A 72,089-nucleotide genomic window follows, 5' to 3' on the forward strand; every position below is an offset into this window, starting at 1 on the left:
GAGAGAGAGAGAGAGAGAGAGAGAGAGAGAGAGAGAGAGAGAGAGAGAGAGAGAGAGAGAGTGAAAAGATCTTGTGAATGCGGAATTTTGTATGCAAAAGCTAGTTAAGAAAAGAGATAGAGAGAGAGAGAGGGAGAGAGAGAGAGAGTGAAAATAAGCTTTAGCTTAGAGAGAGAAGAGAATTAGAGAGTTCTTGATATTTGATGATAATTGATGATTGAAAACAGAATTTTAGGAGGCTATTTATAGAGAAAATCAGCCGGGCGGATAGAAAAACGAATTAGAGTTCGAAGAGAATAAAACGCTATTGGCGCCAGACGCCAGACATTAGTGCCAGGCGCTAAGGCTAGCGCCAAACGCCAAGCCTTAGCGTCAGACACTAAGGCTAGCGCCAGACGCCAAGCCTTAGCGCCAGACGCTAATGATGTCGTCAGGCGCTAGAAACAGTTTTCACGCGTTTTCTTAATTTTGATAAAATTTAGCCGTACAGAAGGGAAAAATCGTATTTTCCTTAGAAACACTTCTTTTATTTTGATTAAAATTCTTAAAAGTCAACCAAAGTCAATTTATCAATGCTAATTAAATTAGAAATGAAAAGAACCTTCTAGAAGAATCTAGAAGACTAAAACCAATTCTAATTCCATTAGGAATGATAAATCAATATTAGGCCCTCCTCTAGATCATTGGGCCGCACATAAACATCAAACTGGGCCCAGTTTAGTAATTTGGCCATAACTTCCTCATTATTCATCGGAATTGGGTTTATAATATATCGTTGGAAAGATTTTTTCAAGCCCCATCCAAATACAGTATTATTGGACCCTTGCCATGGACCAAACCAAACTGAATTGGCTGTTTTCTTAAAATAGGTTTTCAAAAACAGAGAGAAAGAAAAAAATTAAAAACTAATCGCAACACTAGACTTTCCACACTTTCACTTCATTTGATTATGATTCGACGTGAAAGGTACTCATCACCGGGTTTGGTTTTGGGGAGACACAAATGGGTGTCTACAAGTATAATTATTTTGATCATATATAAATTTTCTGATTATTAAATTTTCAAATTTCATGAACAAGTTATATTAATTTCATATTTTTATGCTTCTAATCTTATAAAATAATTATTGTGGGCATTTCACGATTAAAAAGCCTTGAGCTTTAAATTCTAATCTCAAGAATAAATTTTTCAGATTTTAGGTTATTGTTTTTGAAGCTTCTAATTGCATTGAATTGGTGAATTTTTGAGTTTAAAGCCTACTAACTTAATATATAATATTGGTAGTTTCAAATATTACAATAATTTTAAGATTTCATGTATAAAGTAAATTTTTCAGATTTTTATAAGGCTTTAAACTTGTTATAATTTCATTTATAAGGGTGTATTTTAAGGTTTTTATGAAGAAAATTTAAGCTTTTAATTAATTTAATTAAAGGGGATGTTTTAAAGTGTTGTTTAATTGGATTTTGAAGGTTTTTAAGTAAGTTAGTATTGCTGTAAATTTGGTTATTTGAGTATTGATTGAAATCTTATTGTTTGGTTTAGGAGAGGACTTTATAGAAGGTGATTTCTAGTTGGTAAAGTGGCATACCAATTCGTTTATTCAAGGTACGTACAAGTTACGAAACCTTGCCTTTAGATGCATGTTTAGGGATGTATCAAGAACTTAGTATCATGCATAGAGAAAACTGGGCTAAATTGTTTGGTTATACATTGTGATTTCCGTATGTTGTGCACTATTCAATATTGCAAGTATTATTTATGCTTTAATTATGCAAGATGTTCTTAGAGACAAAGGTATGTGATTTGGTGAAATGATTCATTTATTACTGGTTCATGATAATGGAGATAGAATGAGTAAAGGAAAATTTTAAGTCTTATAAAACGAGGTTAAGGTTTTGGGGTGCCTTATGCACTCAAGGTGTTTATACACCGATGTTGTTAAAGGAATAAATAACAAATGTTGCTTGTCACAAATAAATTAAGAATTAAAATTGGAAACTTGCTTTGCTTGATTGAATTGATATTGGATTGATTGTATTGTTATGCATATGAGTTATCACCAAGTCTAAACTTGTAAATCACGTAAAGTGCAAGATGGATGAGCAATAAAACTCTGGATTTGTGCACATGTGGAGTAATGACAATCAGGGGTTGGGGTACACGGGGTATTAGCCATGCACTTTTTTAGGGGTCGTCTGATCTACAAGTCTCTTATTTCAAATACTTTTCAAAAACTAGGAGTTAGTTGAGATCTCATACTAGCTACGGTCACGAAGTCATCGCGCCCGTGGTCGTTGGATGTTTTATTGATGTTTCCGAAACGAGGCATGGGGTTTTTTCTTTTATTGATGTTACAAATGGAGCATGGGGTATTTCTTTTATTGATGTTCCAAATGGAGCATAGAATGGACAACCTTGTTTATTGCTTAATCCAATGATTATAATGAAATTAATAAATTGTCATTAAAAAGAGGTGTCTTAGTACGTAGTGTTTGAGTCGTTAATTAAATTGTATGTCATGATTGATTATTAGTAGCATGCTAGGGATTTCTATTATATTTCGCAGCTTGTATGTACTCATATTTGCTTATTGCGTGCTTTTCTTTGGTCATGGCTGCCGCCTTTCTATGACCCTGTAATGATCCAATTTTTACACTTGTAATATTAAGGAGCAGATTACCACAGGTTCTTACAAATGCAGCATTCGTATCTAGATGGTGGGATCTTGAGTGGAGTGTTGGTTTCTTTTCTCAATTTATTTTGCTATTTACTTTTGAAGTTATTTAAAATCAATTTCATTTTTATACTACTTCTACTTGTAATACCTTGTATTTTTATATGTATTTTAATTAAATAAGTATTTTGAGAAGTATTTAATTAAATTGACTTGTTTTATCTAAAGTATTTTAATTATTTATTTTAAATAAGTTTGGAAATATTTATAAAAGAAAAGTTTATTTAATTAATTATTTAAATTAAGTTGGGGTTTAATTTAAGGAGATTTTTATTTTAGCAAGTTTTATTAGGGAAGGGATTAGGAAAATTAAAAGAGGAAAGTTTAGGGAGAAAGTTTTCTAGAGAAGGGGTATAAATATTCAACACTTGAGGCAAATCAAACTTTGCCCTGTGGAGAAAACCCAAGGTAAACTTCTCTCCCTTTTCTCTTTATTTTTCTTTTTCTTTCTTTTTCTTTCTCTTTTTCCCCTTCCCCTTCCTCTTTGGCACAGCCCGCCACCACCATCACACCACCGGCCACCACCGCAGGCCACTGGCGTACGACCAGCAGCCACGACGGCACAGGCGGGGCGCGGCAACAGCCCAGCCGTGTCGCGGTGGCTGCTGCTGCCCGTATTTCCCGAAAAAAAAAATAAAAAAAAATTATTTTAAAAATTTATTTAATCCTAGATATAATTGTTAATTATGAGTTTTGGGATTTGATTTTTGATGTTTGATTATGAGTATTAATTTTCAGATTATGTGTTTAATTAAAAAGCCCCAATTTTTGAAACCCTAGGTTCTTGATTTACAAATTATTGAAGGGTTATGGTGTATAATGGTTTAAACCTTTGATTAAAGTGTTTTAAGGCTTAATTGTAGCAAGTTTTCATTAAAATATAGTGCTGGAATTTTTGGTAGAGCATTAAAAATCAAGTTTCTTTAAGGAATTTTAATTACCCATTAATTGGGATTAAAGTATGATGTTTTAAATATAATTTCAGCTTATTTTAATTAAATTATGAGGGGTTTTATAATAGTATATATCGCTGAAAATTTGTGTAGAAAGGATTTTAATACTCTTCTATGATTTTAAATTGTAGGAGACTTTGAAGTGAGCGATTTCTATTAGTCGTGGCGATTTTAAGATCGTATACAAGGTACGTTCGCGTACTTAGCATAAATTCATTGATGTAGTAGCATGATAATTGTGTTTAATTGATTACAAGTAGTATCATGTTAGATTTGGAATGGAAATTATGATTTGGATGTTATTGGTGATTGGATTATGAAGCATGATTTATTTGTGATGGATTATTGGATGGAAAATTATAGTTTGGAATATTGTTTATGAACCACATATTTATTTGTGGCATGTTAGAGAGCATGTTTAATTAAATTGAATATTTAATTTGGTTTGAAATATTGAAAAGGAATTTTATTATGGTTCATATAATTTTTATTGATGCTATAAGCATGAGGAAAGAGCTATTTAAGTGTCTTTGTACACGAGGAGTAAATTATGTTTTGGCGCCTTAGTGCACTTAAGGTGTTTTTAACACCGAGGGATAGGATTTGTGGCGCTTTATGCATTTAAGGTGTCATTGGCACCGAGGTAGAATTAAAAGGGGTTCAACATTAAATATTATGTATGTGGTCACTAATTATTCAAGAATTAAATTGGTATATTTGATTGTTTGAATAATTATTGTTGATTAAATGATTATGGTTTGAGAGTCATCACCAAGTTTAATAATCTGTAAATAACGTAAAGTGAAAGAGATTACGCACCAAAAGTCTTGGAACGTATATACCTTGAGTATGAACATATGGGGAGAGTTATAGGGTTTTATATTTAACCATAACTTCTACTGGAGTACTGGACGCTATACATTCCTTTTATTATTATTATGCGCAGGAATTTTGCCACCTATGAGTGGTTATTGATGTTGGCACGGTTAGCTCCCGTGTCAGTAACCTCAATTTATTTGGGGGAGGTTAGGGGGAAACCCGTTCGATGCGTAGTCAACATTAAATAAATTATGTAGTATCTAGTGAGGACTTTTATTGAATGTTGTGTGCTTGAAATACAGGTGCAACAAGGTAAGTTGTGTGTTGATAGGAAATTATATGTTAGTGTGTTAATTACGGTTATGTACTCAGCTTTGTGTAAGGAGGGTGTTCCCATCGTAAGGGGATCCTTCGCCTTAGATGCCCATTTTCCCTTTAAAAGCCTAGGAATTTATACTTGCTAAGGTGTAGTAGGATTTGAATTCCTAACTGTTTGGGGGACCTTGAATTAGAATTGATCTTGTCATCATGCTTTTTTATTAGAAACAAGTAGGGAGTCGCCAATGAGTTTTGAGAAAACTCATAAACCTCGTTGATGCCTTTCTTCCATGTGGAGTTTTTGGGGTAATTATCATGAATCGTAAGTTTACCCATGCCCAAATTGGTCTACATAAACCAGAAATGAGTTCGGGAGCGAGGGTACTAAAATAACATTCCTTTTAGGGAGGAATCGCTATTCTAGCCTTAGTGCGGCCTCTAATAGCTCTTTCCTTTTCACAATTTCATTACCAAACAATGTATGCAACATGATACCTAAAACTAAGTTAGTTGATTTTATTTACACGCATTAATCATGTAGGAATTACATTTCAAAATTCGTTATTCTTATTTAATCAATATTTGTGAAAGAACAATAAATAAACAATATTCGCCTTGTCTTAAGTGATAAAACAACAATTAATTATTCAAATTCTAGTCTTGATTAACGAAAGAGTACTATGTGAATTAATTAATTAAAAGTTTATTTAAAGTGTTCAAACAACACTATTTATTCAATTAAAGTTATTTAAACAATAAACGAAAAGTGATTATCTAAGTGCTCAGGAAACTAACCATATTTCTTTTATGTTAAATCCCCGTTTAATGTGTTTATGGAATTTCTTTCTTCTTCGTACCTCCAAGGAATTCAATGGATTCAATTAGGGTTGGAAAGTATTTGGGAAGAGAGAAAAAAAGTAGTATGATAGTAAGAGAAGTTGAGGAGATTAGGGTTTTGAGAATACTAGGGTTTTAATTCTGAATTTTTGGTCCCCGTAATTCTGAACGAAGACCCCTATTTATAGGCGTAGGGATCTAGGTTTAGGGTTTTAGAGTCGCGTCTTCAGGTGGCGCTCGCAACTCTATGAGTCGCGCTAGGTGCCGCGCACATCTCAATGAGTCGCGCGCGCCAGGCGCGCGCAATTGATTGAGTTGCGCTGGTTTGCGGTTTGCCTTATACGAAAACGCGTTTTTAAAACTTCCATAACTTTTGATTGCGGAATTGGATTAAGGCGTGTGAGATATCATTGGAAAGCCCTGAATGTCTAATTTTCAATTCTGTTAAATTTAGGTTAAAATAATTTATGGATCAAAAGTTATGGCCTTTAGAGTGCAAGGGTGTCGGTTTTAGGGCCCGGTTTAGTGTTTTGATCATAACTTCTTCGTTTTGGCTCGGAATTGGGATTATAATATACCGTTAGAAAGCTCTTTGAAAGGGATATTCATATGTATAGGCCTTTCATGGTAATTTGATGTTTGGTTCATCTTTTGGATCAGTTTTTCAACAATGTAGGTTCCATTGGATCCAATCATTACATTTGACGCATTTGGGTCCGTTATTAATCAAGTTTAAACATGTATGAAAATGTTTTAGGCCTAATTAGTAATAGGATAAGGCTCTAAGATAAATTGGTCTCAAATATGGGTTTCAACTTACTTCATAATTCTTCTCATAGTCCATAAACACTTCAACTTTGATCTAGCATGAAGAACAGATTTTTGTAACATCATCGCACTTCCTTTAGGGACAAGAGGCCAAAAGTAGGTGTCAACAGTTAGCCCCCACTTTGATCGAGTCTAGAATAGACGATGATCAAAGTAGTCAAGGAAATAAATTCGAGACTCATTCTGCGAAGTTCTCAAAGAATAGAGAATATTTCAGAAATGTTAAGGATGTCGAAACGATCCTTGATTCGCTAAGTGTTTGAAACAAGTAGCTATTAAGGCTAGAAAAAGTTATCTCTACTCTCAACACGCTAAAGAATCTAGATTGATCCTTGCATTTGTAGAACACTTTTACAAGTAAAGGTGTTCTAGGTGATGTCAAGTCATAAGAAGAAATCAATTTAAAAAAGGAGTAAAGGGGATGATTTCCTCTCAATCATGTTGTAGACACCCATTTGTGTCTCCCCAAAACCAAACCCAGTGATGAGTACCTTTCACGTCGAATCATAATCGAATGAAACGAAAGTGTGGAAAGGTCTAGTGTTGCGGAAAGTTTTATTTCTTTTCTTTTCTTTACTCTTCTCTCTGTTTTTGAAAACTTTATTTTAAGAAAACAGCCAATCCAGTTTGGTTGGTCCATGATATGGGTCCAATAGTGGTGTAGTTGGATGGGTCTTGCAAAGACCTTTCCAACGATATATTATAAACCCAATTCCGATGAATATTGAGGAATTTATGGCCAATTTACTAAACTGGGCCCGGTTTGAGTTTTAAGTACGGCCCAATGATCTAGGGGAGGGCCTAATATGATTTATCATTTCTAATGTAATTAGGAATGGTTTTGGTCTTCTAGAACATTCTAGAAGGTTCTTATCATTCTTAATTCAATTAGGATTCTTTAGAGTTTTAATTAGATCAAATAGCATTTTCGACTGAAATTATATTATTTTATCTTCCAGTACGGTAAAATTATCAGATTTTCGAAAGCCTGTTAAAAGCCGGTTTGGCGTCCAACCCCAGGCCTTGGCGCCTGGAACCAGGATTGGCGCCTGGCTAGCCACTGGTCCTGGCGCAAAGTTGTTTTTGCGATCTTCAAACTCTGTTTTGATAAATTATCTTTTTTGGCTGATTTTCTCTATAAATATCGTATTAATAAACTCTGTTTTGGAGGACGGATTATTATCTATCATTCACCACTTCTTTTATTCTTAAGTTTTAATAAAATTCGTTTTTCGTTCGTTCATCTACAATCTTCAATCGTCAACAAATTAGTTTATGAATCATTAATCTTTCGTTCTTTCTTTCTAAACTTTATTCTTTAACACAAAATTCCGCATTCACAAGATCTTGATACACCTAGCCATATTCGAAGTTGCCTTCGCCCTAGACGTGAAAGGTTTTAATTTCTGAGGGTTTGGTCCCAAATCTCTCTTTCAATTATTTAATTTAATTGCTTTGTTTATTATTTTACTTGAAGTTACTAACGTGTGTATTTTGTAATTAGAAAGAGGTACGAGGCATCCAAGTAAGTACTTATTTGATTAATTGATTTTATGATGTAGACATCATGTTTATGTTATTATTATGATATTCCTAGTATCATGTCTAGGGTGTTTTTAATATTAAGCGTGATTAAAAATATGATGCTTCCTATGTTCTTTCTAATATTTATGATTATGATTGATGATGATTATTTATTATGTTGCTTGATATGCATATTATTATATATTGTTATTGCTTGATCACCTTTTATTGCAGGTTAAAGGGAATTGGTATTTGCGATCACGCTTAATAAGATAATTAATAATCTTGTTAGGGTTAATTGTGATTATAATTCAAGTGATCGCCAATAATAGTTTATTTGTGCATTAAATTCAACCAACATAGATTAAACAGGTTTAGGGTTAATCCTATTGATTGTATGTTAATTGGAAAGCGCACATGAATACGAGCAGAATAAAGTAGAGGCCTATTATTAGGGCAGGTTCAATCTCTTTTAGGTTGGATTTGTACCATCATCCCCGAACCCTTATTTGGTTCATGACCTTATGGAGTTGACGATCTCTTGGATCGTTAAGGGGTGTAACCTTCACCTCGTGAACGGTTTACAAGTTCCTTAAAAACTTGTTGGCGACTCTTTTGCTCTATCTTCTTCCCTTTTGGACGCCACCGTACTTTAGTGTATGATCACAGTGGGGTTCAAGCTAGTGGGATTTTTAAAGGCTTGAAAATATTCCCTACACATGTCATCGTTGGTCTAAAGTCCCTCGATATGTCATTGAAACTTTAGCCTGACTTTAACAAAGTAAAAAGATGAAAAAGTTTTTTCAACATTTGAGCCTAGACGTTTTCGGCATTCGAGTCTAAATGTTTCGGTATTCGAACCGGATGTCCACAAGATAGAAATACATGTCTCAAGACTGGAGGCACATATCCAAATCCAGTAAGAGAGAAAAAAGTCAGCAACTCTTTCAGCAATTTTGTCCACAAGATGAGTACACGTGTCTCAGGACTGGGTGCACGTGACTACATAGGCACGACATCGTCTCGTCTCTTCTTTATACAGGGGATGGACGGACACCCTAACTGCCCAGTAAGCTAGTAAGCTCACTAACTACTGTATTTGCTTCCAATCAAGAAATAGATTAAGCCCAAATTCAAAACAGGGTCCGTGAATTATTGTCAATACTTTGAATTTTCAAAAAGAAACCAAATCATGAGAATCAAGGGGATGTGCCACTTTTCCAACAACCTTGCTTCATTTCGCAATCTCAACAGTAGATACCTCAGACCTCAGTCCGTATATCCAACTGTGAATTATTGACGCGCCTGTAGACTCGTGAGCTAATGCCTAAAGTAATCCTCTACCTTTTAGTTGCGAGAGGTAGATCTCGCAAAGCTTGGGCTGAAGTGAAATTTTAGTAACACCTACGCTGTACGATTTTGCGCCATACGATACGCCTTTTGCATTTTAACACTGCATGACAACGCCTTCCTTTTTGCTTCGGACGTGAAAAAAGAAGAAAAACCGGACATTTATAACGCCAGTACAGTAAAATGACAAATCTGTCTATGGGTGCTTTTACGTAAAGCACCACCACGGAACTTCTTAAGATACTCTTACGAAAAACGTTCAATTAGGGAAGGCACAAAGCACGGTGTGCATGCAAAATGATGCAAAAAACTATCAAAGAAGAAAATAAACTACTGGATGCAAATCAATTTTAAAAGATTTCAATAATTTGCGTGTTATTACGTTTAACAACGTACAAAACCGTTGAGAAAAATTTAAAACGAATCAAAATCTGATTACTGGTCTTTTAAGTGACCAGTGTCCGTGCACAACTCAATAGGTCGCGCTGGCCAAGTGCGCGCAAGAAACTGGGTTGCGCTGGGATGCCACGCACAACTTAATGAGTTGCACACAACATTTGAATTAGTAAAAGATTTGGAAAAGCGCGATCTGCAGCTCACTGTCTTCTTCTCATCTTTCTCCAATTTCGATATCTTTCCATTTCTGGTTGTCGTTTGAAGCTAAGGAAAGTAAATCTTTCTCCTTTTATTCTACAAGACTTTGATCTTGGTCAATAAAATGGAGAAATCGAATGAATAATCCTAACAAAGTTGGGGTTTTCGATTCGATTTGTTGTCATGAATTTGTTTGTTTGTTGTTCTGACATGTTTAAGCAATATATAGCAACAAATTTCATGTGAAGTGATAAAGTATTGATCATGTATGAGCATGTCAAGCATATATGTGTTTTTTTTGTTCATTCTAATTTTGACTTTGTGCTTGAGCTTTATTTCTCCTTTTTTTTTTTGCTCACATAGACTATACTTGTTAATTTTAATGTAAATTGAAGTGTTTAGAACAACAATTATGCATTAAAATTATAAATGAAATTTTGAACTTTTATAATAGCATGAATTTGTTCTTGCGACTCATGTTTATTTTTTTTTCATGCTTAAGTTGCAAAATTGACTTTATCAATGATAAAAATAACCGATGGTTATTATTATTCACTTATAAAACTGTAAATTCAAGATTTTCACAAAACTAGTTAGTTTAGGAAATTCTTGAAGAGATCATCGAACTGGTTTAGCTTAGTTATATTTTGGGTTCGTAAGCCCCCATTTTAAATTTTCTAATGTTGTAGCCCCTAGTGTTGGGTGACTTGATGATTTGCTTGTTGTCAATAATTAGACCCTTTCATGTTGCTTAAAATGGGTCTATAAATCCTGTGTTTATTCTTATTATGATAACAACTAGGATCTTAGAAACGATTAAAATAGTGTGTTTAAATCGTTTTTTTACCATTCATGGTTTTAACAAAGGAAATTTTCTAAGTCTAGTAATATTGGTCATTCATTAGAACAAGTGAGAGGAAAAAAATGAAATGTTGTTCAAATTTTTCGTCTATTCTTGCTACTTTTGAATTCTTCTTTTTTAATTTTCAAATTTTGTCAGTCTTGAAGCTCGAGAAATTAGATGTTATCCTACTTGCGAAATTCCAATGTGTACAACAATGGAGAATAAATTTAAATGAAGACTCCTTAATTTAGGAGTCTTTTGTTTACATTCTAACTCATGAAATTGTTTGTCTTATGCTAATAAAGTGTCTTGATACAATTTTCATGATGAATGATTGAGTACTAAACTTTCATATGAGCAAGTATGTATTATGATTTTGTTTCTTTTGCTCTATACTAGTCATACTCTTTAATCTCTAGAGTAAATTATTGAAGTATTGAAACAACAATTATGCACTAAGATTAGTTTTTGAAGTTGAACTTGAAAATGGCTCAAATATGTAACTTGTTTCATGGCCAAGTTCAGTTGCAAACTTAGTTTTCAAAGGAACAAAATGATTATTAAATCATTGTGATATTAAATCATTGTGATGCATTTGAAAATTATAAGGCTCGAGATCTACAACTAGTTAGGCGATTCTCGAAAGTAGCTCGAATGGCATGAATATCTCATTTTGTTTCTTTGTGGATATTGGAGCCCCCATGTGTCGGGTTATGCGCATTCTTGCTATTTCTCAAGTCTTGGATCCCTCAATTTGGGGTAGTTCTAATGACTTTCTATTGTTTAGGCCATTCATATAATCATGATATTGAGATGGACCTATGTATATGTCCTATTTTTGTTTTGAGATATTTAGGACAATGACACGACTTTCACATTTTAGTTAAAGTCATATTCAAGAAAGCAAGTTAGTTCTTTGCTTGTTTATAAACCAAAACAATTGTGTTTAAGGTTTAATGCATCATACCTAATGTCTAAATGTTTGTAAAGATCATTGTGGTGATTTTATTCTCAAAGTTGATTTAGAACATCAAATATTTTCTTTGTTCTTATCAATCATTGATTTTGGTCTTGCAGGTGGTTTGTTTACCATCCATTAGCCAATATTCGCAGGAGAACTAAGCGAGAACAAGTTCGAGTCAAGAAGAAGTCGAATCTTAATTCATTCCTTTTGGAAATATTTATGTATATACATGTATCATCCAAACGATTATTGAGAATCTAAAAATTTATTTATTTGAGGAAACAAAAATTCAGAAAGGAAATTTTGAATACTATTTTAATTAGAAACATGTTGTTTCGAACTAGAATTCAAAATTTGAAAAGGGATCCAATAATTATATTATTTTCAAAACTGGACCTAAAATGGAAATAAAAGTCTAGCTCGTAATTGAGTGTGACTTTTTTTGTCCATGATTGATGAAGATAAGTTGTAATTTGCAACTTATTTCAACAAAGATATGAAAATGTGAGCAAACTTTCGTATATCTGATTTTGTTTATGTTTTTCTGCTTGTCATCATTGTCATATTTTTCTAATTAAAAGTGAAGTTCTTTCAATTAAATAAGCACCGTAGTTTGAAAATGAATGTTTATCAAACCTAGGTTTGGTGAAGTGTTAAAATAATTTATAAAATCATTCGAATCACTTTCTAAAATATGGTCTCATTTTAAAATGAAAGTTAAGGTGAGACCTATATTTTTAATTTGAAGCCCCAAAGCGTAGACTTTAGGTGGCTTTTGGAATTCATGTATACATATGCTAGGGGATGTTTCTCATGTTTACTTAAGGCCCCAAGATTTGTATTTTCGATTGCGGAATATTGCATATGTTTATCATAAATTGTTTGATCAAGTAACATAATTAATTATCTTGGTCAAATAATAGGAAGTGGTATTCTTCCCTTTGTCATTTAAAGTTATTAAGATGGTTCGTATTAAGCTTTGCATGACATTGATTTTATAGCATAAATAGCGTGTTCAAATCTGTAAATAGAGAGAGGTGGGGATGTCCTGGCTTTTTAAAGCCCCCAATTTGAGGCAAAGAGCGAAAAAATTATACTATTTTCGAGTATTTTAGTTACCAAATGGGAGGGATCATCCCGACTTACCCCCTAAAAAAGAAATGAACAAAAAACACGGATTTGTATAAAAAGGAAGTGGAATCCAACTTTCCCAAAGAATAATAAAGAAGGTACATTAGACATGTTTTTGAAAAGCTAGGATTATTGACTTAATATTTGAATCATCGTGATGACTTGACAGTGAGTTATACGTGTGATAGCGATAACGATAATTTTTTTCATGTAGCGGTCATGTTCAATAAAAATTCCTCGCTTAGAGAAGATGGAGATATCCCACGTAGGCGGATATTTTAGTTGCTCATGACAAGTGAAAAGACCAATTCTCAAGAGTGGTAAAAGACATCTAAAGTTGACGTCGAGGCTGTCGATATATCAAATCAATTTATTGTATTAACTCTTTTTCTTTCTAGGCAATGTATATAGAACCTGATTTACCTTGGTAATAAATAGCCCTATTATTAAAATAAAATAAGATGATTTTGTTTTTTTTTTTAAAGTGATAGTCATCTCATTTTTCTTTGACAAAGGATATGGAAAACATCAAATTTAGTTTGATTCGATTGCTTTACTAGCATGATGTAATCAAGCCAATGGCTATCAAATCATCTAAATCATTTGAAATTTTTTTATATGATCTTGTAATCATAACTCAACACTTCATGCATTTTATATATGGGCATGACTACTCAATAGTATGTCCATACGTGCAAAGGCCTAAGTTTGGCCATATTTTCATGGAATGATGATTTTGGTATATGTTTATGGTCTACCTCAAGGAGGGTCTTTCCAAGGTTGTAACGTGGCTAGGCTTGGTGTTATGAAGAATGGTGTTATGAAGAATGGACAGGCTCAAGTATACTCCCAAAATCCTTTAATTTTGGTGCTTATCAAATTAGAACCTTTCTGCTTTGTGTGACAACTCCTACAATATAGGCGCCTTTTCCTTGTCATCTCTCCTTTCTTTTTGTTTTTGACAAGTTTTGTTTTGGGTTTAGAACGATTTTTCTTTTTTCTTTTGCATTTAATCTTTCCTTTTGGGTTTAGACTAACTTTGTGTCCCCCTCTTATTTTTCGTTCCCCCAATTTCCTATTTGTATCTTTGCACCATTCCCATCCCAAGGTATGGAATAATGTAGGTTGAATAACTAAGGCTCAATTGACGAGGCTTAAAAGGGATGCCAAAAAGATGGGTTTTCTCTAAGGTTAAGAACATGGGATTAAATTTGTGGAGTTTCAAGTTGCCTCATGTGTTGGTGAAATCATCATATCCTTTCTTTGTGGGCCTAAGATGGGCCTCTTTTCATTCAATACATCTTGTAAGCCAAAGCTCATCAAGATTCTTAAAGTGTTGAGTATGTATGTCTTTTGATATTGCCTGTTTGTATGTATACGTTTTATTTAATTCAAGTTAATAACAATAAAGAGATTGAAAAGAGAACAAGATAGACGTACTTAAAAATATATTTTTTATTCATTAATTCACGAGAGTACAAAATTAGTAGATTCGACAGCATGAATCTCTTAGTCTATCATAAAAAAAACAAAGGAAAGAAACAAAACAAGACCTAGGGTGCTACATCTTGAACTGTTGACAACTTATTGAGATTTCGTCTTCAAGATTTGTCCGTTTCCGACGTAGGTGAAATCCTCTCTAAAAATCAAGTCCATTTATATGATTCATGGTTTCATTTATCAAGTCCCTTTTAATTAATATTCCCACAGTATAGACTTTTTGAAATGTGTCTAAACCAAGATATTGTAAATGACACTTGTATGGTGGAGACATATTGTCTATGAAATTTGGGACAAGTTCATGATCCGGAGGTCTTTGCGGAATAAGAGCAACCTTTGATCACCACCTAGAAAAGAAGTCAATGAAGCCTTCTTCTTCCCCTTGCTTAAGCAATTCGAGATCGCGCAAGGTAGTTGTGAGCTCGATGTTATCTCCATATTGGGTTAAAAACGTTTTTACAACGTCACTCCAAGTGGAAGTTTGTCTTGCATCAAGGTTATAAAACCATGATCTAGCAGTTGGGTCTAATGAATGAGGAAAAGTACATGCATATAGGCTTGGCTCAACCCCTTTCAATGCCATAATTCCAATAAAGCTCATTAAGTGAGTCCTAGGATTTTCTGTAACCTTAAAGGTTGCCAAATCCGTAGTCAAGAACTATTCTGGGAGAGTCTTGCCACCGGTGCAAGCTCATAACTGAAGTACTTATTCCTTGAGTTAGCTCGAAGGACAAGTTTCTCTAAGGCCTCTACTCTTTCGGCTCTTGCTTTTTATTGTAGAATGTTTTCTTTTTCCTTTTCTGCTTTTATTTTAGCCTTTTCTGCTTTTTTATGAGCCTTCATTTGGACTTCTTCTTCTCGTAGGGCCTTTAGGTTTTGGAGTTTTTCTCTAAGTTTCTCCAATGCTGCTTTGTCACCCATGATTGGACTAGTATGTGAATGTGGAAGATGATCTAGTAATGTGTATCAAGAGAAATTGAGCGCATTCATTTAAACTTTTTTTGCCAAGCATTCAAACAATGAACCAAAGTCACAATGATTGTTTTTATTTCTTTTTTTTAAATCCTTGTAATACAAATTCACTTTAAGCAAGTTTGTTGATGAAGAATGTTAAAAAAATTCATGAACAATCATTAATGGAATGTCATGATTTGTGTTGACTTCAACAAGGTAATCATCTAAGGATTTTACTTTAAATGAATTGTTTTCGAAAAAGGTAGAAGAGAAAGACAAGAAAGTTGGATTGAAAATGCTCATCAAATTTTAGGAATATTAATCAACCCGAACATACTCCTTAAAATGATCAAATATACTATGGTATTTGTTGATCACTTAGATTGCAATAGAGATCTATATCATTTTTTTCAATTATGATTCTCATATTGCTCATCTTTAAAGTTACTATTTGGTTAAAAAGAATGATGGCCTCCGAATGTTAAATCCAAGAAATAATTAAATCATTTTCTCGGTTTTATCATTCATTATCTTCTCTCTCTCTCTCTCTCTCTTTTTTTTTTTTTTTTTTTTTTTTTTTTTTTTTTTTTTTGTGCGGCAAACATCACTAGTAAGGTTCTCGGGATTTTCTTTTTAAACCATAGAAGAGGTAAATAAATTATACTCTTAAATCAAGGTTGATCAATTACAACTAAAACATTATGAACATGAAAATAGGCACTTTTAAGAATAAACATATTGATGACGTCCTATTAAGGGATGGAACTTCTAATGACGAACTTCATAAGAAGTAATGTCATTAGTTTGATTATGAAGTATGTAAATGAATCATCATAATAAAAAATAGTATCGCGCGTAATTTTTCGTCTTGCGCTAAGGTGGAAAGTGCATCTTCAAGAGTAGCATCTACCACATTTTTTTAACGAAAACGCAAAAAGAATGATTAAAAAACATTTTTTTAATTTTTTTTGTGCGAAAATGCAAAAAGAACGATAAAAAACATGTTTTTGGATTTTTTGAAAAAAAAACAAAAAAAAGACAATCATAGTAAATGTTAGACAAAGAGATATTTTAGCACCTACTTAACGATTAACCTTGAAGCAGTAGTATCGTTTTCTCCGTATTGATATTGCTCGTAACGAGTCAAAGTCAACGTTGAACAGTGGGCGCACGCAAGACACAATGTTGCGCGGAGGTGCCGCGCGCAACTTCTGAACTTGCGCTAGGAGGACGCGCACAACTTTGACAGTTGCACGTGCCACCTGGTATGTTCAACAATTTTTTTTAGCGAAAACGCAAAAAGAACGATAAAAAAACTTTTTTTTTTATTTTTTTTTTGTCAAACCATAATTATTGCGATTTTTTTTTAATTACATCTCTAGGTAACAAGTTAGAATTAGTTAGATTAGACACAAAACACATATTCATGTAGTCACATAAGCACATAAAAGGAACCGTCAAAGCATAAAATGTCATTATAAGGTCTAGGCTTGGGTGTCCAAAGATATCATATCTCAAGGGACGATGCACGAATCAATCACTCAACGTGTTCACCCACGACATAGCCCTCCCAACATATTGGTGGCGAAGGGTGTCTATTCGGGTAACCGGATGGAGTCAAAGTTGACCTGCAATGGGCCGGGCCTGTTTGGGTCACTCTTTTAACTCGCCACAGTTTAGGTTGTGTGAATTTTGGGTCTAGTCAATTTCGGGTCAAACTTTAGATTGATTCGTGTTGGGTTCAAATAAATTCGTATTTGGTTCAAAACATGTATGACCAAGTTAATTTTCGGTCAGATGACTTTGGGTCAGGTTGATTCCGGTTTGGTTGATTTTAGACCGATTAATTTCGGTTTAGTTTGATTCGGATAAGGTTGATGTAATAATGGATCAATTCCAATTAGAGCATTTTCAGGTTTGGCTATATTTGAGTTGAGTTGACAATTTCAATATACAAATAAAGTCCTTTAATACTAGTGTAATTATTAAGTTATTACCTTATCAAGTCATTCATGTGCATTTTTCATATTGTGTCATTAACACTTACGGATTATTAAGCTAAATTAAAATCAAATTATTAATGACTTACATACTTACATAACGTGAGACGATAAGTAATGAACTAATGATGATAGCCATGTATTGATTAAACTGACTTGAGTATAGTAAAAACATCAAACCGATGAAATAAATTGAAGAAATATTTACTTCCTATGTTTTCTTTTAAATGCAATACACCTATTCGACACGATTTTGAGAAAGAGGCTAAGGGCATGTTCTCATTGACTGAACTCAGCTGAACTGAATTGAACTAAACTTATCAGAGTTGAACTGAACTGAATATTTTATAAGAGAAGGAAATTAGGAGCTAAATTGAACTGAACTGGACTGAACTTATTAGAGCTGAACTAATTAAACTGAACTGAAAATAATCGTATGAGAACATGCCCTAAGTAATGTATATGGACAAATTAATCAAATTATTGTTTAGATGTGGTGCCTATCTGTAGGCGTCGTTCGAAGTGTGCCTATGTTAAAAGCATGTGGTGAATATGCTTGGCACTCATAGGAAGTGGGAATTGACATAATACGATTAGGGACAAGGAAAGTAGGGAGCCGCCAACAAGTTTTTAAGGAACTTGTAAACCGTTCACGGATCATAAAAGGCAACCACGAATAAGGGACAACGATAGGCAACAACGATTGACCCGTGAAGGTTACACCCCATTCATAATCCATGAGATTACTAACTCCATATGGTCCGGAACCACGAAAGGAGGATCGGGGATGATGGTACGAAGTGAGTCATGGAGTCACATTCGCCCGTATTGGCCTTTACTCGATTCTTATATTGAAAAGCACTCCTATGATCTCAAAGGCATACAAACAATAATTCAATTCGCTCCAAACTATTATTTAACTAAATTGGTTTAAAATTAATGCACACATAATTCTAAAATATTGGTGATCACTTGAATTACACAACAAGATTAAAAAGGAACCTAAACCGGTTGTCCAAATTATCTTATTAGGTGTAATTTGCAATTACATATTCCCTTTAACATGCAATATGGTGATCATAATAACAATATAATAGAAAAATATTAATATTAGAACCAATTTAATCACAATTCCAACAATATAAAATCGTTAGAAAAATAATAAAAACAAAAGGAGCATGATCCTTACTTTGATTCTGTTTGTTTGCAACTACAAAATAATAAACGAGTTAGTAACTTCAAGGAAATAAATAAACAATAATTAAATTAAATTAAATTAAATAAAGTTGATTTTGGGGCCAAACCCTCAAACAGTTCTACCTTTCACGCCTTGGCTTAAGGACAGAACCTCGAGTAAAATATGGACTCCTTTGAGTGCTTGAAGAAGGAATTTTTAAGTGAAAAGGGTAGGCTAGTGTTTAGGCTAAAGCATAGAAGAGAGAAAATAAAATAAGAGAATTACTCGGTTCCCCGTTCATCATAAATGAGGGGGTATTTATAGGGAAAATGTGATGAGGGAGAACACGGAACCCTAAAATGATAAAAACCCTAAAAAAGTATCCCGTGACACGGTCAAACTGTACCGTGATACGGGAAGCTCCACTGTAAGACGGTACACATTCCCATGACACGGTACACTTTTGGCGTGACGCGGGAAAATTTCAGAAAACGGGATAGAAAACGCGTCAAGGGTTTACGCGGAAAAGACACGGAATGTCCCGTGTCACGGGAAATCCCACCGTCAGACGGGAAGGATTCCCGTGACACGGTGGCAGTCTGTCGTGGCGCGGGAATTTCCAGTCCATTTTCCGTCTAAATACATTTTTAACCCTAATTTCCTTCGGCTTTTTTAAGTGCCGATTGATAATTTCGGGCCTTTTCTGACTTTTATTATTCGGGCTAAAATAAGAAAATAATTCAATAAAAATAAATAAAAGGTTTGGGCCAAAAATAAATAATAAAACAATAAAATAAAAAAGGTTTTGGCTAAAAATTAATTAATAAGTTTGGGCTGAAATTAAAACTATGCTTTTACCAAACATCAAGACTAATCCATGGACTGTTCAAAAATATGAATTTAATAAAATACGATTTTTAAGCACTCTCGGGATTAAATACTAAACCCGACCAATAGTGGCGGTGAAAGATTGTTCATCATCGGGTTTGGTTTTGGGGAGACATTTTTAGACGTCTACAGACTGTGACCAGTCCTGCAGTCTTTGTACTGAATAAAAACCTTGAGTTCTTAATAATTAACCAAGCTGGTTGGGATGCTCTTTGATCAGTCCTTGTACCTGGAAAACCTTCCTCGCTGAAGAACTTTGCCAATAATCTGCTGCCATAAATGCATCAAGTGTGAAATTATTTGACCTCGTGGCCTTTATTCCATTGTGTGCATCAGTTCATAGATCAAACAAACATGATCACATTTTTTCATAGCTTGATATATATTTGTGATGTTGGACCTGTTACCTAAGGTGCTTCGACCATGAACTACTTGCATGGCTTTCAATTTTCCTGTTTACCTAGTACTTTAGGTGGTTTTTATGTTTGTGCCTGTTGCATATTAGATTGCATTTATGAGAAGTTAAGAATATATCCTTAAAACTGGGTTTATTATGATTGCTTGACTACCCTTCTTCTGTTTGTGCATTTTAGATAACGACCAAATCTTGGGAAGTAAGTACCAAAAGAGGTCTCAACGACCATCAGCCTTGAAAAATCATGACTTGGCTCAGAGAAGACAATTGGAAGGAAAGTGCACTCAAATGAGCCATACATCACCTTTGAAAAATTACAACTTGCCTCAAAGACGGCAAACTGGAGGAAAGTGCACTCAAACGAGTATTACATCAACTTTAAAAACCCACAACCAGCCACAGAACAGACAATCAGAAGGAAAGTGCACTCTAACGAGTACTACATCAACCTTAAAAGGCCACAACTTGGCTCAGACCAAACAATCAGAAGGAAAGTGCACTCAAACGAGTTTAAGATCCAAGAAGCCCTTAAATAGAGGTGAGTATGAGGAAATGACTACTATCAGTGATATGAAATCAGAGGAAGGGTCAGCCATACAAGTTAGGGTTCCAGTAGCAAACATTACTAAAGCAAAACCTTGCTTCATGATAACATAATTATCCATGTTGTATGATAACATAATTGTCAGTGATAAGTAGTTGTATTTTGCTCTGCTAGGACTTATTATAATATACAAACATAAATAAATTTCTGAAGTCTTGGCCAAGTTACAAAGACCGAGGGTCTGTGTACAATAGGTTATAGATTTGAATCCTTTTTTAAATACACAATTAACTTAGTAAAAACTTTTTTAAAATAAGCTAAAAGTTTTCTCCTAGTAATTGCCCCCTCTTGTGTACACTAGATGTACATTAATACTACCTTCGTTAAATGTTATATGTAACTTTGGAATATTTTATATCTCACAAATAATACTCCAAAGTTGCACATAACATTTAACGGAGGTAGTATTAGGCCCCGTTCTTTAGAGCTGCTCTGCTATGCTCTGCTTCAATTTGTTCTGCTTCAATCTGCTCTGCTCTGCTCTGCCCTGCTCTGTTTAAAATAATAATAATAATAAAATCTGTTCTGCTCGGTTCGGCTCTGCTCTGCTCTGCCAGAAGCTCAAAAGAACAGGGCCTTAGTGTACATCAACAATTTTTGGGTAATAAATAAATAAATAAATAAATAAAGGAATAACTAGTGATAGAAACTAAAGGTCATATTATTCATTTCCGAGTATGTAGTTTAATTGATTCACTTAATTTGCAACAACATAAAGCTTTGTTTTTTCGCCTTACTTTTAATGAATTGAAATTATTTTTATAGAAATGGAAATTTTTCGCCGAATAAAAATTATTTGTAATAATTACCTTATGATTATTATTATTATTATTATTAGGTTAATTTTTAAATTACTATAAAAAAATTAACCATTTTGGAATTAACCACCCGTTTAATTTTTTATTTCAGATTACTACCCATTTCAAAAAACCGGTGGATTTTCCGTTTATAGGCCCCACCTTTGACTAATTTTTTTCCTCGATCTTTGTCTTTAAAAATGCTCTCTATACTTTAATTCACATTTTCTTTACCAAATTCTACCAAATTTCAAAGAGAAAAATGTAAATCGTAGTTAGGAGAGTGTTTATAAAGAGAAAAATCGGGGAAAAAATCAGTCAAAAGGGTCAAAATAAGTGTTAGGTGGGGCCCGCAGACGGAAAATCCACTGGATTTTTAAAATGGGTGGTAATCTGAGTATTTATTTAATTTAAGTGTGGTAATTTAAAATAAAAGATTAAACGGGTGATTTGGGTGGTAATTTAAAAATTTTCCTTACTATTATTTTTATTTTAAATTACTTATTTTTACTGAATTAAAATTATTTTTACTAAACCAAAAGTGAGTTTAATTTTAATAGGACTATTATTTTAAAAGTGAATCGACATAAGTATATTGTACTCATTAGTGCTGTCAAATTTCAAACCGAAACCGTTTAACTGCCCGAAACCAACCGACCCAAATGAGAACCGAACCGATTTTGTAAAACCGACCCGAGTATCTAAGTAAATTCCGAAACTGAACCGATCCGAGTAATGTCAAACCGTATAAGAACCGAACCGTCTCTAACCCGAAACAGTTTCCAACCCGAAACCGTTTGAACTGAGGTAAAAACCGTTTACACCGAACCGTTAACAAACTGCAACCCGTTTGCACTGAATCGTTTATAAACCGAACCACTTACAAACCGAACCGTCTATAAATCAAACTGTGATTTTGATGTCACTATAACTCATCAAATCATGATTATGACACATCAATTAGATGATTGAATAAGAAGCAATTAATAATGTGATAGTAAAACAATAAATATTCATTAATACTCTAAACTTTTATAATCTACGTTACTTCATAATAAACTAGCAAGACCAGTATAACTAAACTTGAAAATAACATGATGTGTATTTTTAAAATCGATGAGAATTTGTATATAATATAATGCCTAAATATGAAGTGATGAAGTCTCGGCGTGATATAAAACTTGTTAACCAGCAAAAGGTTAGCAAGTACTATGAAATTTCAAACCAAAATCGTTTAACTGCCCGAATCTAAATGACCCGATTAAAAACCGACTTTTTGAAATAAAAAACTGTTCTGAACCATAATTTAGTAAACGTGAAATGTAACTGATCCGAATAACATTAAACCGTATAAAAGGCGAACCCGTTAACAAATCGAACCAAAATAAAACTGAACCGAAAAAGAACCGAACCGTTTCTAACTCAAAATCGTTTCCAACCTCGAAATTTTTTGAACCGGTATTAAAACCGTTTACACTGAACCGTTAACAAACCGCTACCCGGTTGCACCGAACCGTTTACAACCCGAACCGAATTAAAACCGCTCAAGAATAAACCCAAACCGAATCGAACCAATAACTATTTAAACCGAACTGAAACCGACTCGCGAGATACTTAAACCGATGTCAAACCGATCTTATTTAGTATCGAACCGATTTCAAACCGAACCGAACCCGAACTGTCAAACCGTTTTGACAGTGCTTAAGTCATTAGTCATATACTCATTCGTAAAACTTTTCAATCCAAATACTCCTAATAACCTTATCCCAAAAATCCTTAAGTCAGCCTTTACTTTTCTCATTGGCCAGAAATTCCTCATCTCAACCTCATATTTTAGCCAACTCCTATTCACACAATCACAAACACTTACCAAACTGCCTGAGCTGCTCAAAAGGGGGGGGGGGGGGGGGAAACACCACACATAACCTCCACACTCTAACTCTTTTTCCCATGGCTGCCGCAGCAACCGCTAGCACGACCGTGCAATCTTCGCTTTCGACACCGAAACCATCCTTCGCTTTTTTATCAAACAAACAACTACCATCTGACCCAATCCAAGTAAAATTTGGTTCAACAAAGAAATCATATGCACCCTTAATTTCACAACATTACTGTTTTACAAATGAATCAACTCCGATCGCTTGCGTATCCCACAAGCGGCGAGCCCCGAGGATAGCCGCTGCGGTGGCCGAAGAGGGAGTGGTAGAGACTGCGGATGATGTGGAGCAGGAAAAAGATGAAGCGCAAATTGAAAGTGAAGGTTCAAGTGAAAAGAACAATAATGAGGTTCAAGTGAATACTAAGCTTTACTTTGGGAATTTGCCTTATCATTGTGATAGTGCTCAACTTGCTGGTATTGTCCAAGAGTATGGCACCCCTGAATTGGTTGAGGTATCAATTTTCACATATTTTAATTGTAATTTCTTATTTTGACCGTTTCTGCCATTTCCCGATTTAGACAGACTAACGGCTAGGTACAATTCTGATATCATATTGACTTTCAAAGTGAGTTGCAAATTTGCAATTCACTGAGAAACTCAAGCATCCCTATACAAAATGAGGAAATACTCGTTAATATACGATATTAACATTCCGTGTTTGCGTCAAAAAAAAAATAAAAAAAAAAAAAAAAAAAATTCCGTGTTTATATGGGTTACAGAGGTCATTTCCATATCATACAATATAAGGAGTAGTATAAACTAACTTTAATATATTACCGTTGTGGCGTTGTGACATAGCAGACAACCTTATTAATTAATTGAAAATTTTGTGAACTGCCTTAAAAGATTCATTTGTGAACAATTATGAATTATCTATTTTTTATTTGTTTACAATTATCCACAAGTTACAAAACGTTTGGGTAGCGCTATTTACTAACGTTTTAATTAAGACGTTATTGGGCCAATTTTTCACTTTTCCGACTTAATTAACTCTCCTAATTACATTCTCTCTCATCCCTAATTAATTTCCCCTCTATTTTCACTCAAAAATCCAAAAGATTATACTCAATTAATTGAACACAAATTCTCAATTATTAAAGTAATGTTTCACACTTTCCTTTTTATTCATTGTTTATTGTATTTGTATACAAGTTTTAATTGAACGCAAGTAACATAATTAAGGTGTAAATTTGGGATTTGGATTAGGGTTTATGGGTTCAAATAAATTTGGGGGTTTTAATTTCTAGGGTTTAGGGGTTCAATTGAGTTCTAGGTTTCGATTATTTTGACTTGACATTGAATTCAATTGCATTTTAATTACTAATTGGTCATTGCAGTTGGTATGATGTCTAATTGGCCATTGTAGTTGATAGGATGTCTAAATTTGGGGGTTTTAAGTTTAGGGTTTAGGGGAAGTTAATTAAAGAATAGAAAAGGTAATTAGGGGAGTTAATTAATTGGGAAAAGTGAAAAATTGGACCCCATTAACATTTTTTTAGGACGGAAAATTTTAATGGGTAGTGTTACCCAAACTTTTCTTAAATTCTCTTAATAAAAAAAAGGAGTAGTTGTTCACAAATGACCCTATATTTAGGGTAGTTTTAGACAAACTTTCCTAATTAATTTCTGTTTTTTTAATAGATTAATTCCTATGTGTTTTTATTTTTTTTTTATTATTTTTTTAAGTATTAAGACCCCGTGCTGTTCACTTTAAAGAAATAATATTAAGTTTTCTTCAAAAAAAAAAGAAATAATATTAAGTAAAAATAATTTCATTTTAGTGAAAATAAGTTCAGTTCAGTAAAATTAATTTCATTTCAGTAAAATTAATTTCAGTTTAGTAAAAATAAGTTTACTTCAATAAAATTCAATTTTCTTAAAGAAGAATTATAATTGAAAATCAATAAAAAATAATTTTAGTTCAACAAAAATAATTGAAGATCAGTAAAATTAATTTCAGTTCAGTAAAAATAATTTAAGTTTGGCAAAAATAATTTCACTTCAATAAAAATAATTTCAGTTCAGCAAAATTAAGGTGAAAAGAACGTGGCCTAATTGTATAAAAAATGATTGTTTTTTTTAAGTGTCAAATTTTGTTAAATGAAAATTTTATACACATGTTCTTAATTAGTTTACCACATTCGACTCAACATCCTAATACTCTATGCTAGTCAAAGTGTTGCACCAAGAATATATAATCGATTTTGATATATTACAAATTTATTGCATTTTACAGGTTCTATATAATAGAGATACAGGGAAAAGCAGAGGATTTGCATTTGTAACCATGAGCAGTGTTGAAGATTGCAGTGCTGTTATTGAGAATTTGGATGGAAGTGTAAGAATCTATCAGTGTCTACCATTTTAGTTTTGAAATCATAAGTTAAATTTTCAATCAAATAAATAGTTCAAGTGTTACAGTCTCATGGAAGTGGCTAGGAATTAAATAAAAAAAAGAAAATCATCTTATACATGTGAATTGAATGTGTTAATATGCTTAATGGTTTTTCTAACACGGATAACTGGCTGTTATCGTAACATAATGGTTTAGTCGGATGTTGGAAGGTGAATTGAATGCACACGTACAAAAATTTGAAGTAGCATTTTTGTGGATTGACAAATGAAAATTTTGTTTTGGGCATGTTTGGCAATTAGCTGGTATCATGAGATCAATCATATAAAAAGATGGCCTTGTTTTGAATTCAATGCTCAAGGGTGATCAACCAGAAGGCGAAATAATTACTAAGATAAGATGCTTTGATTATTCGATGCAGGAATATGGTGGGCGATATTTGAGAGTGAATTTTGCTGATAATCCAAGGAAAAGAGAGCCCTTATTTCCAGAGACAGATCACAAATTGTTCGTTGGTAACTTGTCTTGGTCAGTTACCTCAGAGAGTTTGTACCAAGCGTTTCAAGAGTACGGGAAGGTGGTGGGAGCAAGAGTGTTGTTTGATGGAGAGACTGGTAAGTCACGAGGCTATGGTTTCGTTTGTTACTCAACAAGATCAGAAATGGAAAAAGCCCTTGAATCTCTTAACGGAGTGGTAATTTTCTATAACGTTGTTTTCATTTTACAATCTGTTTTGCCTTGTTCAGATGTTTGTTGAAGTATTATAGTTATAAATTTTGTTGTATATAAACACATTATTCGCGCTTTCTTATACATAGGAATTGGAAGGCCGACAAATGCGAGTAAGCTTGGCAGAAGGGAAGAAATTATAGGTGGACATGGTGCTACATTATCAATCTATTTTGTGTTAAGAAGAGAAAAAACAAGGGGATGAAAGAAGATCTAGTCTTGCTTTCGAGTCATCTGGCTCACTCAGTGTATGGTACTCATGACTGCGATGAGTATTGAGATGATTCTTGTGTTACTGTTCTCAGTAATGAACATTATAGATGAGGTGAGCATGGGTTGCTCTTGATAAAAGTTATTCATAAACTAGATTAATTCTGATTTTATCACTCTCATGTTTAATTCTTATTTTGGTCTTATGATGGTTATACATAAATCCATACAAGAAAGATTTAACAAGCGAATCTAAGCAATACTATGAGAAGATCCTTGTACGGTTTTGCCCTAATTTTATTCTGTTAAAGGTTCATAAGTTTATAAAAGTTATAGTTCTGTTAAAAGTTCATAATTATAGTATAAATCTTCTATTAACATTATGTATGTATTATATTACAATACCTTTGTACATAGACCATGAAGACAGGTAAATTTGGAAGTTTTTATATATTTTGATAAAGAGAAACTCTAATTGGGCCAAAACTTTACATTGGTCAACTTCTATTTGGGTTATTGGTAACGACCAATGAAAGTGTTTGAGAAAGAGTAACACCCGCCAAGGGTAAGAGGGAGTAGAAATGTAGGAATGTTATGTATTAACATTGATTAAAATATTTTAAAAATCGACACCTTTTTGGTGCAGCAGGCCACACCGTGTGGCCTGCTTCCAAGTCAGCAAAAATAACTAATCCAGACGTGCGCATAACAGGTTACTATTCACGCGCATGTAGGAGTTACTGGTATTGTCAGAGTTACTTGTATTTTTCAAGTGTTCTGGTATGATTACTTATTTAGGGGTTACTTGTAATTTTTTTTTTCAACAGTTACTTGTATAGATTACTTATTCATGGGTTACTCTTTTTTTTTTTTTTTTTTTTTTTTAAAGGAGTTACTTGTATGGATTACTTATTTAGGGGTTACTTGTATTTTTCAGGGGTTACTTGGTTTTTTTTTTCAAGGGTTACTTGTATGGATTACTTATTTAGAGGTTACTTGAATGAGTTAATTAAAAGGTTACTTGTATGATTACTTATTCAGGGGATACTTTTTTTTTTCTTCTCCAGGGGTTACTTGTATGGATTACTTATTTAGGGATTACTTATACTTTTTAGGGGTTACTTGTATTTATCAGGGGTTACTTGTTTTTTTTAAGGGTTACTTGTATGGATTACTTATTCAAGGGTTACTTGAATGAGTTAATTAAAGGGTTACTTGTATGATTACTTATTCAAGGGTTACTTGTATGGGTTACTTCAGGGGGTTCTTGTGTGAGTTACTTATTCAAGGTTACTTCTATGAGTTACTTATTCAAGAGTTGCTTGTAGGCCCCCATACCAAACCAGTAACACCCTACAAGTAACTCCAGACCAAAACCAGTAACACCCTACAAGTAACTCCCGACCAAAACCAGTAACACCGTACAATTAACTCCCGACCAAAACCAATAACACCGTACAAGTAACCCCTAACTAAACTAGTAACACCCTAAAAGTAACCCCTGACAATTTAACCAATCTCACCCTACAAGTACTCTATAATCTGCTCATACTACTATTGTTGTTTCCGTTGCTGATTTTTTGACGAAGAATGTTCGATCGAAGATTCCACGAAGAAAACGAGCTCACATTTCTCCGGTTCTCATTGATTTCACTACTCAAATGTTGTTGATGATCATAAGCTTAATTAATCGCAATTTTCACAGCAATTTGACACCCAAATTCTACAATTTCGGGCTTTAATTGTATCAATTTGGCAAAGAGGAGAGAGAAATTGGGTTGAGTAGAGATATGCTTGTTGGTGATGTGTGGTCTGACTTGAAGAAGAAACTAAGAAAAGAGGAGAGAGAAAATGGGTGGAGTAGAGATATGGTTGTTGGTAATGTGTGGTTTGGCTTGGAGAAGAAGCTAAGAAAAGAGGAGAGATATAAAGGAGAGAGAAGACTTACGTATTTTTTTTAAAAAAAAAATAAAATAAAATTGTGGCTGGCCACACCATGTGGCCAGCCACATACAAAAATTTGTGTAGTGCAGAAAATAGAAATGGAGCAAGTATTTAAAAATGGAGAGAGTATATCTTTTTTGGATGTACAAAACTTTAAGTGGGAAATTGATTTTGACACACCATCAATTGATTTTGGCACACCCTTTATGAGGATATCGTAGATAATTATACTCTTATAAAAAGGTGTATCTAAATCAATTTTGGTCTGCCAAAATTATTTTCCCTTTTAGTTTAGTGCTTTGGTTAGTCCTGACTGATATCAGGGTCGTTTCCGAGATTTCGGAGGCTCGGGGCAAACTAATATATTGGGCCTATAAACATAAGTGCATAACTATAATTTTGTTTAATGTATTAAGAAAAATAATTTTTAATACGAGTATTTTGAACAAATTGTCTAATTCAATTAGTTCATCTATTTAAAAAGAAAACCTTATAAAAATCGAATTACTACCTCCATTAAATTACTAAATTTATTTTTTGACTCTTTGGAATACATATCCAAACTTGGTAAAAATTATTTACCATAAATTCTCATTATTGTATACTTTTATATATAATTATGTGGCATCTTGTTAGACGTGTCTCGATTTATTTTTTTCAAATATTGAATTATACTCCCTTCGTTTTTTTATATGCATCACTTTTCTTTTATGAGTGTTTTATATATATATATATATGCACCACTTCTATATTTGGTAAAGTTATACTATATTTTATTATTTCTCTCTCTTACTTTAAACCCCACTCAAATTATTTTATCATTTCTCTCTCTTCTATGTCCTCACTTAAATAATAAAATATCTATTCTCTCTCACATATTTTCTCTTTCATGGTCCCATCATACTTTTATTATAATAATTTATTCACCCACTCACAATATTATATTTATCTCCTGAAACTATGTGCATTCCCAAGTGATGCATATAAAAAAACGGAGGGAGTAATAGTTTTTTCGAGTACGAAATTAGATAATTAATGGTTTAATATCGCTATAGAGTCTGTGTGGAAATAGTAAGTGTACAAAACTTTCGGAAACGAAGGTATGTATTATATCATTAGTATTATAATACATGAATATATGAAATACAAGAAATCATTCACTCTATGTAGATACGTCAATTGATTACAAATTTGTTGAAATCTATTACGAGTACCTTTTTCAAATTTACCATAGTACCAATATTTTGGGTGCAATTGTATTAAAAATAAAAGAAAGTTAAGTATACTAGCTACAATAGTAAAATAATTAGCTTTCCAAATTAGTATATGAATAGAACTACAATTAATTTGTGGATTAAGTTATAAAGTTCAAATAATTAGAAAATATGTTGTAGTAGTCCGTATCTAATTTTTATTGGTCTTACTTCGAGATAGGTTTAAAGTAATAAAGAGAGAAAAAGGAATTAAAAAAATAAATAAATAAATTGTGGATTTCTGAAGCTTTGAACTCGTGACATCAGGGAAGTTTAGTTTTCACCAAATCTATCTACCACTAAGCTCCGGAAACATTAATGATTCTTTGATTTGGGGCCCTTGGCAGCCACCCCGGTTGCCCCGGCTCAGATATGGGCCTGACTGCTATATGCAAAGACAGTATGTTTGCTGTTATGGGTAATTTTTAGGCTCGTCTCGACGCAAGTCAAGTCGCACGTCAGAGGGAACGCCAAGCAGCGAAGATAACATAATTCCCTTGAAAGACGGATTGATCAAGTCCTCAGTGTATATTCGTTCGACAGTTTTATCCCCCAAAAATCAAAGATGTTCTCCTCTAAATATTCGTCGCCAACAAAGAGATAAGCTAAAGACCAAGTCAAGAAACGACTTCCCATTTTCAAGAGAGACGTTGGACGACTCCAACGACTTTATGAACAGCGTAGTTAACCTAGTTAGCTCTATTATAAATAGGGGAGTAATTGTATCACTTAGGATCATCTCATACAAAGCTCTCTAGAATTTAAACTATAACATTCTCGCAATCATTGTAATCATCAGTTTCTCATAGTGAATCGGTGGTCTTGCACCCACCCGCAGTTTTTCCCGTGTTTGGGTTTTCTGCGTAATCAAATACTTTGTCTTTTACAGCTTTCTTTTACACTTTACGAAGTTCAATACTCTAGTCGTCGTACGTCCCAGCCTTAGGTCGCCCTTAGGCGAAATATAGTATAAACAATTTGGCGCCCACCGTGGGGCCGACGACTAGATAATCCATCAAAAAATCACAAAAAACAACCTTCCATATCAACAAATCATCCCATCGCCATGGTTTCATCTGAAGACAACCCGACAATTGATCAACTCATGGAACAAATCCGCAAGACGCGGGAGGAGCTCGAGCAGCAGAAAGCAGAGAACGCTAGAATCGCTGAATAGAATCAGAAGACCGCGGTGACGCTCAGAAAGGAGTTGGACTATGTCCGCAGTAACAATCGCCGTCGCCGACGCCCTACCAACGACATCCCCACCATGATGGACCTAGACACTGATGGGGAGGACGGAGACGACGATGAGGAAGAGCAACTCGACGACCAAGAAAAAGAGGATGAGCCAGACCCTACAGCCAAGAGGTTGAGCAAGATTGAGGCCCAGAAGGCCAAGCTGCTTCGCCTGTGGAAGAGGCTGCCAGGAGCGCCCGTCCCGACGATTACTGAGGAAGCAAACGGTTTTGCCGCGTCACCGTTCGTAGAAGAAATTGCAATGGCAGACGTCCCCCGAAGACTAAAGTACACTAAAGTACGGTGGCGTCCAAAGGGAAAGAAGATAGAGCAAAAGAGTCGCCAACAAGTTTTAGGAACTTGTAAACCGTTCACAGGGTGAAGGTTACACCCCTTAACGATCCAAGAGATCGTCAACTCCATAAGGTCTTGAACCAAATAAGGGTTCGGGGATGAAAGTACAAATCCAACCTAAAAGAGATTGAACCTGCCCTAATAATAGGCCTCTACTTTATTCTGATCGTATTCATGTGCGCTTTCTGACTAACATGCAATGGATTAACCCTAAACCTGTTCAATCTATGTTGGTTGAATTTAATGCACAAATAAAACTATTATTGGCGATCACTTGAAAATATAATCATATTAACCCTAAACAAGATTATTAATTATCTTATTAAGCGTGATTAGAAGTACAAATTCCCTTTAAACATACATAAAAGGCGTGATCAAGCAATAACAATAAATATAATCAAGCAACATAATAATAATCATAATAATAAAATTATAATCATAACAATCATAATTAAAAATAATCATGGTCATAAATTATAACAATTATAATCATAAATCATAAAGTATAATCATAATAATAATCATCATAATAATAGTAATAATCATAATAATAATAATCATGTTAAAGCATAGCAAGATCCTAGGCATGATACTAACAAGATTAATAATAAACCCTAGCATGTCACTAAGCAATAAACATTAAATCTTTAACCCTAACATGATACTAACAATCATAAATATTAGGAAGAACATAGGAAGCATCGTACTTTTAATCATACTTGATATTAAATTTACCCTAGACATGGTACTAGAAATCATAACAGTCTAAACATGATTTCTACATCATAACATCAATAAAAACCATTAAAGCACTTACTTTGATGCCTCGTACCTCTTTCTAATAACAAAATACACACGTTAGTAACTTCAAGGAAAATAATAAAAATCAAACAATTAAATTAAATAATTGAAATAGAGATTTGGGACCAAACCCTCATAAATTAAACCTTTCACGTCTAGGGCGAAGGCAACTTCGAACTTGGCTAGGTGTATCTAGATCTAATGAATGCGGAATTTTGTATTTAAAAGCTAGTTTAGAAAAAGAGAGAGAGAGAAATCAAGAGAATCTTGATGAGAGTTGGTGTAGACACCCATTTGTGTCTTCCCAAAACCAAACCCACTGATGAGTACCTTTCACGTTGAATCATAATCGAATGAAACGAAAGTGTGGAAAGGTCTAGTGTTGTGGAAAGTTTTATTTCTTTTCTTTTCTTTTCTCTTCTCTCTGTTTTTGAAAACTTTATTTTAAGAAAACAGCCAATCCAGTTTGGTTGGTCCATTATATGGGTCCAATAGTGGTGTAGTTGGATGGGGCTTGCAAAGACCTTTCCAACGATATATTATAAGCCCAATTCCGATGAATATTGAGAAATTTATGGCCAATTTACTAAACTGGGCCTGGTTTGAGTTTTAAGTACGGCCCAATGATCTAGGGGAGGGCCTAATATAATTTATCATTCCTAATGTAATTAGGAATGGTTTTGGTCTTCTAGAACATTCTAGAAGGTTTTATCATTCTTAATTCAATTAGGATTCTTTAGAGTTTTAATTAGATCAAATAGCATTTTCGACTGAAATTATATTATTTTATCTTCCAGTACGGGAATTTTATCAGAATTTCAAAAACGCGTTAAAAGCCGGTTTGGCATCCAACCCCAGGCCTTGGCGCCTGGAACCAGGATTGGCGCCAGACGCCAGCCATTGGCGCCTGGCGCTAGCCACTGGTCCTGGCGCCAATGAGCCAGGGCTAGCGCCAAGGTGGTTTTTTGGTCTTCAGACTCTGTTTTGATAAATTATCTTTTTTGGATGTTTTTCTCTATAAATATCGTATCAAAACTCCATTTTCATGGACGAATACACCAACTATCTTCATCATCTACATCTATTAATCAATTCTCTTCATTCATCAAGGCTTTTAATCAATTCTCTTTATTCATTCATCATCTTTCGTTCAACAATTACTTTATGAATCATTGATCTTTTAGCATTCTTTCTTTTTCTAAACTTTGCTCTTTCATACAAAATTCCGCATTCACAAGATCTAGAAACACTTAGCCATATTCGAAGTTGCCTTCGCCCTAGACGTGAAAGGTTTTAATTTCTGAGGGTTTGGTCCCAAATCTCTCTTTCAATTATTTAATTATTTTGATTATTATTTTCCTTGAAGTTACTAACGTGTGTATTTTGTAATTAGAAAGAGGTACGAGGCATCCAAGTAAGTACTTTAATGGTTTAATTGATTTCATGATGTAGATATCATGTTTAGATTGTTATTTCGATTCCTAGTATCATGTCTAGGGTGTTTTTAATATCAAATATGATTGTTATGATGCTTCCTATGTTATTCCTAACATTTATGATTATGATTATGATTGATTGTTGATTATTTATTATGTTGTTTGATATGCATATTATTTTATATTGTTATTGCTTGATCACCTTTTATGTATGTTTGAAGGGAATTGGTATTAGCAATCACGCTTGATAAGATAATTAATAATCTTGTTAGGTTAATGGTGATTATAATTCAAGTGATCGCCAATAATAGATTTATTTGTGCATTAAATTCAACCAACATAGATTAAACAGGTTTAGGTTTAAACCTATTGATTGCATGTTAATCAGAAAGCGCACATGAATACGAGCAGAATAAAGTGGAGGCCTATTATTAGGGCAGGTTCAATCTCTTTTAGGTTGGATTTGTACCATCATCCCCGAACCCTTATTTGGTTCATGACCTTATGGAGTTGACGATCTCTTGGATCGTTAAGGGGTGTAACCTTCACCTCGTGAACGGTTTACAAGTTCCTTAAAAACTTGTTGGTGACTTTTTTGCTCTATCTTCTTCCCTTTTGGACGCCACCGTACTTTAGTGTATGATCACAGTGGGGTTCAAGCTAGTGGGATTTTAAAGGCTTGAAATTATTCCCTACAGTTGGTGAATATTATTATTGAAGAGAATGAGAGAGAATTGAAAACTGGTTGTAGGTGAATCAAAACGGAGTTTTTACGACGTTATTTATAGAGAAAATCAGCCAAAAAGATAAAAATACCAAAACAGAGTTCTGGCGCACAGAAAACAGAACCAGCGCCAACGCTGGCCGTTGGCGCTAGGCGCCAACGTTAGCGCCAGGCGCTACAGCTGGCGTTTGGCGCTGATCAGGAAAATTACGCGTTTTTCTTAAAATCAGATAAAAATTGCCATACAGGAGGATAAAATTGTATTTTCTTCTAAAATGCTCTTTGATTTTAATTAAAACTCTGAAAAGTCAACAAAAGTCAATTTATCAATGTTAATTGAATTAGGAATGAAAAGAACCTTCTAGAAGAATCTAGAAGACTAAAACCATTCCTAATTGCATTAAGAATGATAAAACATATTAGGCCCTCCCCTAGATCATTGGGCCGCATATAAGGCTTAAACCGGGCCCGGTTTAGTAAATTGGCCATAACTTCCTCAATATTCATCGGAATTGGGCTTATAATATATCGTTGGAAAGCTCTGGTCAAGCCCTATCCAACTACACTATTATTGGACCCATATCATGGACCAACCAAACTGGATTGGCTGTTTTCTTAAAATAAGTTTTCAAAAACAGAGAGAAGAGAAAAGAAATTAAAACAATCCGCAACACTAAACTTTCCACACTTTCGCTTCATCCGATTATGATTCGACGTGAAAGGTACTCATAACTGGGTTTGGTTTTGGGGAGACACATTTGGGTGTCTACACATCCCTCCTCCAGCGTCGCTCTATGACGGAAGAACCTGCCCGCTGGATCATGTCAATCATTACAAGCAGCGGATGTGGCAGTACTCCATCCTTCGCAACCTGCTCGAGCCAGTCCTATGCAAATCTTTCGGAGCTACCCTTATAGGGCCCGCACTTGAATGGATGTGCGACATCAAACGTGGTTCTATTGCTAACTTCCAGTCTTTGTGTAACAGGTTCTATAGTAAGTTCAATAACAATTGCAAAATTGAGAAGCAGACCAGCGACCTCTACCGCGTCGTGCAGACAAATGGCGAATCTATCAAGTCTTACTTTAGCAGGTTCAACAAGGAAATGATCGGCATCAAAGGGTACGACGTCCGTACAACCACCGAAGCCTTCAAGAGAGGACTGACGGCCGACTTAGAGCTATACAAAGAGCTGACCAAGTATCCATGCACGACCTTTGAGGAAGTCAGGACTCGCGCCCTAACACAAATGCGGTTGTTGGACGACCTCGCCATTCGAAAAGGCTTCCAGCCCTCGACATTCCCTGGCAATGACAGAGTTACTAGGAGGCCTAATGACAGGAAGAACTGGCGTCGTAGACCTTATGACAATCAGGCCAGGTAAATGCAGTCAATAATGTTAAAACTAACGTTGCTTAAGTTCCTGTCGATAGATCCCAGAAGCAGGATGTCGACGCATACCCCGACATTGCTGAATATGGATTATTCGTCGACCTTGGGGGCGTGGTGAATTCCCTTCATTCTTTAGGAAATGTCGCCCGTTGGCCGAGGACGAGCGACAAGCCAGATGAAAGCAAAGGCAAATCCAAGTGGTGCGACTATCATGGTGATCATGGCCATCGTACCGAAGACTGCAACGCCCTGAGAAAAGAAATAGCTTTCCTCTTGAAGAAAGGTCATCTCAAGGAGCTGCTGGGAAAAGGTAAGTCAAGCAACAAAGAAGCGTTGCCCCAGCAGGAGAAAGACCCTCAGCAGCCGCCAAAAGGACCAACGGTTACTAAGGTAGTCAATGTTATTACTGGTGGTTCTGATATTTGTGGACTAACCTATTCTGCAGCTAGAAATATAGCAAGAACAGGTAACCCCGAAGAAGCCGTCCCCATGGACGCAAGATCGAACCAAGACAAAGCCCTAGAAGCAATGGTCCTCGCCTTCGACGACTGCGGCTTAGGAGATTATCGAGAAGAACATCATGACTCCCTAGTGATATCCTTGACCATCGGCAATTGCCTGCTGAAAAGAGTGCTGGTCGACGGAGGAAGCTCAACCAATGTCCTTTTCAAAAGCACCTTGGAAGACATGGGGATCGACGCCAGGGATGTCGTCAGAAAGTCTACAGTCCTCGTAGGTTTCAGTGGAGAGACTCTCTATACAAGCGGAGAGATCGTGCTGCCAACATTTGCTGGGGGCGTCAACCTTTCAACGCATTTCAACATCGTAGATTGCTCGTCAGCCTACAATGCCATCATCGGTCGCCCTTGGATCCATAGAACGAAAGTCGTCCCGTCAACATACCATCAAGTAATAAAATTCCCAACCAGATGGGGTGTGCAAGTTATCAAGGGAGAAAGGTAGGAAGCCAGAAAGGGCTACAGTTCTACATTAAATCCATCCAAAAGGACGGTATAGCAATTACAGCTAGGACCAGCGTCAGAAGAGCCCGACGAACAAGCAATCGATGAAGTGGCACTGGATCCCAATGAACCAGAGCGGACCGTCCGGATTGGGGCGTCGCTCGACCCAGGTATAAGAACTCAACTTATTGAATTTCTTAAAGCTAACAAAGACTGCTTTACTTGGTCGCATGAACATATGACAGGCATTAGTCCCAACGTGATTACTCACAAGTTGAACGTCGACCCCAATCATAAACCAATCAAGCAGAAGCAACGTAAGTTTGCGCCAGAACGAAATCAAGTGATCAACGACGAGGTCCAAAAGCTAATCGAAACAGGGAAGATAAGAGAAGTCAGATACCCCGACTGGTTAGCAAACGTCGTGGTAGTCAGCAAGAAGAACGGGAAGTGGAGAGTCTGCATAGACTTCACTAATCTGAACAAAGCATGTCCCAAGGACCCATTTCCTCTGCCGCACATCGACGAAATGTCGACGCAACCGCCGGTCACGAGCTGCTCACATTCATGGACGCATATTCAGGGTACAACCAGATATTGATGCATCCAGACGACCAAGAGAAGACAACCTTCATGACGGACAAAGGGATCTATTGTTACAAAGTTATGTCGTTTGGACTAAAGAACGCGGGAGCAACATATCAAAGGCTCGTTAACAAGATGTTCGAAGAGCGACTAGGGGACACAATGGAAGTATACATCGACGACATGTTAGTCAAGTCCAAAAAAGCAGAAGATCATGTCGGCCACCTCAAGCAATCCTTCGACGTTCTAAGACAATATGGTATGAAACTAAATCCCACTAAATGTTCTTTTGGAGTGTCCGCAGGAAAATTCTTGGGATACATCATGACTCAAAGAGGGATTGAAGCAAGTCCCGATCAAATCAAGGCAATCATCAACATCCAATCCCCCAGAAACATCAAGGAAGTACAGAAGCTGACAGGACGCGTCGCGGCACTCAATAGGTTCATAAGCAAGTCGTTCGACAAATGTTGCCCGTTCTACGATGTCCTATGGAAGAACAATGATGTCCTATGGACGGAGAAGCACGAGAAAGCCCTGCAAGATCTCAAGAAATACATGGCATCACCTCCTCTACTGTCCAAGGCAAAAGAGCACGAGACGCTGCAATTGTACTTGGTTGTCAGCGCGACGTCCGTTAGCGCAGTCTTGGCAAGGGAAGACGACCACCAACAACTACATGTATACTACGTTAGTAAGTCTCTGCTCGACGTAGAGACCAGGTAGTCCGCCCTTGAAAAATTAGTACTTGCTCTAACGACTGCTGTTAAAAAGTTGTGACACTATTTCGAAACCCACCTAGTGGTGGTACGCACTAATTTTCCTTTTAAGTCTGTATTACGCAACCCGGATTTGACAGGTAGGTTAGGCAAGTGGAGCGTCGCTCTTAGCGGGTACGACATTAAGTACCAACCAAGAACGACCATAAAGTTCCAAGCCCTTGTAGATTTTGTGGCGGATTTCAGCCCAGAACTGGAAACCCTAGCAGCCCAAGAACTCAAAGAAATCAACAGTGCCCAAAAAGAAGCAATCTGGATAATGTTCTGCGATGGCTCGTCAAATCAGAGAGGCGCCAGGCTAGGCGTCGTGCTAAAATCACCACAAGGGGACATGATCGTACAATCCATCAGCTGCGACTTCAAAGCGACAAACAATGAAGCAGAGTACGAAGCTCTAATTGCAGGCATGACCGTCGCACTAGACTTAAAAGCAACATTCCTAAACGTTTACAATGACTCGCTACTGATCGTCAGCCAACTAAACGGGGAATTTGCAGCCAAAGATTCAAAAATGATGGCTTACCTAGAGGCCGCCAAGAGAAAAGCTAAGCAGTTCAACCCGTTCACAATCAAGCAAGTTCCAAGGGACAAGAACACCCAAGATGACGCCCTAGCCAATTTGGGTTCAGCACTTAGGAAGTCACCCTTCAGTACCATCCCTCTGGTCCACCTTTAGAAGCCCTCAGTCGACACATCCCAAATACCAGATGTAATGGAAATAGACCCAACTCCAAATTGGACGACACCAATCATCCAAACCTGAAGGACGATGTTCTGCCAAACGATCCACTAGAAGCAAGAAAATTCAGGTACAAAGCCTCTAGATATACCATCAAGCATGATGTATTGTTCAAAATATCGTCTACAGGTCTTTGGCAAAGATGTCTCGTCGGCAATGAACAACAAGAAGTCTTGCAGGAGAAACACGACGGAGAGTGCGACAACCATTCTGGAGGTCGCAGTCTAGCAAAAAAAGTTTTGCGATTGGGCTACTTTTGGCCAACTCTGAAGAAAGACGCCGAAACATACGTAGCAAAGTGCGACAGCTGCCAAAGATTTACAGGGTTAATGCACAAGCCACCTGAGATGCTCCATCCCACGCTGTGTCCATGGCCCTTCATGAAATGGGGGATGGACATAGTAGGGAAGCTTCCGGTCGCCCCAGGACAGAAAGTATTCATGCTTGCACTGACGAACTACTTCTCAAAGTGGATTGAGGTAGACTCATTCACTCAGGTACGTGACAAAGAAGTCACTTCATTTATATGGAATAACATCATCTGCAGGTTTGACATCCCCTCAGAAATTGTGTGTGACAACGGGTCGCAATTCATAAGTGACAAGACTAGAAGATTCTGCGACAAGTGGAACATCAAGCTTTGCACGTCAACACCTAGGTACCCACAAGCCAATGGCTAAGCTGAATCAAGCAATAAGACGATTATTCAATCACTCAAGAAATGACTTAAGAAGGCCAAGGGAAAGTGGGCAGAAGAACTCCCGTCAGTCCTTTGGGCGAACAGGACGACTCCAAGGACGACTCCAAGGACGTCAACAGGGCAAACACCATTCTCACTTGTCTATGGGTGCGAAGCAGTCTTGCCATCTGAGGTACGGATCCCAACCGCAAGGTATGGTCTCATGACAAGCGAACAAAACAACATAGAGAAGTCATCCTACCTTGACACATCAGAAGAACTAAGAGTAGCAGCCTATCTAAGGATGGCAGCACAACAACAAATCGTCGCATGAAGCTTCAACAAGAACTTCAAAGCCAAAATGTTCAGGATTGGAGACTGGGTGCTAAGGAAAGTCTTCCAAAACACCAAGGATCCAGCAGACGGAAAACTAGGCCCGACATGGGAAGGACCGTACCAGATCCTCGACGTCGCAGGCAAAGGAGCATACAGACTCATGACTAAGGAAGGTAAGGTCGTTCCTCGAAGCTGGAATGCGACACATCATAAACTTTACCACTCTTAGGTAAAGACGAAGGTACTCAAACGCCTGATCTTAAGTCTTAAATCCATTCGCTTTTTACTTTTGATTTTTAGATTAAGTGTTCTGACTTAGGCATCGGAGGGCCGTTGGCAAAAACGCCAACGGCCAGCCCTAACGCATGTTTTGCAGAATTAACGCAAGGGCATTAAGACGCCAGTTCTGGGATAAGACGCGACAGAGAGGTCAGTCAAAGCCTAGAAGTTGGACGAGACACGACAAGAAGTCAGTCACGACCCAAGATAGCAAGACGCATTCCCCTCAACTCCATAGTAGTGTTGAAACCAGAGATTTGCATGTCCTTCTCCTCGACTTGCTTCTTCAACTTCTTCACCTCGTCTTCAGCAGCACGCTTCGCATTGCTTAAAGTCCCAACCGAGGCTTGAAGAGAATTCAATTCCTTTTCATTGGAAAAAAAAAGACCTTGAGTGGCGAGCGAATTCTGCAGAGACTGTGAAAGAAAGAAGGGTGTCAAAGCAAAGAGCAACCTAAGAAAGAACAAGACATGATTTGTTTGGAGGGGAGAAACGTATTGCTTAAAGTCCCAACCGAGGCTCGAAGAGACACCGCTTCACTAACGATTTGGGCAGGAGACATCTTCTCTAGACGCCTCTCAGCGCCAGGAAACAACAACTTCTCTGCTGCCGGCCAAAGTGACGTCGACATAGATGGACCAGCAAGAAAGTCAGAAGGGACGCGCACTACGTAATCGACGTCCTTTGGGGCTTTAGGAATCGCTTTAGCGCGAGGACTCTACATTGTTTGGAGGGGAGAAACGTCCAGTACCACGTCCTCAGAAGTGATTAAAGACTGCTTTCTTTTCTTTCTCCCAGCGCGTTCCAACATTTCCTCATAAGACATCTTCGATTTCCCAGATTGAGATTCTAAAGCAAAAAAAAATTAAACATTCCAGCTTGAAAGCACTAACGCAGAAGCAAAGTATCAGAGTAAGTGCGTTCTTACCAGCAGCCATTTTTTCTCCTTCACTGGCTTGTTCGGTGTTCCCTGTCGCGCTAGCAAGACGCTCGAATGTCCGTTTCCCAATTGGGATGCTCAGAACAACCTCGACCTTCTTCAAACTACTCCTCCCTGGTGAGACCGCAACAACGTCGATATCTGCAACAATGTAAGTCATAAGAACCACGTCAAAACAAATTTAACCGTTAAGCGACAAAAGATATAAGAAATACCTCCGTCGCGCCAACCACAACGAATCCAACTAGCTTATATACCCAAAGACTCCCTATCAACAAAAAATAGCGTTACTTCCAACCACGATCATTCACCCCTGCTCGTTCAACCAGAACAGGATGCCCTCTTCTCAAAACTAAGGTACATCTATTCTTGTTAGAAAAAGTTAGTTTGTACGCATAAACCAAGTCAGACAGGTTAAAAGGGTCCTCCCAGTCTTCCGGCCTTTCATCTTCGGTCGGAACTTGGATTAGAGCGCATTCGAGGAGCCCAGCTAATGCCATAAAAGCCAGAACGTCACCCTCACCAAGATCGCAAGGAGGATCTTCATTATCAGCCATGTCTCCGACAATCTTACTTTCACCCCTCTCTAAAACCCTAAGTGAAAATCTAGTCCTTTGAGGTAAAATTGACTTCCTAGTCATACGATAACTACACAATCGAAAAGTATCAAAGATCGAAGTTAAGAAAGTTACCTGAAAAAGTAGCCAAACTTCGAGCAAGTCGCCGGAAAAATGCAAAGTTAACAACGTAAAATCAAAAAAGCAATTTGGGAATTTTTAGAGAGAGAAAGAAGAAGTGAAGGAAGTGTGTAGAAGTGGAAGAGGCACTGTTATTTATGCATCAATTAAGTGGGGAAGTTATTACAGTTTTGAAATATAGTGGGTTAGTGGGAAGTTAATTGTTCCCCTGATCTACCCACAATCAGCCCAACAATCGGGGGCAAATTGTTATGGGTAATTTTTAGGCTCGTTTCGACGCACGTCAAGTCGCACGTCAGAGGGAACGCCAAGCAGCGAAGATAACATAATTCCCTTGAAAGGCGGATTAACCAAGTCCTTAGTGTATATTCGTTCGACAGTTTTATCCCCCAAAAATCAAAGATCTTCTCCTTTAAATATTCGTCGCCAACAAAGAGATAAGCTAAAGACCAAGTCAAGAAACGACTTCCTACTTTCAAGGGAGACGTTGGACGACTCCAACGGCTCTATGAACAGCGTAGTTAACCTAGTTAGCTCTATTATAAATAGGGGAGTAATTGTATCTCTTAGGATCATCTCATACACAGCTCTCTAGAATTTAATTAAAATATAACATTCTCGCAATCATTTTAATCACCAGTTTCTCATAGTGAATAGGTGGTCTTGCACTCACCAGCAGTTTTTCCCGTGTTTGGGTTTTCTGCGTCATCAAATACTTTGTCTTTTACAGCTTTCTTTTACACTTTACGAAGTTCAATACTCTAGCCGTCGTACGTCCCAGCCTTAGGTCGCCCTTAGGCGAAATTTGGCATAAACATTTGCCTTCTTTTGCTCAACACCAAGTTTTGTAGGTGTTTGTTGTAATTATTGACTTGACTCTAGCCTTTTAAATATATTCTACTTTTAGTGTGCTGTTAAAAAAAAAATAAAAATCTTTGGAGGTAAAGTTAAAATTTTAGAAAGTGTATACAATTATAGATTGACTTTGAATATATTCTACTTATAGCATTGACTTTAAATAAATGAAATAGGGTTCTTTGTATGATAAGACATAAGTCAAATAATAGTGTTACGGTGAGTGTGCTTTATGTTAATTAATTTGTCCTATTCAAGTAATTGTAATACTAATTTAACAATGAGTATATATATTTTCCATTCAAAATTATATGTTTAGCAATTAGCATTGCACTTTTCTAGTGATCACGTAGAGTTTTTATCACCAAACTTTCATATGAATTCATTTTTTTCTAACTGTAATAAATGGTAATTTAATATTATTTCTTTTGTCAATGTAGTTTTGTTAAGTATTAATATGTATTATACAATGAATATGAGATGCCCCAAACATAGCATAAATCTAAATAAAGTAAATTAACAATGTTCCATTGATCATATGATATTATTAGATCTACTAATAGCAACCACCAAAACTTAAATCCATTGTAATCCACTTGTTGTCCTAAAGTTAATCAACCCCAAAATAACCAAACGAAGATAAAGGATTCAAAACACTTTTTTTTTTTTTTTTTTTTTTTTGAAACAAACTTTTTAAACTTAGAAAATAACCACAAAATTCTAATCTTGACTATAAATGCGCTACATCATTCTTTTTTTCTTATTTAGCATTTTACCACTATTTAAACACTTCTTCCCCAACAATCTTACATAGCATTATAGAGCCTTCTGGGGGCTTGTACAATTACAATAATTAAATAAAAATAGGGACTTAAGCCCCAAACAGCTCTACCAATCCCAAAAAAAAAAAAAAAAAAAAAAAATAGAAAATTTAAAAATAATAATCCCACCACATTTTTCTTACCTTTAAAACAAAAACCAAAAAAAAAAAAATTACAAAATGGGAAAGAGTCCTATTGTTATTGCTATATCGGCCATATGTGTGGTGGCATGTGTCGCGGCTGTTACACTTGGTGTTTCGAAGTATGGTCACAATGGTAATGACGGACCCAAAGGTGGCGGAGATGACCATAAGATTGCCTCAGGTACGAAAGCAATCCAAAGCATATGCCAACCCACGCGGTACAAGCAAGCTTGTGAAACAACCCTGAGTAATTCGGCTGGAAACACTACCGACCCTAAGGAGTTGGTGAAGGCGGCATTTAGGGTGGCAAAAGACGAGATAACAAAAGCATTGGAAAAATCCAACACGATTAAGGCTGCTAAAGATGATCCTCGTGCAGCTGAAGGCTTGGAGATATGCAAGGAAGTGGTTGGCTATGCCGTAAATGACCTTGAGAGGACAGTGGATTCTGTGGGCGCCTTTACCATGGATAATGTTGATGACTTCCTTGAAGATTTAAGGGTTTGGATTGGTGGTGCCATTACTTATCAAGAGGTTTGTTTCGAGGCGTTTGAGAATTCTACTAGTGATGCAGGGACTAAGATGCGTAGCTTCTTTAATGTGTCGCGTGAACTTAGCAGCAATGCCTTGAACATCATCACTGAGGCCAAATCTATGCTTCAATACCTTGACATCCCAGGGCTTGACCTTAGTGCCCTTGGTAGTGGTGCTGGTTCTTCAGCTCACCGTCGTCTTCTTCACAAGGCAGGTACGGGAGTGTGGGTTGCTGGTGAGATGCCTCCCTGGGTCAATGACCCTAAACACAAAATTATGAACGTCCCCGTCTCTCAGATTAAGCCTGATGCTATTGTCGCTCAAGATGGTTCTGGCCAATACAAGACCATTGGTGAGGCCGTAGGAAAGGTGCCCCTAAAGAACGAAATCCCCTTCATTATCTACATTAAGGCTGGTACATACAAGGAGACCGTCCTCATCGAAAAGAAGCATACTAATGTCATTCTAGTTGGTGATGGACCTACTAAGACTATCATCACTGGTAGCAAGAACTTTGCTGATGGTATTCAAACTTTTAAGACTTCAACTGTTGGTAAGTACTTATATGTAATTTAAAGGTGCAATTTTCTCACTTATAAAATATACTTGATATATCTCAAAAATATATTATATGCTAATTATTTTCTACAATGACAAATAAAATGCAACTCTATACAGGTGCTGTTGGAGATGGATTCATGGCAAGGGACATTGGATTCGAGAACACTGCAGGACCACAAGGCCACCAAGCAGTTGCCTTAAGGGTGGTGAGTGATTTCGCCGTCATATACAACTGCCACATTAGTGGACACCAAGACACATTGTATGCAGTAAGAGGTCGTCAATTCTACAGAGACTGTACCATCTCAGGCACAATCGATTTCATCTTTGGTGATGCACAAGCTGTGTTCCAAAACTGCAAGTTGCTAGTAAGAAAGCCAGGACCCAACCAACAATGTATGGTAACAGCCCAAGGTAGGACCGAGGAGAAAGGACCAGGTGGGTTCGTGATGGAAGGTTGTACCATCTCTGGTGAGCCTGACTACAAGGCCGTAAAGGCTCAGTTCCCAGCCTACTTGGGACGACCATGGAAAGAATACTCTAGAACCATCTTCATGTACTCGAACATTGATGACTGTATCGCTCCTCAAGGATGGACTGAATGGAGAGGAACCTTCGCCCTTGACACATTGTTCTACGCCGAGTACCAAAACAAAGGTACAGGTGCTGATACATCTAAGAGAGTTAAATGGGCAGGACTCAAGACTTTGAGCGCTCAACAAGCTGATGGTTTCACTCCTGCTAAGTTGTTCGTTAGCGGCGACAAATGGATCCCTCAGACTGGTGTACCATATGCTGCTGGAATGTTTTCTGCAAGCTAAGCGATTAATTAATTAGAGGTTAAAAGAGGGAAACAAAAAAATTTAAAATAATTATGTGGAAAGACGAGAGATTGTTTGTAACTTTACAGAAAATAGTAGAAAAAATGATTTCTGATGAATCACAAATGAAATTCGTTGTAGTGTATTTTGTTTTGCATAACATATAATCAACATATTTATCATGGTATGTTCATTCTATTTATATTTATTTTTATTAAACCTTATATGGTTTGGAATGAAATCAATATAGAGCCTTTGATTTCAAAGGTAGAGTGAAGAATACTTTTACTTCTTTTTTAGGACATTTTAACATGAAAATTTGTTTTTTCCTATCTCTTAATTGAATTATTTTAGCTGGGTTAATTGAATTTGATTTATCTACATAAGTTTCTTATTATAAACAATGTTTCATCAATATATTTTTCTTTTTCATAAAAATTTATTGATTAAACTAACCCGGTTTTCTCTCTTAGGAACGAATTTGATTGGGTCTTTCATGTATAAACTTATAATCAAGATGTAGTGAGAACCACATCCTGAAATGAGAACTAAAAACCAATTTCCGTTGTTAGATCAATGTTATCCAATACAGAAGTTTATTTACGTGTCATTAATGGTACTTACGTAATTTAGCAACTTCTCAAACTTCCTGATTGCTTTACTTTAAACCATTTTTATTAGTTTTTAAATCAATTTGATTAGCATTTTGTTTACTTTTTCAAATCAAATGAATGAAAAATTTTCTACAACTGTTTTACATTAAAAGGATTTAATAGTTTATATTTCAAGGAACAATTTGAAAATTATTATTGATGATGTGTTTTTCTCAACAAAAAAACTACGAAAAATCATGTCAGTTTGTTGGTAAATACATCTACTTCCTCCAATGCGTTTCTATTTAATCTATATTAGCTTTTAAATCAATTTGATTTACATTTTGTGGTTTATTCTTTACTTTTTTCAAATCAAATAAATAATGGATGAAAACTTTTCTGGTCTATATGATTGTTTAAGTCAAAGGGATTTTAAATTTGATAATCAATGAAATAATTTGAAAATTATTATTATTATTATTATTATTAGGAAAAATTGCCAAAAATAATATAACCTTTAGGCCGTTCTTTTTAAATAATAAAATAATACAATCTTTTGATTATACCTCAATATTACAACCTTTGGGGGGGCTTCAATTTTAAACAGGTTAAAAAACTTGTAACTTGTGTAGCAGGTCACCCGTGACACGTGGCATCATATGATTGGTTTAAATTATTTAATTTTATTATTTTTTTTTTCTAAAAAGTTTGAATAAAAAAAATAAATTTAATCCCCCTCCCCTGCCAATCGTTCTCCTCCCTCGCCAGCACCGATCAGCCCACCTCCCCCACCTTGGCCCTTCTTACTCGCCAACCATGACCGTCGACCACCCTCAATCCCATCTCCCCCACCACCGGCCACCAATCCTACATTCCTACTACTAATAGTCTGCTATTCTCGACCCCCACCTCGATCTGTTTTGAGGGGTTAATGATAATGGTGGAAGCTGATTTGGGTTCGCGGAGGGGTAGAGGGGTCGAGGCTTGTGAATGCTGGAGTGGGCAAGTAACGACAGGAGGTGGCTGAGAAGAGGAGGGACGGACGGACGGTATACGGGGTTGGGTTCAGGCTGGTTTTCGGGGTTAATTACTTGAGTTTCAGGGTGGGGTGGTTTTTCGGGTTTAGGTTTCATGTGTTTGTGTGGTGGCCGAGAAGAGGTGGGACGAGTTTAGGACTAGGTCGGCGGCGTTTTTATGGGTGGTTTGGTAGGTCGACGACTGTTTTATGGGTGGTGTAGCAGGTCGGCGGCACTTTTGGGTAGTTTGGTAGGTCGGCAGCGCTTTTTTGGGTGGTTTGGTAGGGAAGACGAGTTGCCGGAGGTGGTGCTGGGGTGGTTTTGGAGGAAAGGAGAGTGAGAATTTTTTAAAAAATTAAATTTTATTTTTTGCCAATCATAAAACAACACGTGGCATGGTTAACCTGTTAAATAGGTTACAACCGGTTTTTGCCTGTTTAAAATTGAAACTCCCCACAGATTGTAATATTGAGGTATAATCAAAAGGTTGTATTATTTTAAAAAAAAAATGGCCTAAAGGTTTTATGTTTAGCAATTTTTCATTATTATTATTATTATTATTATTGTTATTGTTATTGTTATTGTTATTGTTATTGTTATTGTTATTGTTATTGTTATTGTTATTGTTATTTTTATTGTTATTGTTATTGTTATTGTTATTGTTATTGTTATTATTATTATTATTATAATAATAATTATTATAATTATTATTAAACCTACAGAGTCAATCAATTTACAAGAAATTGGTGGGGAGCTGAGATACAATATGGACCCCCACCCTTCTAGCTATAGCGAACCTGGTCCTGCTGAAGATGTGAGCAGCTGCACGAGCACCTATCCCGAGTCTTAGCGAACGCCTGAACCCGCCTTAGCAACGCAATAGCATCCTTCTCTAATTCCCCCAACGAAGAAAAGGAGAAAGGAAGAAAACCATAGCCAATAGCCCTGCAACACGCCCCATACTTGTCCCGCTTCCGCTGAGCCGCCGCCGACACAACACGACCAGGAACGAAGTCAGACAACCCCGATTGTGTCAAAGGTGAAGACCCTGTCAAATCAACACATACATCAAGGCCTCTAACCCAGGAATAAAGCAGCACATCTGTTGGTTGTAGAGCCCCGTCGTTTCCTCCAATCAACCCAACGTTAACCTCCTTTCGAGCAGAGATTCCAGACCGAAAACAAATATCAACAAGGTGTCACGAACAACATTGTGCCGATGTTTAATACCCACCATCCCAGCACAAGACACTGCATGATCCCCATAAATATCCCCATCAAAAACCCTTGAGCAGGCAGAACACGGTGTTGAAATGGAGAACAAAGGAACACCCAACCTGTAGCAAAGAACACTACGGTAAGTCTTACCATTCATTGTCTGATCCAAACCCGATATCGGGACCGCCCGCAACCAGGCCGAAGAGTGATCTCCCTGTTGGGACTTCCATAAGGCAACCTGACGCGCAGATAAGGAGAAAGTGGAATCCGCAGATGTAGTGACCTTCGTGAAATATATATCTGCCAATTTTTTCATGAGTCTGGGGGCAGCGATCTCACTAGGGTTACTCATAAGGTCAGTCTCCACAGTCCTGTCAAAAAGACTAAGAGCATCATCAAAGGCCGGTCCCGGACCAACAATACCAGAATTGGTAAGAAGCGTGGCTTGAAGAACAGAAGACTGCAGACGCGACGCAAGGAAAGCATAGTGCCGAACATCAACACCCAAACCACCATAAGCAAAAGGTAAGTTGGTAAGTCTCCATTGCCAATCACCAAAACCAGGCCCCGAAGTAGTGACAATGCGCTCCAAAGAAGCCCGAAAAGCCACATCAAAAGAAATCTGTGCCATTTCAAAAAGGCGAGGAGGACAAGTGCGCATAGCAAAGTAAAGTTTCGAAACCCCAGTACACGCACGAAGAAGCAACAACTCGCATTGGGGATCATCGAGCTTAGCAACAGCATCCATTAGCACAATGGTCTTCGACACTCTCTGCATAACAAGCTCACCGTAGTAAGAGGAATCATACACTAACAGGACCACCCAGCAACTTAACGCCATGGACAAAGGATGAAAACAAATTACATAGTACTAGAAAAGCAAATAAAATGAATTGCCGCTTCTCCTGCATCATTGTGAGCCTTGTGAACGCGCTGTCTATTTGCCTTGTACACATTACAGTGCAAAAACTTCGATCCAAGCAATTGAATTTATTGAATAAGCCACATGATGTTTCCATGACCATCACCACGAAGAAGAGAAACCAAATTATGAGAATATGTAAACACCATAGCGGACCTAATGTTGGAGTGTAAAGCCAATTGTAATCCATAGAATCAAGCTAGAGCATTAGCGTGAAAAGCCGAAGTACAAACCCCAAAATTGCCACCACAAATAATACGATCATCTGCAGGATCTTCATTATCAAGACACCAACCCACTCTTTGAACCATGAATCATCAATTTACATTTGAACCAGATTAGACCCTAATTGTTGTATCCCCAATTGAGCTGCATGAAAATCAGGCGGGGGCAAACCTCTGTTGTTTGGAGGAGAACAAAGGTTGCCAATGACTGTTTCTTCGTTAGTGAAGTTAGTATGTATCTTGAGTATATCCAAAACCTTTAATGTAATGGGCTTAGTAAAAGGAAAATCTGGCCTAAACACCCTATTATTTCTACATAACAAAAGGCTCCAAAGAGTGCCAATGAAGATACTAATATGGGGACTTTTAATCCCATCCTAACTAATAAAAAGTCGTATAGAATCTTAGATCCAACCTATGAGAGAGAGGTGTTCATGTAATTCTGAATGGATGCCAAGGCTTCCACTCCATCAGGCTTCCCTAGCAATATCACAATGTCGAAATAGATGATTAAAATCTTCAACTTTTGTGTAATAAAGATCACAAAATAAACTTGGAATCGAAACCCCTCGATGAGAAAGCTCACTTTTAACTGCTAACCCTTTATTTAACAATTTCCATAAGAATAGTTTCCACTTCGGTTGTATGTCAAAGGACCAAAGGATATTCCAAAAGGGTTGGTATGAGACAAATTGTGTTGGTCCATCGGCGCTTGTAAAAAAGCATACCCAGTTTTAACCGAATACCGACCCAACGTAATCCGACTCCAATATCAAAAGTCGGATTTAGAGATGTCTAGTGTTTCCAATGCAATAATTGAAGAAGCCACCTGAGATAGGAAACACTGTGAAACTTTGTGAACATCCTATGATTGAGTATGTTGATCGATAAAGTAATTAATAGTCCATATAGAAGTTTGTAAAAGAATTCCTGGTTTGAATTTAGGATTCTATCCATTAACCCAATTAGAGGTACCAGCGGGTCTGGAACATCCATTACCACCTACCAGCTACGCCCAGCTAGTAATAGTGTATCATCCCGAATTAATCCACGAAGGTCGTAGGAGTTCCTACTAGTGAAATAAACGATGATGAGGAACTTGAGGGTGGTTAGAGAGAAACTGAGTTCTAGAACTAAAAACCTTGGACACTAGTAATTAGGGGTTTGAAACAATTCTCTAAACCTGTTTCATGAGTAGAGCCTTGTTTAAAGTGGAGATATATCGAATTCCTAAGATTCCATGCCTCGAGGCAAATGTATCTTATCTTTGTTAACCCAGTGCATTCCTTTATTTTCCTAATTGGACCAAAAAAATTTCAGGAGTTTAAAGAATCAATTTTCCTAGCCACCGAAGCTGGTAATTCTAAACAAGAAAGGACATGAGAAGCCATTGCAACCAAAATGGAGTTAATAAAAATTAACTTTTGCGACTAAGAAATGCGAACTAAATTGAGCACATGTATACGACCAAGTATTTTGTCGATGATAAACTGCAAGTGAACTTTTTTCTTTCCTATGAAATCTATACCAAGATGATGGTCAAACATCTGAACGTGTTTATTTCGAATAATAGATTTAAATTCTTCTTGAGCCGTAGTAGTAGTGTTAGAGATTAGCCTGATAAGGGACTTTGAAAAGTTAAGCACCTGACCCGAGATTTTGGTAAATCGTTTAATGATACCCACAACATTAGTACATGAAGTACAACAAGGCTTTAAGAAAATAAGAGCATCATCGGCGAAGAATAAATGTGAAGTAATAGGACTAGTTCTAAAAACCTTAATACCTAGAAATAACCTCAAATCATGACCCAAATGCAGCATTCAGGAGAAAGTATCCAAACAGAACAGGAAAAGATATGGTGAAAGAGGATCACCTTAGCGTAGACCGCAATGGGGTTTAAAGGTTTTCGAGGTAATCCCATTAATAAGAAATTTATAGCACACTGTTGAGATACATTGTTGAATCATTTGAAGCAATTGATTTAGAAACCCATATGCTCTAAGGACTCTTAATAAAAAAACTCCAATGAATTCTATCATATGCTTTATTCATATCAATTTTGATAAAAGCAAGGTAGTTGATGCCAGTGTTTGAAGAATTAATCTTTTCCATCAATTCATGACTCAATAAAATATTGTCTGTCATAACTCTTCCCTGGACAAAAGTATGCTGAGAGTCGGAGATTAGCAAAGGAAGATACTTACGAATTCTTGCAACTAAGCACTTCAAAGAGCACTTGTAATTGATATTACATAAGCTTATCGGACGAAGATGAACAATCTGTGTCGGTGTGGCTATTTTTGGAATCATAACAAGTAATGATTGATTCCATTCTTTTAGAAAAAAAACACATAGAGCGAAAGAAGCTTTGGATGGCAGAGATTGCCGAGTCCCCTACAATGTTCCAGTGAATCTTGAATAATTATGCAGTATACCCCATCTGGATCCGCCAACTTGCAATTTCCCAAGTCAAACATTGAGGCTTTAATTTCAGCAGCTGTAAGAGGTCGTTCCAGATTGTCAATCTGGAACGAGGTGAATTTTTCTAGGTCGAGCTCATGGAGGACGATATCAATTTCCGGATTATAACATGGGTCAGCACTGCATTTGAAAGTTTTCTTTAGAGATTGAACAACAACATTTTGGATATCCTTCTGAGCATGTTGAAGAAGACCTTGATCATCATATAAGGAGCAAATATAATTCTTTTGTTGTCGACTTTTCACTTTCGAAAATAGTAAGTTTGATGAACAATCACCATTTAAGATCCAATTCTTCTTACAACGTTGTCTCCGAGAATGAAGTTGTAACAAAATATTTTCCATTGAAATAGTCATATTGGACATGTATGTAGAGGCCTCAGATACAGAGGTAATGGGCCTCCCCTTCAGTAGCCAGTTCCTTCGTAAAATTTTTCCAATCGATACACTAGAATATCTTATGTTCAAGACACCATTGTCGAATTAAGACCTTTATAGAACCAAGGTTTTTCGAAAGAATAAACATAGGAGAGCCAGGAGAATTACGTATGCAATTTTGTGAGATAAAACCTTGGATATCCGTAAAGTGAAGACACTAATTCTCCAGCTGGTAAGGTCTATTGTGTTTCTTAAGAAATGGGGTATCCTAAAAAATAAGTGTCGCGTGGTTAGAAAGAAGGATGGGTTGGTTTGTACGAGTATCTAGAAACTAGAAAGTGTGACATCCTCTCAAACCTGCAATGGCGACAAGAGAGTCGCAATCCAAGCAGGAAGTTAGCATAGGTCAAGCTGGCCCAATCATATGATCCGACCATACGAAGGTCGCGAAGAGCAGGAAAGTAGTAGAGTAGCACTTGGCTACCCCTGTCAGGAGAGAAAGTCCCCGACAGAAGAATCAAAGCAAAGATGCGCACCCGCTACTCCGGGGTGGTCACACCATCTCGAAAGGCCTCCACCAGCATGGTCCAACGAATACACTCGACAGGCTCGTCCTCCCAGTGTGTCCTGCGAGAACAAGAGCCAGAGCCACGTTGTCGAGACATGCTAATTATGCAAAATAAACGTAAATTAAAGGTTTTTAGTATCTAAAGTTTGCTTATCCGCATTATACTATGTTCATCAAAACAGAGTACGTAATACAAAAATAGAGCATGATTATGATTCGAGCAAAATTAGCAATTTCAAGCAATCAAAAAATTTCTTGCAATATTATGACAACTATTGTGACAAATTAAGCATGAATAGCAAGCAAAAACATGAATAACGAGCCACATTGTTCTCACGAACTCAAAGGGCCCAACAATGGAAAAATGTTCGTTTCTTCACCAAATCGAGTCAAACAAGTCTCAAAACACTCCCAAGGCAATATACAAGCATAAACAAGCAGTTTCATGGCATAAGATTCAGCAAACAAAGCAAATTAATTAAGCATGATTAGGTTGGAAATTTTCGAAAACCCGCAAGAAAAAACAACCAAAATTCATTAAAACCGAGGTGAGTTTGAGTAAAACTTACATAGATCGGGAAATTAAAGATGAAGAGCTTTAATTTGCAACAAGTTTGAGCGAATTTGGTTGACAAAGGAGCAAGAACGACGATTTGAAGTTTTTGTGAAACTCGAACGAGAAGAACATCAGCAGCGAAATGGAGAAGAGAAGGGGTTTTATTTAGAAAACCTGACTCCAGCACGAAACAACAGAATTCACGCGTTGCGTGATTCTTGTCGCATCGCGAAAACCTTAATGCTCAGCGACAGCATGTAGGAGTGTGCGTTGGTTCAGCGACAAAACCTGTGGGCCCCATAATGATTTATGAGACTTATGTAGTAGTTTTGGGTTCCTTGGTACGCCAGTTAGCCCATATAAGCAAATTGACATGATTAGTGGTCGGCTCGATTACAAATTTTAGTAAGTGGTCGACCTGATACGATCATCTCACTTAGCTTAAGCGCCTAAGTATTGGCTCATCACAAGCATTGGGGTAATGGTTCACAAGCAAGCACAAGCGCCAAGGTACCGGCCCATTTACAAAATACGCCGAGGTACTGGAACGACAAGAAATTACAACAAAGCATCAACACAACAAGCATCCAAGCGAAGTATCAACAGATAGAGGATCACAAGGAAACGAGGTCTTCGACGAATTTCACTAGGATGAGAATGTTGTCAATTGAATGATCAAGTTAAGGCACAGACGAGATTTTGGAGATAGCTACAAGCAGCGGTCTTCGATGATGTTCCCTAGGATGTGGAAGATTGTCACGGTAAAATTAAGGATGGCTACAAGCAGTCACCTTCAACAGTGTTCCCTAGGATGTGGAGGATTGTCACAAACAATCGAGGGTGGCTACAAGCAGTGGTCTTCGACGATGGCGTTCACGAGGCACTATATGTGGAGATCGTTACAACAAAAATGCAGCAACAAAATCGATTACCTCCAGAGACGTGTACTAGACGGTGAATATACGCGTTTCTTAACTCTTATACCTGTTTAACTAACGCTAGTTTGCATGTATCGGTGTTACAAGTATAATTTAAGGTTGCAGAGCGTTCTGAATCATTCTCCATCCCTATCGCTACTTTGACTTTTGTTTTTGAAACATGCGTTTATCGAAACTCACTCAAAGTGGAGGCTTCGGTAAACACTTAAATGTGTCTCCCCAAAAACCAAATCAAGTGATGAATACCTTTCACGTCATTGATTATCGAACGAAGTGAAAGTGTGAAAAGTCTTGTGATACGGTTGTTTTTAGTAAATATCATTCTTTATTTCTGTTTTCGAAAATCTACTCTATTTATGAAAATAGCTAGTCCAATTTATGTTGGTACATGATAAGGGCAATAATAGTGTATTTGGAGGGCTTGCAAAGAGCTTTTCAACGATTATATTATAAGCCCAATTCCGATGAATAATGAGGAAATTATGGCCAAAATACTTAGTTGGGCTCAAAATGAATTTTATATGCGGCTCAATGATCTAGTGGAGGACCTATTAATTGTTATTTAAGAAGTTATTAGGATTGACTTTAATCTTCAAGAATATTCTAGAAGGTTCTTTTAAATTCTAATGGAATTAGGATTAATCAATATATTTTTAAAAAATAAAGAATTTTATTTGGAATAAAACAAGTGTTTTAATGATAAAACTGATTTTAAAACTGATAAACGCGGAGTCTAATTACTTAATTACATTAGGAAAAGGATTCTGTATAAAAGCGCGTTTTATCTTTTAATCAGCGCCAAACGACAGATTTGTTGCACTGCGACAGAGCCTTTTACCATGCGTGATTCCTGTCATTTAGCGCTGGTTGCTGTCGTCTGCGACATGAACTTATTTTATTCTGAGTCGAATTCGATCTCTTTTCAATCGTTTCCAGACTATTTTTCTTATAAATAGGGTCCTCAATCCCTGTTTTCAAATCACCAACAATCATCAACAATCACCAATTCTCTCTCTTCTCTCTTTTAAACAATAGCTTATTCTTTCTCGCTGTTGCTTTCTAAACTAGCTTTTTACAAACACCATACTGCATACACAAGTTCTTGATACGCCTAGCCAAGTTCGAAGTTGCCTTAGCCCTCGATGTGAAAGGTTAATACTTTCTGAGGGTTTTGGTAATCCCTATTTCAATTATTTAATTCAATTGTTTCATTTTATGTTTTATTGAAGTTTACTAATGCGTGTATTTTGTTATTCGAAAGAGGTACGAGGCATCAAAGTGAGTAATCCAATTACTCTATTCTTGTAGAAAGCATGCTTAGATTTTATTCCTAGTATTATGTTAGGATTTTTTTAATGCTCTCTAGTATCATGTTTAGGCCGCATCCTATTCTTCCTAATATCATGTTAGTAACATGTTAGGATTAAAGCTTTGATCGTTTATGTTTAGTGACATGTTAGGATGTGTTATTAATCATGTTAGTATCATGCCTAAGATCTTGCTAATATTATTACGCTTTAATGATGATATGATGATGAGGATGATTTTTTTGTCAATAATATTATGTTGCTTGATTATATATTATTGTTATTTCTTGATCACGCATTTTCTGCAGGTTTAAATGGAATTTGTACGTGAAATAACGCCTAATAAGATAATTAATAATTTGGTTTTAGGCTAATATGATTTTGATTCAAGTGATCGCCAATAATAGTTTTATTTGTGCATTTATATTCAACCAATAAAGATTAAACAGGTTTAGGGTTAATCTAATGATTGCATGTTAGTCTGAAAACGCACATGAATATGAGAAGAATAAAATAGAGGCCTATTTTAGGGCGGGTTCTTTCTCTTTTAGATTGAATTCGTACCTTCATCCCCGAACATCCAGTTTTGGTTCCAGACCCATTGGAGTTAGCGATCTCATGGATTGTTGAGAGGTGTAACCTTCACCCTATGAACGTTTTACAAGTTCCTAAAACTTGTTGGCCACTCTTTTGCTCTAGCTTCTTTCCCTTTGGACGCCATCATGCTTAAGTGTATGATCACAGTAGGGTGTAAGTTTGGGATGCTTGAAATATTCCCTACAACTACCAAGATCCTTTTTATTATTGTTTACAGTTTTTCTTTATAACTCATAACCCAAAAAACGACTTGACTTAGCTTATCACTTATCGATATCTGTTAGTGCTACTCTTAATACTTGAGGGATCGACCTTCTTGCTTAACCTTTTTGCCCATTAGAGAGACCAAGTTAGGTTTTTATCTTTGGTAGAATTGACGACACCCTATTAACCACCATTCCAACCAAAAACAATAAAACTATTGAGATATGAATGTCGTGTATGTTAATATGATTTTATAAGAATAAATATGAGATACTATTGTATGTTAAAAGATATATGTGATATATTATGATATATTTATGAAGTTAAGATAGTTAGGATTATTAGGGTTAGATATTCTATTGTCTCTAATTATTGTAATGTGACTGAGTATTATGAATGGGGGCTTCAAATTGAACTAGTAACTAAGCTAAACAAGATTAAAAATTCTAATGTACTATTTACGATAGAAGACAAGCAAACCACCAATGCGATACCAATTCGATCATAGAATAAAACGATATAAATTAGTTTTCGTCGTGGTTGATATGTCCATTTTATATAGTGATTTACCCCTATACCTTGGTCGTATTTAGGATTATTTTTGGCTTACAGAGCTATTTTTATTACTAACATGCGTTTTCTAGCGATTCGTAGCTTTGGTATTGTTTTATAGGAAATTGCAGAATTTAGAGCTTTTTCTCAGAATTATTTGGACCGCTACGAGCGTTTGATAAGGATCGCATTCATGTGACCATATTCTGTAGCCTAAGACCGCATTGGAGTAATTAAACCGGTGATTAAGGGCTCAACAAAGAAGAAGAGACCAAAGGCAATGGACCGAGTCATAAAGACCCAAAGAGGAAACTGGGATTGAGCCAAGAAGGAGCCCAATGGAAGACTTCTTATTGCTCGGATGCTCGCCTGACCGGGGGATGTTCTCATTCTGAGGCGTGCCCAGCAGGGCGAGGAAGAAAGAAAGAAACAGCTCCACCCTAAGGCGCGCCCGATGAGCTCAGCACCTGAAGGTGGGCCTCACCGGGCAATTAGGTGTCTGGCCGAATGCGTGTTATTGCTGGATGTTTTGCAATTTCTAATCTTTGTTTAGTCTTAGGATTCTCTAGTTTTGATATAAATATTCTTTTGTTAAGCGAAAAAATTACGTTATTCATTAGTTAATTTCCAGATTTTAGTTTTAAGTGTTTCATTAGTATTTTGTTCTCTCAACACTTTTGGGTTATGCAATTCAATATTTTCGTTTATTTTGGTAATGATTTATTCCCATATAATTTCCAGTAATTAAATTGCTTTTACTAATGGATTAGGGGATTTTGCTCCCACCAATCGGAATGCGCCACGTGGGCCAATCAGGTCCTGCCAAGTGTCCCCCAGTTGGACCTCTCAGGGCTTGCCACGTGGCACACGCTTATTCGTCCACCCTGGACTTATTATGTCATGACATGTGGCATACTCCATGCCTAATGGAGAAGCCGGTCACCTAGGCCCAACTTCCGAGGGAAGCCCAATCAGCCCAAGGTTAACCTAAACCTAGATTGGCACGTTTCCCGAGGTTATAAATACCTCCCTTAATCCTCATTAAGGGAGATTACGCAGTTTACACACATTAAACACTCTCACCTAGAGAGACCCAATCACTTTAATTTCCGCATTAATTACTCCTTAATCAAGTACTAACTTGACCGTCGGAGGCGGATCTCCAATCATCCGGAGCATCCGTTTGTTTTGCAGGTACAGGCGTCCGGTTCCAGTCTCGGAATTGTAACTCTCCCGCAGGACATCAGAAAACCCTGAAACACTAATCATGTCTTGTTTTATTGCTTTGCTTAGTTTAGGTTTCAATATGAATGAGTAGTTTATTTCTAGGGTTCGTGGGGATCCATAAAAAATATGAAAGGGTAATTTATTATTGTTGATTGTCAATACTTTGATTGATTTCCTATTGATTGATTTAATGCTATGCAATTAGATTAGGCTTGGTTTAAGTGTATGAGTTATGCAACATTGATTTGAGATTTAACATATGAGAATTGATATTTACGCTTAGTTTCAATAGGCTGGTTAGTTTATAAATGGTGAAGTCAAGATTCGAGAGTTGCGATATAATACTGCTAGATTAATTATGTGATTGCAATACGTAGCAAAAGCCTTTTATGGTCAAATGAATTGATGCATTGATAACTGATTGTATGCTTTACCCTAGAGTATTATTTATTGGTGAACCTATGGGTTGATGTGTCACGTAGTCCCTTTTTTTGTTGCGCCACGTCATCTTCCCAATATCTCATGACGCCACATCCCCCAAGAACCAATATTATTGAATATAAAAACATAAGGGTAAGGAGAATCGAGCCCTCAACCTCTTATAACAACAATAACTATACCATCTAAGCCAAATATCAAGTATGTTATTAATATATAAAAATATTTATATAAGTGTAAACCATAAGGAAAAATATTTTAGTTAGACAATGACAATTACAATTTTTAAAAACCTTTAAAAGTATTTATCGATTGAACGTTTACAATAGTACCAACCCGGGGTAACGTCTGGGCTACTCATAAGTTACTTTTGATTCACTAGTAATATCAAGTCATTCGCTTTAATTAACCTATCAATTAACGTCGCGCCAAGTAATAATAGTTTTACACTGTTCGATTTTCATTTTAATAAAATTGGTAAAATAATCTCTACTTTAAACTATTCGATTTAGATAAGTGTAGGGAATTTCAAGCACTACCCCAAACTTGAACCCCATTGTGACCATACACTAAAGTATGGTGGCGTCCAAAGGGAAGAAAGCAAGAGAAAAAGAGTCACCAACAAGTTTTAGGAACTTGTAAACCGTTCATAGGGTGAAGGTTACACCCCTTAACGATCCATGAGATTGTCAACTCGAATAGGTCTAGAACCAAGACTGGTGTTCGGGGATCAGGGTACAAATCCAATCTAAAAGAGAAAGAACCTGCCTTATAAAATAGGCCTCTACTTTATTCTACTCGTATTCATGTGTGCTTTCTGACTAACATGCAAACATTAGATTTTACCCTAAACTTGTTTAATCTATATTGGTTGAATATTAATGTACAAATAAATATAATATTGGCGATCACTTGAATTAAAATCATATTAGCCTAAATAAAATTATTAATTATCTTATTAGGCGTAATTTTAAATACAAATTTCCTTTAAACATGCATAAAAGGCGTGATCAAGCAATAACAATAAATATATATCAAGCAACATAATAATAATCATAAGTATCACATCATAAGGCGTAATAAAGCTTAATAATCGTAACAAGATCCTAGGCTTGATACTAAGAAGATTAATTACAAATCCTAGCATGTCACTAAACAATAAAGATCAAAGCTTTAAACCTAACATGGTACTAACATGATATTAGAAAGAATAAGAGGCACCCTAAACATGATACTAGAAAGCATTTAGAACATCCTGACATGATACTAGGAATTAATCAAATCTAAACATGCTTTTTACATTGAAATAAAAAGCGAGTAAGCTAATTACTTACTTTGAAGCCATGTATCTCTTTCTAATAACAAAATACACGAGTCAGTAAACTTCAATGAAATAATAAAATCAAAGAATGTAATTAAATAATTGAAAGAAAGAGTTAAAAAGTTTAGACTGGATTTGGGACCAAACCCTCAAAAGGTATCAACCTTTCACGTCTAAGGCGAAGGCAACTACGAACTTGGCTAGGTGTGTCAAGATCTAATGAGTGCGGTATTGTGTTTGCAAAAGGGTTGGTTTAGAAATAGAGAGAGAAAGCATAGGCTATATTGCTTAAGAGAGAGAAGAGAAGAATTAGAGAATTCTTAATGAGAATTGGTTGATTTGAAAACGAAGGTCAAGGACCCTTTTTATAGGAAAATAGTCCAGAATCCGATAGAAAATAGTCATAATTTTAAAAGGAATAAAACTCCATCTTTTTTCCATTGACAGGCTTTGTCGCTAGGCGACAAACTTGTCGCCAGGCGCTGCACTGCAGCGCGAGGCGACGAACCTATCGTCTGGCGGTGCAAGACAGTTTTTTGTGGATTTTTATATTTATCATATCTTTTGCTCTAGAAGTTCAAATAAGGCATATAATATGTCGTTGGAAAGATCTTAAAATCTAATTTCCAACCCAATTAGAATAAGATTAAAATATTTTGTAGATAAAAAGATAAGGCCGAAATAGTGGAAGGATGTCAGTTTTGGATAGAGTTTCATATTTCTTTCATATCTTTTTCGTTATAGCTCAGATTTAATATTATAATATATCATTGGAAAAATAATTTCAAGATCTATCCAACCATATAAAATTGGATAAATATTATGAGGCACAAAAATAATATCTGAATAGGATTAAACCTTTGGATATTTAAGATCTTTTAGAAACGTATGAAGCTTCTAATCAATCCTAATTAGTTTAGGAATAGGATTAAACCTTTGGACCCTCCTCATGATCATTGGGTCGTAGGTAAAATCCGGTTTGGGCCCAGTTTAGTATTTTAGCCATAACTTCCTCATTATTCATCGAAATTGGGCTTATAATATATCTCGAAAGGTCTTTCCGAGCCCCATCCAACTAAACTAGAATGGACGTTTTCATAGAGCAGGTTTTCGAAAACAGAAAGAAAGATTTTTAATAAAAACTACCGCATCACTAGACTTTTCACACTTTCACTTTATTCGATTATGATTCGACGCGAAAAGTATTCATCGCTGAGTTTGGTTTTTGGGGAGACACAATTGGGTGTCTACAGAAGCCCCCACTTTGACTGAGTTTGGAGAAACTTATGTTTCGAAAACAAAAGTCAAAGTATCGATAGGGACGGACAATAATTTAGAACGTTCTGCGATCCTAAATCATTCTTGTAATGCCGATACCTGCAAATTAGTGTTAGTTACACAGATAAAAGAGTTAAGAAACGCGTATCTTGCACCGTCGAGCACACGTCTCTGCCTCTCTGGAGGTAACTGATTTTGTTGTGACAATCTTCCTCAAGATAGGGGATACCTTCTGAAGACTGCTACGCTTGTAACGGCTTCCAATTTCCGCTTTGATAATCTTTCGCAAGCTTGGGAATACTATCGAAGATTGCTCCGCTTGAAACGACCTTCTACTGCTTTGTGATCATCTTCCGCAAGCTAGAGAACACGATCGAAGATAACTTCTACAAGCTAGGGAACACCATCTATCATTGCTGCTACATCTTGAGCTTTTTCTTAAATCATGGTGACAACCTTCCCAATCATAGCGAATGTTGTCAAAGACCTCCCATCTCGTGTTATCTTCTCAAATCAAGTGATAACCAAAGACCGATTCATCTTGAATCTTTCTTTTCTCAAATCAAATAATAACCTCCCCAATCATAGTGAAAGCTATTGAAGGTCGCTTCATCTCAAACCGTCCTTCTCAAATCTAAACGAGAGACTCTTTTTAATCTTAAAGCCCCCTGTTAAAGCTTCGTGATCATGAATCTTCAAATATTCTTGTCCCTACTTTGTAGGAATAATCGAACTTTCCATCTTTGGACTTCTTAAGAACCATATCTAAGATTCTTAAAGTCTTCAAATTGATTTGCGGAAGTCTTCCATCCTAGAAATTTTTTGTGAATTGTTATTTCGGTGCTTGCGATGAGCCAATGCTTAGGCTGTAAGGTAAGTGAGGCGATCTTTTGTCAGGTTGACCACTTATTGCGATTGTAATCAAGCCAACTACTTAATCATGTAAAATTGCTTATAGGGGCTAACTGGCGTACCAAGGAACCCGAAATTGCTGCACTAGGTCTGCATAATCATTTATGGGGCCACGCATTATGTCGTCACACCAACGCTTGCTGGGACCTGCTATTGCCGCAATTTTGTTCTGTCTTCAGGCGACAGCCTTGTTTTTTGGCGCTGGAGTCGGGTCTTCCCTATATTGCCCTTGCTGCTGCTTATTGCTCGATTTTGCTCTGAACCTTCAACTTGGTCAATTCCTTTCAACCAAAATCTGTTCAAATTGCAAATTAAAGCTCTTCATCTCTAATTTACTGATTCATGTATTTTTGCTCAAACTCCTCTCATGCAATTTTTCAAAAAAATAAAAAAATCCAGGAATGCTCTTGCTCGCTTGCTCTTTGGAATGTACCTGCATTTATATTTTTTACTATAGGACTTTGCTTATCTCTTTGATTATCTTAGGGTTGACCTAAGACTTAGTGTTGCCTGACTCATAGGCTTGACATGACTCGACTCACAAAGTTTGACACATGTGTTAGACTCTTGATTTAATGATGACTCACTACGTGTGACCCGTGTATGCAGAGTGCGGACTCATGACTCAATGTGTACATGACTTGAAAAAATAAAAACTTCCGTCATTGTGGAGGGTACCAACTTTCTCCCAAAAAAAAAAGACGCGAGAAGACAAGAGTGAAGCATGTCGAATGAGTTTAAACACATATATGAGTTTGATACTTTCCCTCAAGGTGCAAGGAGTAATTCATCCTAGGCTATCCTAGATGATTTGATAATGAAAGTATTTAGGTAACTTAGGCGCGGAGGCTAAGCACTTCATACTCCGTGATGCAATAATAATTATAATTGACGAGTGTTGAGTGATTTTGTTATATCAAGGCATGCTTCAAAGTTATGTTAAGATTTCATGACAAAGGTTTCCTAAGGGAAGTATTATTTGGTCATGTATCTGTGCAGTGTGTGAAAGTGACACTAAGGCTAAGCTGCAAAACCTAAGTGTGCGAAAAAAAATATTATTTTAAGAAGAGTCAAATAATGATGACTCTTAGGCTAGGTAGGCTAATGATGTAGGGAACAAGCCCCCAAGTCTAGCTCTAATGGATAGGGATGAGCATTGGAGATCCCTTGATATGATCATGGTGTGAGTGTGTGAGTGTGAATATGAATGCATTTTATTACGGCCGCACCCCTTCATGAGGTTGCCTACGTATCCGTTAGGAATCAGGCCGAACGTAGCTCTAGCCGAAGAAAGGGATAAAGGCTCAAGACCCTAGATAAGCTACCCAAGGTGTGCAACCTTGCTTTTGAGGTTTTCTTGCTCTTGAACTCTCTTTCTTTTTGTTTCATATCTTGCTCTCTTTTTACTTTTGCATTTATTTTATTTTTATAAGTGTGGGAAATCCCGATCATGCGGTCTATCACTCACTTGGCATTCATGTTTCTCAGACACGGTACCGAGCAATTGATAAGAGACACAATCTGAGATGTGTTCAGATCAATGACATTTTCATGTCAAAGATATTGGAACACTTTCCCTTTTGCACACTTTTATTTTTGTTTATTTTGCTTATTTTTCGATATTTCTGTGAAACACTCAAGCTTTTGTATTTGGAATTTGCATAAGTTGCACACCATCCTATCCCAAGGTTAGGTAGAAGTAGGTTGAAAGAGGAAAGGTCTATCGTTATACGAGGCTCAAAGTGGTTTATCAAAAAAGGATTATTTTCTTTGTAAGGGTGAAAGTGATATGATATGGCTGCAAGGGGTGCCTCTAATCATGGGTATACCTTGTGCTTAATTTGGCGGTTTTTATTTAATTTTTTTTTAAATGCAATGCAATAATGATCATATGCAAGAAAAGAAATGCTCATTTTATTAAAAGGAAAAGGTAAAAGAGAGTCCTACAAAATAAATCTAAGGGAAAATAAAACTGCTAGACTTACTGGGGAAAGGAATAAAAAAGAAATGGAAAAATAGGTCACGAAATCTTGTCGTTGAAGCTCGCCTCTTGTCTTGTGCCTTATCATCACTCGGTATTCTTGCTGACTGGAGGTATAGGAAGCTTGTTATTGTCGATAAATTAAAATATTAGATGGCCTCAGCTTTCAACAGGTCTCAGTAGTATGACCCCTACCTTGATGGTACTTGCAATGCACATCTGGATTCCATCTAGGCAATATCTTTTCAGGTGAGGGATCTTGAATCACTCCAATGGGAGTAATGAGTCCCTTAGTATAGAGTCGATTGAAGGCAGCATCATAGCTCATCCCAATGGGGGTGAAGTTTTTCCTTAGTTGCTTCTTAGGTCCTTGATTATCCATGTCTAAGACTTCATTGAGGTCAAAGGTACTAACATTGTTACTAGAGTGGGTGTTTTCTTCTGAAGATTTTTCGTTCTTCTTTCCTTTCCAGACACTTTGGTTATTATTGTTAGTAGCTGTTTGCTTTGCAAGGTCATCTTCAACCTCGATGCCTATGTCATAGACGACCTTGAAAGTATTCAGGCTGTGTTGATATTTTAAGTGCTTTGAATACTTTTCTTGTAAATTTTTGATGAACATCCTCACGGATTCTTTTTCAATAGGGATTTCTATCATATTGGTGGAAGTTTCCCTCCACTTGTTGAAGAAAGTAGTGACCCTTCGTTTTCTTTTTTGCTTTAGCATCTCAAGTTGCCTATGGTCGGTTTCAATTTGAATATTACACTTATATCTATCAATGAAAGCATTTTTTATTCCATCCCAAGAAGAGGTCTTCTCTTTATCAAGGGAGAAGAACCAATGTTGACAAATGGTTTCAAGAGATAGTGAGAACAAAGAGTGAAAAATATTCTTATCAATCCCTTTAATGTTCGTTATAGTTTTAAAGGTCCTTAAGTGGAAATAAGGATTGTCTGTTGGCTTGAACTTAGGGATGTCATTGGCATTGAACTTCTGCGGAAGAAGTTCCTTGTCCACTGAGACCCCTTGTGAGCTAATGCCCTGGAACCTATAATCATTAGAGAGTTTGCTCAAGCTTTCTTGCATGAGCTCCATTTATTGTTGTTTCACAGGGTCATTGATTTAAAAGGTCAAAGCCTTCAGCACCTCAGTCATGTTATCCATTTCCTTCTTAAGTTTGTTGACTTCTTCTTGACTTGCCATTACCTTCTTATATTTTCTCTTTTGACGAATCGGTTTATCAAAAAGTAAGACTTGAACAGAGGTTTTGTCCTTGATTAGTCGTCGTTCTCTCCTTGACCAAGTATTGTGGAAAAGGAAATTAGGGGTGAGTTTTTTTTTAATTACTTTGACTCAAGCTCTATTCAACACGCAATACATGGGAAGAGAACATGGAAGGGAATAGAAATGGAGTGGGCCTTCAACTCAAATGACGGAAAAACGACTCATGCATGAACCTAAGACATGGTCATGGTGACACATGCAGAAAGTGTGTGCTAAGATTAGTGAGTGTAGGTGTCTAGGTGACATTTTAAGACTTGTGTCATGACCATGTGGCTAGACTATGTGACCAGACTCAAGAAAAGACTAAGTTAAGCTCACGTATACACTAAACTGGACAGGCTGTGGTATTTAAGTTGTAACTTTTCATCTGTAACTGATTGGGACGAACCTAACGCCAAATTAAAGATAAAACTTGGAGCTACAGGTCCATAGGTTGTACGACTCGTAACTCTTCCTAGAACTCTGGCTATGACCAAAACAGGTTGACGCTTGTGCAGTATACGGGAATAAAAATCCAGGTTGACTCAAAGGAACTATGACTCGATTTAAGGCATATTTATTAGCTCTAATTAATTAATTAATTAATTAAGAAAAATTCTTTTAGTCATTGGTTAGTTTATTAAGACTTATTTACAAACACAAGTCAAACCAAACGGTTAGTTTAGTCACATATAAGCTATGCACAAGTAGTCAAGTAGTCACAATATGATGCAATGAGTTTGTAACCTAACCATGGCTCTAGTTCTCTAAAGTTCAAGAATATGGGTTAATCAAATAGTGTCCATGGTTATGAGTTCGGATGCATTGCGCGGAAGCCTTACCTTTGGAAGGGTTGGCGCGTATGGATGGGACCCCCACAAGTTAAACTTGCTTCCACGGTTTGGTGGATTCACAAACTCGGATGTACCCGTCGTTGCCAGGATCATTCGATTGGGTAGATGGAGCGTGAACCCCCAGAGGGTTATGGCCATTTGTAGAACACATATGGGTTTCAGAAACGAGAGAAAAACTCAATCAGGAAGTAGAATCGAGCCAACAATGTTAGAACCAATCAAAACAAGAAGGCAGAGTTCTGGCTCGGTATTGGAAGAACACGGCGCGAGACAACAGAGTCTGTCACCAGAAAATAACTCCGTCGCCAGACGACAAGGTTGTCGCCAAGCGACGAACTCTATTTTCTTAGCGCTAGTTCCTACATGCCTCAGCAGCTTTCAGTGTTCTTAGAATTTTTCGGTTTTTGCAGTATTATTTCGATTCTAGTTGTGAAAAATATTTTTCAAATTTCCTATGTGTAAAAATCCTATGTTTTTTACTCATTTCGGATGGTCTATCCAATGAGGACCTTTTTATGCATATGACAATAATGTTAATCAAAATTACGCACATGAAATACTTAGAACTTTTTGAGTCTCATCCGCTCATCCTAAATCATTGCCAAAATAAATTTTAGGAAATAAAATAGAAATCCTCCCTAGTAGAGTCGCCAAAAACCTGTAGGGAATATTTCAAGCACTACCCCAAACTTGAACCCCACTGTGACAATACGTACACTTGAATATGGTCGTGTCCAAAGGGAAGAAAGCAAGAGCAAAAGAGTCGCCAACAAGTTTTAGGAACTTGTAAACCGTTCACAGGGTTAAGGTTACACCCCGCAACGATCTATGAGATCGTCAACTCCAATAGGTCTAGAACCAAGACTGGTGTTCGGGGATGAGGGTACGAATGAAAGAACCCGCCCTATAAAATAGGCCTCTACTTTATTCTACTCGTATTCATGTGCGCTTTCTGACTAACATGCAAACATTAGATTTTACCTTAAATCTGTTTAATCTATGTTGGTTGAATATTAATGCACAATTAAATCTATTATTGGCGATCACTTGAATTAAATCATATTAGCCTAAATCAAATTATTAATTATTTTATTAGACGTGGTTTCAAATACAAATTCCCTTTAAACATGCATAAAAGGCGTGATCAAGCAATAACAATAAATATATATCAAGCAACATAATAATAATCATAATTATCACATCATAAGGCATAATAAAGCTTAATAATCGTAGCAAGATCCTAGGCATGATACTAGCAAGTTTGATAACAAATCCTAGCATGTCACTAAACAATAAAGATCAAAGCTTTTAACCTAACATGATACTAACATGATATTAGAAAGAATAAGAGGCACCCTAAACATGATACTATAAAACATTAAGAACATCATAACATGATACTAGGAATTAATCAAATCTAAACATGCTTTTTACATTAAAATAAAAAGGGAGTAAGCTAATTACTTATTTTGAAGCCTCATGCCTCTTTCTAATAACAAAATACACGAGTTAGTAAACTTCAATAAAATTAAAAAATCAAATAATTGAAAGAAAGAGTTAAAAAGTTTAGACTGGATTTGGGACCAAACCCTCAGAAGTTATCAACCTTTCACGTCTAGGGCGAAGGTAACTTCGAACTTGGCTAGGTGTGTCTAGATTTAATGAGTGCGATATTGTGTTTGTAAAAGGATTTGTTTAGAAATAGAGAGAGAAAGCACAAGCTATATTGCTTAAGAGAGAGAAGAGAAGAATTAGATAGTTCTTAATGAGAATTAGTTGATTTGAAAACGAAGGTCAAGGACCCTATTTATAGGAAAATAGTCCAGAATCTAGTAGAAAATAGTCGGAATTTGAAAAGGAATAAAACTCCATCTTGTCGCCAACCAGCGGTGCAAGACTGTTTTTTTGCGGATTTTGTTTTTATCATATCTTTTGATCCAGAAGTTCAAATAACGCATATAAAATGTTGTGAAAAAGCTCTTGAAGTCTACTTTCCAACCCAATTAGAATCAGATTAAATTATTTGTATATTAAAAGATATGGCCGGAATAGTTGAAGGGTGTCAGTTTTGGATAGAGTTTCCTATTTCTTTCATATCTTTTACGTTATAGCTTGAAATTAATATTATAATATATCATTGCAAAGATAATTTCAAGGAATATCCAACCATTTAAAATTTGGATAAATATTATTAAGAGCAAAAATAATATCTGACTTTCTTTGAACATCTTTAAATTCGAATAGAATTAGGATTTTAAAAAAGAAAAGTTTAATTCAAAATCTTTGAACTTATCTTTTCAAAAATGGATAATTAAGATCTTTTAGAAACTTATAGAAGCTTCTAATCAATCCTAATTAGCTTAGGAATAGGATTAAATCTTTAGACCCTCCTCATGATCATTGGGTGATAGGTAAAATCCGGTTTGGGCCCAGTTTAGTATTTTGGCCATAACTTCCTCATTATTCATCGGAATTGGGCTTATAATATATCGTTGGAAAGGTCTTTCCGAACCCCATCCAAATGCACTGTTATTGGACCCTTATCATGGATCAAAATAAACTGGAATTGACGTTTTCATAGAGCAGGTTTTCGAAAACAGAAAGAAAGATTTTTAATAAAAACTACCGCATCACTAGACTTTTAACACTTTTACTTCATTCGATTATGATTCGACACGAAAAGTATTCATTACTGGGTTTGGTTTTGGGGAGATACAATTGGGTGTCTACAATAATAATACGGTAATCCCAATTAATAATTGATTAAAAATGAAAATAAGTCATTATGCATAATTCGATTTGGATAATAATTCGGTAATACATTATTTTTAAATAATCCAAGTTTCAGTAGTCATTCACTTTTAACAGGTCCAAGTGACAAATCATAGATTAAAAATGAAAATAAGTCAAACGTGTCAAATCATTATAGAAGGATGGTGTAAATAACATAATAAGAATATTAAAAACACTCCTCCTCTGTTATTGTAACTACCCCTATTTGACTAGGCACAAATGTCAATCCAGAATTTTGACCAATAATATACATAATTACCAATAAATATAATTTTAAAAACTTGATATTGTCCGTAAAAAATAATAACAATTGATATTCAAAAGTTATACATAGATACAATACCAATAAGTACCCACATTTTTTTATGTATATACTTTATTAACATTATTGATCAATGTATTATGTGAATCATGTAAAACGTCAAAACAAATCGAGTACTTTAAATAATGGAATACCATTTAAAAGTGGAACTTATATGTATCAAATTAGATTCTACTAAATATATTATGGCAATATTAAATGTATCGTGAACCTAATTCTAGCCACCAAAAATGTGGCATGAGATGATTAATTAGATTCCCTTTTAAAATTCTATAATTGGAAAACACCATCACAAAGATGGTTCTTGTTGATTCTTCCGATCTCTTCTATTGACGTCACATTAAGAAAATAATCTCCTTGTGAAAGAGAAAACAAAAAAATCAACTAGGAAAATTAAACAAAACCAAATTTTACTCGGGACAATTTTAATAATCACAATTTATCATATGTAAAATTTCTAATGCATCAAATTAATAAATAGATAAAATGTCAGGCGATCATGACTTCAATGTCGAATATACGAAAAAGAAGAAGATAGCTTTCATTGGTATATCTTCTTTAATGATGCTAGGAATGGTTGTAGCCGTGACCATAGGAATAAAGGACACGGGCAATGGAGGTAAGTATAACGACGATGATGATGGCTTAGCGACGTCTTCCAAGGCAGCCCGATCAGTATGCCATGTAGTTGAACATCGTCATGCTTGCGAGAGAACTCTTGCTCATGTCCACACATCTGATCCTAACAAGATTGTTCAAACTACTTTTAATGCTGCCGTGGTTAAGCTTGAGGGTGCCTTAGCTAAATCTAGTTCAATTAAGGTTAAAAAGGTAAAAATACTTCATACATTTTTATTTTACTATTTTTTTAAACACATTTTTATTTTATTATATTGCTAAATGCAAACTTTTTTCAATGATTTTACCTATAGACCTCTCATTTTTATATTTCATAAAATAAACCATGCCTTTTCTTCTATTTCCATTCTATAAGAGATAAAACAAATGTAAGGAAAAATCAAATTAAAAAATTATATTGGAATTACAAAGGGTTTGAAAAAAGTAATTTCAAATTCTATTAAAATTAATTCCCAAATTCGACCTATAAACACCCTTATTCTCTAGCAAGTCAGAGTGATATATACGTAGATGATTCTATTTTATACAAATTGAATAGAATTGCAAATTCTATTTCGTGTAACATAGATAAAAAGAATTAAATATTTCAAGAAATTGTATTGAAATAAGGGATGATGCAAATCTTGTTAGCCGACCTAAAATCATTTTGGGAAAAAAGATTTGTTGTTATTGTTGTTTTCTTGGTGGTGAAAGCTTTAAATATAATATTTTTGATGTCACAACAAGTTATTATTTGTACAATTCATTGAATATTTTGTTATATTATTAGAATTTCTCATTCATCTGTTAATATAATACTTATATATCATATATGATTTATTAGGATGATCCTAGAACTGCAGGAGCGTTGGAAACATGTAAAGAAGCAATGGAGTATGCAATTGGTGACCTTAAACGTTCAATAGACCAAATGGGTCATTTTGATTTACGTAAGAAGGATGAGTGTGTCGAGAACATGAGGGTTTGGCTTAGTAGTTCCATGACCTTTTTGGAAACTTGCATCGATGCGTTCGAAAATACAACCGGAGATGCCGAAGAGAAGATGAAGTCAATGTTAAATGCTCCAAGAGAACTTACCTGTAATAGCATGGATGTTGCAACTGAGCTCTATACAATTTTTAAGTCTTTGAAAAATACAAATACAAGTCAAGCTCACAAGCGATCGCATGCTGAAGAAGAAGGTATGTTTGAGTGTTGCCACTTTCACACACTACCTCCGTTTTATAATATTTTGTGCGATATTTACTTTAATTGCTCCAACACATTACTTTCTAAGCTGTCAGTTTTCTTTATCGCTCTTATCACCACATGCATCTTTATTTTTCTAATTTATTATATAACTTATTTGTCTATGCGTCTCCTTTTAGTGCAAATATATAATTGGAAACATAGGTATAGTAATACCTTTGACTGTTTGAGTATGATTCCTTTGATATAAGAACTTTTGATTATTTTAAAGATAAATAGTTTTAGATTATGATTTGTGGAGAGGTTTTTCTTAAAAAAAAAAAAAATCTAACTTGTTATGATGCTTTGTTATTTGTTTGTAGGAATGAGTAAAGATAAGGCAACAAATATTGTTTATTTAACTTATACTTTCTTAATTTACCAAGTAATTGCAAGATTTATTTTCAACATGGGGGATTCATCCATCCTCTTATTCATATTTTCAATCTTAATAAATACTCCAATATTCTTATTTTAACACGCTTTCCATTTGAGCCTTTTTAAAAAATTCAAGTTAGTTTTTATTCCTTTTTTTTTTTTATTTTAAGCAGAGCAAATCAAACCACAAGTACACAACAGACAATAACAACTCAAAAGAATAAGGTATAAGTTAACATCAAAATCAACTTCCCGTATTTTAAATATATTTTTTTTCTTATATTATATATTTAATATCACTCTAATATAATATATATCCCGTGCCTCCAAAACCCCAACCAAGCCTCCTCATTCACTCCCGCCTAATTACCCTATTCCCCCCAATTTCCCATTAACCAATCTAATTTCAATTTAAATTTCAAAATAAAAGAAAAAAAAATCTAACTAATTGCGTGTAGCATACTATCACAATCACCATAAAATGAGAACAACTGCAAAACTACTCTATTTTAATCCCCCCAATTTCCCATTAACCAATCTAATTTAAATTTAAATTTC

At 36.1% G+C, this 72,089-nt stretch overlaps 3 protein-coding genes, 1 long non-coding RNA gene and 1 pseudogene across 4 annotated transcripts; 4 read left to right on the plus strand and 1 right to left on the minus strand.

The window, feature by feature from the left end:
• Positions 1-23,116: 23,116 nt before the first annotated feature.
• On the plus strand, positions 23,117-26,813 carry LOC110689126 (28 kDa ribonucleoprotein, chloroplastic-like). The gene is made up of 4 exons (XM_021865855.1): positions 23,117-23,625; positions 25,411-25,512; positions 25,949-26,221; positions 26,346-26,813. The coding sequence occupies exons 1-4, from the start codon at positions 23,185-23,187 to the stop codon at positions 26,397-26,399; spliced, it is 870 nt and encodes a 289-aa protein (XP_021721547.1). The 5' UTR covers positions 23,117-23,184; the 3' UTR covers positions 26,400-26,813.
• A 10,505-nt stretch (positions 26,814-37,318) lies between these two features.
• Positions 37,319-39,354, plus strand: LOC110689084 (uncharacterized protein K02A2.6-like). The gene is made up of 2 exons (XM_021865817.1): positions 37,319-37,850; positions 38,804-39,354. The coding sequence occupies exons 1-2, from the start codon at positions 37,319-37,321 to the stop codon at positions 39,352-39,354; spliced, it is 1,083 nt and encodes a 360-aa protein (XP_021721509.1).
• Positions 39,355-40,183: 829 nt separating this feature from the next.
• LOC110689544 lies at positions 40,184-41,992 on the minus strand. Its single transcript, XR_002504912.1, has 3 exons — positions 41,124-41,992; positions 40,897-41,049; positions 40,184-40,817 (listed from the first exon to the last, which is right to left on the minus strand). It is a non-coding gene; the product is annotated as an uncharacterized LOC110689544 (long non-coding RNA).
• A 1,133-nt stretch (positions 41,993-43,125) lies between these two features.
• On the plus strand, positions 43,126-45,620 carry LOC110689127 (pectinesterase-like). The gene is made up of 2 exons (XM_021865856.1): positions 43,126-44,512; positions 44,638-45,620. The coding sequence occupies exons 1-2, from the start codon at positions 43,462-43,464 to the stop codon at positions 45,339-45,341; spliced, it is 1,755 nt and encodes a 584-aa protein (XP_021721548.1). The 5' UTR covers positions 43,126-43,461; the 3' UTR covers positions 45,342-45,620.
• A 24,153-nt stretch (positions 45,621-69,773) lies between these two features.
• LOC110689128 overlaps positions 69,774-72,089 on the plus strand; it is a 7,208-nt pseudogene continuing 4,892 nt past the window's right edge.

Source organism: Chenopodium quinoa, unplaced genomic scaffold (assembly GCF_001683475.1).
Source record: "Chenopodium quinoa cultivar QQ74 unplaced genomic scaffold, ASM168347v1, whole genome shotgun sequence".
Classification (NCBI taxonomy): domain Eukaryota; kingdom Viridiplantae; phylum Streptophyta; class Magnoliopsida; order Caryophyllales; family Amaranthaceae; genus Chenopodium; species Chenopodium quinoa.

Excerpts from the sequence above, each read along its gene's own strand:
- LOC110689126 (XM_021865855.1), top strand. The coding sequence starts at position 23,185 with ATGGCTGCCGCAGCAACCGCTAGCACGACCGTGCAATCTTCGCTTTCG. Across the intron at positions 23,626-25,410 it reads GCACCCCTGAATTGGTTGAG|GTTCTATATAATAGAGATAC; the intron begins GTATCAATTTTC and ends TGCATTTTACAG. Across the intron at positions 26,222-26,345 it reads TTGAATCTCTTAACGGAGTG|GAATTGGAAGGCCGACAAAT; the intron begins GTAATTTTCTAT and ends TCTTATACATAG.
- LOC110689084 (XM_021865817.1), top strand. The coding sequence starts at position 37,319 with ATGGAAGTATACATCGACGACATGTTAGTCAAGTCCAAAAAAGCAGAA. Across the intron at positions 37,851-38,803 it reads ACTACATGTATACTACGTTA|GTCTTTGGCAAAGATGTCTC; the intron begins GTAAGTCTCTGC and ends TATCGTCTACAG.
- LOC110689127 (XM_021865856.1), top strand. The coding sequence starts at position 43,462 with ATGGGAAAGAGTCCTATTGTTATTGCTATATCGGCCATATGTGTGGTG. Across the intron at positions 44,513-44,637 it reads TTTTAAGACTTCAACTGTTG|GTGCTGTTGGAGATGGATTC; the intron begins GTAAGTACTTAT and ends AACTCTATACAG.